We start from the raw sequence: 72,089 nt of genomic DNA on the forward strand, positions 1-72,089 counted from the left end.
GGATTAGAAAAATAAGCTAAATAACTTCTTCCAGAATTTCTAAAAAATGTAAAAAAATGCTGCCAAAGAGGTAAAAATTTAGAGGAAATATCCAGGAGATCTAAAATAAGTTTTATAAGAAGTCTAGAAGGACACAGGAACAGATAACCGAATACCACATGCTTTCATGTATGAGTGGAAGCTGATTGAGGGGAACACATGGGCACATGAGAAGGAACAACACACACTGGGTACCTATAGGTGTGGGGCAGAGAGCATCATGAAGAATAGCTAACGGATGCTGTGCTTAACTTCTAGGTGATGGGATGATCTGTGCAGTAAACCACCATGGCACACATTTACCTATGTAACAAACCTGCACATCCTGCACATGTACCCTTGGACTTAAAATAAAAGTTGAAAAAGATAGATGTCTAGAGACAAAGAACTTGGCAGATAGAGCAGCAAAAATTAAAAAAAAAAAAAAGAGGAAGAAGCAATAGAAAACTTAGCAGAGCTGAAGAAAGTCATTTGACTACAAGTGTAGAGGACACGTTTAATGTCAGGTAAAATTAATTAAAGCAGACTTAAGCCTGATATATTTTGATGAAATATTTCATTTCAGCACTAAAAACAAAACCCTACAAGCACCAACACAGGGATGCCAGCAGGGAAGGGCGAGGACAAGTGACTTACAAAAGAAATCTTCAAGTTGGCGTCAAGTTTTTCACAATGCTAAATGCCAAAGGATCATGGAGAGTTGCCTTCAGAGTCTAAGAAAATCGGTTTAAGAACCAGGAATTCCATACCTAATTGAGCTGACATATATACAAAAGAAAAGAAAAGACACATGCCTGTAATCCCAGAACTTTGGGAGGCTGAGGCAGGCGGATCATCTAAGGTCGGGAGTTCGAGACCTGCCTGACCAACATGGTGAAACCCCATCTCTACTAGAAATACAAAAATTAGCTGGGCGCAATGGCACATGCCTGTAATCCCAGCTACTCCGGAGGCTGAGGCAAGAGAATCGCTAGAACCTGGGAGGCAGAGGTTGCGTTGAGCCAAGATCATGCCATTGCACTCCAGCCTAGGCAACAAGAGTGAAACTCCATCTCAAAAAAAAAAAAAAAAAAAAAAAGACAAAGAATAATAACTACGTCCCCTTCCAAAACATTACAAAAGAAGGGAACAGCTGACAGAGACAAAAGCAGTATCAGAAACCTAAGAAGGGGGAAGACAGTAGTGTAATAACAGGTAGTGTTTACCCAGTGGTTACTATGGGCAAAGCACTGTTCCAAATACTTTAGTAACCCACTCAAACCTCACAATAACCCTATGAAATAAACTCTGTTGCTATACCCATTGCAGAGCACAATACAGTTTTAGAGAAATCAAGGAACTTGTTCACAGTTATAGGGCTAGCAAAATGGTGCAGCCAGGAGTTAAGCCCAGAGAGTCTGAGTACCACATCTGAGTGCTGAACCACTAGGCTACCCAGCACCTCGGAAGGAAAATGAAAGGAGAGCAAAAATAGAAAATGCGAAGGAGGAAGCTCCAAAATAATTATTAAAAATGAATCAATGACAAAAGTATTGAAATACATACCTCTTATGAAAACATATGACTCTCCAAGCCTTAAAAAAGAAGAAAATCCTGCCATTTGCAACAACCTGGATGAGCCTGGAGGACATTACGCTAAGTGAAATAAGCCAGGCACAGAAAAACAAATGCTGCATGATCTCACACATGTGAAGTCCAAAAAAGTCAAACCTAGAGAAACAGAGCGTGGAAGGGTGGTTACCAGGGGCTGGGAGATGGGGAGAAAGGAAAGATATTTGTTAAAGAGTATAATCTTTCAATTATAACATTAATAACTTCTGAAGATCTAATGTAGATTACGGTGACTATGGTTCATAATAATGTATTATTAGCTTGAAATTTGCCAAGAGAGTAGATTTTAAGTGTTCCCACCCACAAGAAAGGTGGGTTGATATGTTAATTAACTTAATTTCCAGAATCATTTCGCAATGCATATGTATATCAAATCATCACCTTAAGTATATGCAGTTTTTATTTGTAAATCATACCTCAATAAAGCTGGAAAAAAATTCTTAAAAAAAAAGAAATATATGACTCTTCAGCAGTGTAAAGAACTTAAATCACAGAAAGGTTAGAAATAAAGAGACAAGTAAATATATGCCAGGGAAATGCACATTTAAAAACATATGTGTCAATCTCAGAAAAGGTAAAATTCAAATTAAACATAAACAGGACAGAGAGAACTATTTTCTGTTCATAAAAAGGAAAATCCAGAATGAATTTGTAAAAGATAAAAACTTTGTATGTGCTATGTACCATGGCACTTAAAAAAACACAGCAAAATCCAATGAAACAATAAAAACTTACATGGTAATCGTGGCAAAAAGCATTTAATGTTTTCTCAGTCTTTGGCCAATCAAGACAAAAGTTCAGTATATAAAATAATTGACTATTACAAATCATCCCTCGGTATCCAAATGGGATGAGTTTCAGGACCATCTTGGATACCAAAATTCATGTATGCTCAAGTTCCTTATATAAAATGGTGCAGTATTTGAATGTAACCTATGCATATCCTTCCACATTCTTTAAATTATCTCTATATTACTTACAATACCTAATAACGATGTAAATGCTATGTAAATTGTTATTATACTATATTTTCTACGTGAATTTTTTTTTAAATTTTCATCTGCAGTTGATTGAATCCAGTGATGCAAAATCCATGAATACAGAGGTCTAATTGTATATTTAGTGTGTTAATTTGATGGATATGAAAGCGATAATATAACAATATAGAGATACATGTAAAACAGGGTCACGATTAAGGACATTGGCTGCAGAGCTGTATAACCTGAATTTCAAACTTATTTCCCCCACTTAACTAGCTCAGTCCTTAGGCAATACACTTACCATCTTGCTACCTCAGTTTCCTTCTATCCTCCCTTATAAAATGGATGGTATCATTGTTATGATGATTAAATAGGTTTATACATATAGTAATAAAATTAGTGCCCAGCCCAAAATAAATAATTAATATGAGCTGCTATAATAATAACTGATGATGTACATATATATATATGGAATTTTGAGTTTTACCAATAGAGAATATTCTTTCTTTCCAAATATCTTAGGGATATTTTACAAAAAACAGTAATATAATATGCCACAGGAAATCACAATAAATTATTTAATGTGGAAATTATATGGACCACATATTTAAGTACACTAAAACTCTAATAGTAATAGTAAACAAAAAATCATACTACAAAGAAATTTTAAAACACCCTCCTAAGAAAATTTTGAGTAACAAAAGAAATCAAAACTGCACTTTAAATTATCTAGATAATTCTAGATTGTATTCTAGATTCTAGAATATAACCAATTAAGTATCTATATATCAAACCTAGGTGATTATAGTAATACAATAAGAGTTTTGCCATACCACAAGAGAGATAACATCTTCATAACTTTAGAACAAGAATTTTTAAACAAGAAATAAAACACACCTCTTCAAAGAAAAAAAAGTGATCCACTGGACAACATTTAAATTATAAAACTATGTTAATCAAGGACACCATTGAGAGAATGAAAAAACAGCTACCATAGAGGAAGAAGATACTCATAATGTACACGTGTAACAACGACTTCAGATCCAGAAAAAAGAACACTTAAAAATCAATAGGAGAATACAAAAGAAAAATAGACAAAAAACTTGAACAGTTACTTCACAAAGGAGGTATCTAAATGGCCGATAAACAATGAAAAATACTAACTGCATGTCGTCAGAAAAATGCAAATTAAAACTGCAATGTAAGACCATTGCATACCCACCAGAATGGCTAAAATTAAAAAGAGCAATCAATACTTAATTTTGTCAAGGATATGGAGTAACCAATTATCCCATACGTTGCTGGTAGAAATGAAATTAGTACAACCAACTTGGAAAACTGTTCAGAGTGTCTATTAATGTTGAAAATACATATTCTAAGTATATCCCCACTGGACATGCATCCACATGTTCACCAAAAGACATCTACTAGAAAGTTCATAGCAGCAATATTTATAATACTGTATAACTAGAAATGACCCATCAACAGAATGGATGAACAAATGGTGATGTATTCACAGAATAAAATAATATATAGCAATAAGAATGAATACATTATAATTATACATAACAGTATGGCGGAAGCTCACAAATAATAGTGAGCCAAAGAAGCCAGATGCAAAGGCTGAAAACTATGATTTCATTTATACAAAGAACAAAAAAGGCAAAATTAATCTATGCTACTTAAAGTTAAGATACTAGTTACCTTTGGGAGGATTGTGACTAGAAAGAAGGGCTCTGGGAAGCTAGTATATTCTATTTCTCGATCTAGGTACAGATTACACAGGTTTATTCAGTTGGTGATGGTTGTATGAGTGTGTTCAGTTTGTAAAATTTCATTGAGCTTTATGACTATGGTGTATGCACTTTTCTCTTTTTATATTAACTATCTTTCAATAAAATGTTTTAAAAATCTATGGGAACAGATTTAAAAGTATACTAATAGGAAAATACAGAGCACTTTGTGCTTAAAAGAATATCACTCAAGAAGTCATAAAAAGTAATACAAAATGAAACTAAGTTTCTAAATGTAGAAGCAGAAAAGAGAAATTAGTAGAGGTTAAGAACCACATTTAAATTAATGATAAAATATTAAAATGCAAAACTGATAAATAAATCTGAGCACCAGCTCTTTGAAAAGATCATAGGCAAACCTTAGGAAATGTTAAATGAAGAAAAAAAAAAAAAGAGGTAAAACCTAAGTTTGAAAAATGATGAAGGGGATGGGATATTATCACAGACCAGAAATTCTCAACTTTAGCAACACTGACATTTGGGGCCAGATAATTCTTTGTTATAAGGGGCTATCCTGTGCATTGTAACAGTAGCCCTGGATTCTACCAACTAGATGGCAGTAACACATTCCCACTTCCATCTGTAAAATCTGAAAATATCTCCATACATTAACAAATGTCAGGAAAGGCAAAATCACCTCCAGTTGAGAAGTAGTGCAATGGTAAAGGAAGTAAAACTCTATACTATTAACTTTTTACATCTGAATAAAAAAGCAATGTTTGAGGAAATATACATTATAAAAATGGTGGAAATGTGGTAGAGAAGCTCAATAAAACAATAACCAAACAATTAAAATTTCTATTAAAGATTCATTACCCAAAAAAGGCAAATTCTGAATTTTCTATGTTGTTGCATTGATTTGTGTGTATGTTCATGCCCTGCTGCCACACCCATTTAATCATTGTGACGGAGAATACCCTTCAGACTTCTAAGAACTAGATCATTCATCTCCTACTTAGAATGTTATTGAGAGAAGTTATACAATAGAAATATAAATGAATACCCCATATAAGTAACAGAAATTGAAGAAATGTGATTTAATAATAATTATGATATATTAATTGTAATGATAAGATTTTATAAAAGTTGATGTATCATAAATATTATTCCAATGTACATTCAATAGAAAAGTACAATATTTGAATTCTTTTTTCATACTAAGTATTTGAAATTTGGTATATATGATATACTTACAGAACATCTCCATTCAGACTAGCTATATTCCAGTGCTCAGTTGCTATCTGTGTATTGGACAGCACACTTATAGAGTATATTTAAAGACGGAAATTTCCTAGATTCATTTTCTCATTTCCTGAAGACAGTAGAAATGTGATCTCTAAAAAGAATAAAAAAAACAAAGACAATTGGCATTTCAGAACTTAGAAACAAAATCTTCAAACAAAATGTTAGCAAAACAATTATCATTACCTTAAAATGATAATATGTCATTCATGATCAAGTATGGTCACTCTAAGAATGCAAGGTATAATTTATATTGGACCTATTAATATTATTTATCCTCTACTATGTAAGAGAGAAAATGGTATGAGCAGTTTAATGCCAGAAATTTATTTAGTTAATTAAATTTCATTTATATTCCTGATTTTAATTTTTTTATTTTTATTTTTTTTCTGAGACAGAGTCTTGCTCTGTCACCCAGGCTGGAGTCCAGTGGTGTGATCTCAGCTCAAAACAACCTCCATCTCCTGGGTTCAAGTGATTCTCATGCCTCAGCCTCCCGAGTAACTGGGACTGCATGTGCATGCCTTCATACCTGGCTAAATTTATATTTTTAGTAGAGATCACGTAGGCCAGGCTGGTCTCCAACTCCTGACCTCAAGTGATCCACCCGACTCAGCCTCCCAAAGTGAGATTACAGGTGTGAGCCACCGTGCCAGGTTATCCCCCCACACCATGCTTCTTATATGTTGTAGACCATATATTAGAATTCAAAAGCTGAATATAAAGGTAAAAGTAAAATGTCTTATTTTTAATAAAATCGAGAATGATATAAGAATAAGAATACCCTAATTCTTAAAGATTCACTGCTTAAAAGTCGGGTCTCTCCAAATTAATGTATAAATATTTTAAAAGTCCGATTAGTGTCAAGATTATTAAAAATATTACCTGTAAGAAATAAATAAAAAAATGGCCAACAGATTTTTGGAAATAAGGTGTGCTTTGACTTGCTAGATATTAAAATAAATAAGAAAAAAGTAATTAAAGTAGAGAGGAACAAGTGTAGGAAGTATAGGCAGTTCAATGATGCAATGTAAGGTCCAGAAAGAACTCAGCTATTTATAGAAATGTAATATACAGAAATAGTTACTTTTCAATTCCAGTAAAGATAGATTCTTCAATACATGTTTGAAAGTTTAGCTACGGTGAATGTTTATTGGAGTACTATTCATTGGTGAAAAATAGGAATCAACTAAAATGTTTGTGATGGTTAATACTGAGTGTCAACTTGATTGGACTGAAGGATGCAAAACATTGATACTGAGTGCGTCTGTAAGGGCGTTGCCAAAGGAGATTAACATTTGAGTCAGTGGGCTGGGAAAGGCAGATCCACCCTTAATCTGGGTGGGAACCATCTAATCAGCTGCAAGCACAGCCATAATATAAAGCAGGCAGAAAACCATGAAGAGGCTAGACTGGTCTAACCTCCCAGCCTACATCTTTCTCCCATGCTGGGTATTTCCTGCCCTCAAACATCGGACTCCAAGTTCTTCAGCTTTGGGACTCTGACTGGCTCTCCTTGCTCCCTAACTTGTAGACGGCTTATGGTGGGACCTTGTGATTGTGTGAGTTAATACTCCTTAATAAACTTCTTTTTGTATATATACCTATCCTATTAGTTCTGTTCCTCTAGAGAACCCTAACAAATACAGATTTTGGAACCAGGAGTGGTTCTAGAGGAACAGAATACTAAGGATGGAGTTCTTTCATTGGTTTGGGGGTTTCTGGAATTGTCTGCTTAATATGATTAGAGCCCAAAATGCTAAAGTCTCTGCTTCTAATAGTATGGAGAAAACTGATAGCTCTTGGCATGAACTGTTTGGAGAGTTAAGTAAGATAAATGCATTTGACACTCCTGATTCACTGCTCATGAGATGAAAGGAGTTTAGTGACTCTATACATAATACATTTGACCATATGTAGAGAACCAAGGAACATAATGAAGTTGGTTGGTTGCTCCTAAGTTCACTGGACAAAGTGATGAAAGAAAATGATGAACTCAAGGATTCTAACTCCCAGCTACAGGAGCAGATACTTAGCTTCAAATCTACTAAGATTGCCCTGAGTGAGAAAGAGCTGTAGAGAAAGAGCTGAAATTGCAGAAAAACAGACACAAACTCTTATCATGCGAGAGACTGACATACAATGAAAGATGCATTCACAGCCTCACCAGGTGTCTACTGTTAAAGTGAGCGCATTGATTGGAAAAGAATGGGACCTTGCAACTTGAAATGGGGATGTGTGGGAGGACCCTGATGAAGCTGGGGACACTGAGTTTGTAAACACTGATGAAACTTTTTTGCCAGAAGGAACAGCTTCCCCATCCCCAGCAGTGGCAACATCCCCTCTCTAACCCATGCTGCCATCAGCCTTTCCACCTGTGTCTGAGGGGATAAAGCTTGTACTGTCTGAGGCAACAGTGATGGACTGCTTCAGCCAGTTGCCAGGCAGGATAATGTTGATTTCCCCAGGAACCACCCCCAAAACCCCTGTTTGCTTCTAGAACTATAACTAGACTAAAGTCTGGGCAGGCCCCTAGAGGTGAGGTTCAGAGTGTGACCCATGAGGAGGTGTGGGACACTTGAAAAGAACTGCTTGAGTTTTCCAATGTATACAAGCAGAAATCTGGAGAACAGGCATGAGACTGGATATTAAAGGTGTAGGATAATGGTGGAAGGAACACAGAGTTGGATCAGGCTAAATTTATTGATTTGGGCCCACTAGGTAGAGATTCTGCATTTAATGTTGAAGCTCAGGGAGTTAAAAAGGGTTCTAATAATTTATTTGCTTGGTTAGCCAAAATATGGATTCCAAGATGGCTCACTCTGAGTGAGCTGGAATTGCCTCATCTACCTTGGTTTAGTGTAGACAAAAGGATCCAAAGGCTTAGGGAGATTGGGATGGTGGAGTAGATAAGTCACTTTAGATCTACTCATCCCAGCTGGGAGGGTCCAGAAGTTATACCCTTGACCAATGCTTTGCAAAACAAATTTGTGAGGGCAGCACCTGCCTCTTAGAAGAGCCCTGTAATTGCTCTTCTCTATATGTCAGATCTAACAGTGGAAACCACAGTCATTCAACTTCAATATTTAAATACAATGGGAATAATTGGATCCTGAGGTGCTAAGGGCCAAGTGGCAGCACTCAAACAACAAAGGCAAGGTGGGCTACTGTAATGGATGGCAGAGGCAAGGCAGCAATTAGAATAGTCTAACTTGTGTAGACCTCTGGCATTGGCTAATTAATCAAGGTGTTCCTAGAAGTGAAATCGATAGGAAGCCTACTGTATTCCTACTTAATTTATATAAGCAGAAAACTTCTAGATCAAATGGACAAAGACTAATGTGAATTATAAAAACAGAGAATCACGGCCCCTCAATCAATTTCCACACCTGAGCCAGTTTACAGACCCAGAAACACTTGAATGAAGGGGAAGCCAGGTCTCCTTGAGGAAGGACCCCACTACACTACTGACAATTTATGCTGTTAATCTTTCTCCATTCTTCCCCAAAGGGACCTCTAGTCTTTTACCATTGGGGAAAGGGAAATGATCAGACATTCTGGGGACTACTGGACACTGGCTCTGAGCTGATGTTGATTCCAGGGGACTGAAAAGGTCATTGTGGTCCTCCAGTTAAAGTAGTGGCTTATGGAGGTCAGGTAATTAATGGGGTTTTAGCTCAGGTCTGATTTACACTGGGTCCCTGGACTCATCCTGTGGTCATTTCCCCAGTGCCAGAATGCAGAATTGGTATAGACATACTTAGCAGCTGGCAGAACCCCCACATTGGCTCCCTGACTGGTAAGATGAGGGGTATTAAGTGGGACAGGCCAAATGGGAGCCATAGAGCTGCCTCAACTTAGAAAAATAGTAAATCAAAAACAATATCACATCCCTGGAGGGACTGCAGTGATTAATGCCACCATCAAGAAGTTGAAAAATGCAGGGATGGTGATTCCCACCACATCCCCACTCAACTCTCCCATTTGGCCTCTGCAGAAGACAGATGGATCTTGGAGAATGACCATGGATTATCATAAGCTTAACCAAGTGGTGACTCCAATTGCAGTTGCTGTACCATATGTGGTTGCATTGCTTGAGCAAATTAACACATTTTCTTGTACCTGGTATGCAGCCATCGACTTGGCAAATACCTTTTTCTCCTTTTCTGTTCGTAAGGCCCAAAGAAGCAATTTGCCTTCAGCAGGCAAGGACAGCAATATACCTTTACTGTCCCACCTTAGTGGTATATCAACTATCTGGGTTTGTGTCATTATCTGATTTGGAGAGATTTTGATTGCTTTTTGCTTCCACAAGATATCACACTGGTCCATTACATTGATGACATTAGGCTGATTGGATCCATTGAGCAAAATGTAGCAAACACACTGGACTTACTGGCAAGACATTTGTGTTCCAGAAAATGGGAAATAAATCTGACTAAAATTTAGGGACCCTCCACCTCAGTAAAATTTCTAGGGGTCCAGTGGTGTGGGATCTGTTGAGATATTCCTTCTAAAGTGAAGGATAAGTTGCTGCATTTGGCCCCACCTACAACCAAGAAAAAGACACAATGCCTAGGGGCCTATTTGGATTTTGGAGGCAACACATTCCTCATTTGGGTGCATTACTCCAGCCCATTTATAGAGTGACCCCAAAGCTGCCAGTTTTGAGTGGGCTCCAGAACAAGAGAAGGCTCTGCAACAGGTCCAGGCTGCTGTGGGAGCTCTCTGCTACTTGGGCTATATGACCCAGCAGATCAAATGGTGCCTGAGGTGTCAGTAACAGATAGGGATGCAGTTTGTAGCCTTTGGCAGGCACCCATAGGTGAATAACAGCAGAGGCCCTGCCATCTTCTGCAGATAACTACTGTCCTTTTGAGAGCTAGCTCTTGGCCTGTTACTGGGCTTTGGTGGAAATGAACATTTGACTATGGGTCATCAAGTCGCCATACAACTTGAACTGCCTATCATGAACTGGGTGCTTTCTGACCCATCTAGCCATAAACTGGGTCATGCAAAGCAGCATTCCATCATCAAATGGAAGTGGTATATACGTGATCGGGCTCGAGCAGGTCCTGAAGGCACAAGTAAGTTACATGAGGAAGTGGCTCAAATGCCCATGGTCTCCACTCCTGCCACCCTGCCTTCTCTCTCCCAGCCTGCACTGATGGCCTCATGGAGAGTTCCCTATGATCAGTTAACAGAGGGAGAGAAGATTAGGACCTGGTTCACAGATGGTTCTGCATGATATGCAGGCGCCACACAAAAGTGGACAGCTGCAGCACAACAGCCCCTTTCTAGGACATCCCTGAAGGACAGCAGTGAAGGAAAAGCTTCCCAGTGAGCAGGACCTCAAGCAGTGTACCTGGTTGTGCAGGTTGCATGGAAAGAGAAAGGGCCAGATGTGCGGTTATATACTGATTCATAGGCTGTAGCCAGTGGTTTGGCTGGTCAGGGACTTGGAAGAAGCATGATTGGAAAATTGGTGACAAAGAAATTTGGGGAAGAGATATGTGGATGGAACTCTCTGAGTGGTCATAACTGAAGATATTTGTATTCCATGTGAGTGCTCACCAATGGGTGACCTTGGGGAAGAGATATATGGATGGACCTCTCGGAGTGGTCATAACTGTGAAGATATTTGTATTCCATGTGAGTGCTCACCAACAGGTGACCTTAGCAAAGGAGGAGTTTAATAATCAAGTGGATAAGATGACCCGTTCTGTGGACACCACTCAGCCTCTTTCCCCAGCTACCCCTGTCATAGCCCAATGGTCCCATTAACAAAGTGGCCATGGTGGCAGGGATGGAGGTTACACAAGGGCTCAGCAACATGGACTTCCACTCACCAAGGCTAACCTGGCTATGGCAACTGCTGAGTGCCCAATTGGCCAAAAGCGGAGACCAGCACTGAGCCCTCAATATGGCATCATTTCTCAGGGTGATCAGCCAGCTACCTGGTGGCAGGTTGATTATATTGGACCTCTTCCAACATGGAAAGGGAAGAGGTTTGTCCCCACTAGAATAGACACTTACTCTGGTTATGGGTTTGCCTATTCTGCACCCAGTGCTTCTGCCAAGACTACCATCTGTGGACTCACGGAATGCCTTATCCACCATCATGGTATTCTGCACAGCATTGCCTCTGACCAACCCACTCACTTTACGGTTAAGCAGTGTGGCAGTGGGCTCATGCTCATGGAATTCACTAGCCTTACCAAGTTCCCTATCATCCTGAAGAGGCTGGATTGATGAACGGGGGAATGGCTTTTAGAAGTCACAAGTACAACACCAACTAAGTGACAATACTTTGCATACCTGGGTGAAGTTCTCCAGAAGGTCGTGTATGCTCTGCATCAGCATCCAATATATGGCACTGTTTGTCCCACAGCCAGGATTCACAGGTCCAGGAATCAAGGGGTGGAAGTGGAAGTGGCACCACTCACCATCACCCCAAGTGATCCACTAGCAAGATTTTTGCTTCCTGTTCCCAGAACATTACATTCTGCCGGCCTAGAGGTCTTAGTTCCAGAGGGAGGAACACTGCCACCGGGAGACACAACAACAATTCCATTTAACTGCAAGTTAAGATTGCCACCTGGACACTTTAGACTCCTCCTACCTTTAAATCAACAGGCTAAGAAGGGTGTTACAGTGTTTGCTGGGGTGATTGAGGCTATTAAGATGAAGTAAGTCTACTACTCCACTACAGAGGTAAGGAAGAGCACGCATGGAATACAGGAGATCCATTGGGGTGTCTCTTAGTATTACCATGCCCTGTGATTAAAGTCAATGGAAAACTGCAACAGCCCAATCCAGGCAGGACTACCAAAGGCCCATCAGGAATGAAGGATTGGGTCACTCCACCAGGAAAAAAACTACGACCTACTGAGGTGCTTGCTGATGGGAATACAGAATGTGTGGTAGAAGAGGGTAATAATTAATACCAACTGTGATCACATGGTCAGTTGCAGAAAGGAGGACTGTAATTGTCAGGAGTATATCCACCTTCTTTTGTTAACAACATGTTTGTGCATGGATATACTTGTACTAAGAAAATATCTTCATTTTATTTCCTTTTTCCTTTATCCTGTGACATAAGATTTATTGACTTCATATCAGCATTTAAGTATTGTTGACTTTATGTAATAGCATTTGCGTTGAGGATTGGTGCATTTTCAGTTGTATGAAAGATAGTTGTATCCTGTTAGGTGTCATTATAACCTTATTACTATCTTTATTTGAAGATTATGTATGATCTCAGGAGATGTGTATGGGTTCGAGTTGACAAGGGAGTAGACTTGTGATGGTTAATACTGAGTGTCAACTTGATTGGATTGAAGGATGCAAAGTATTGATCCTGGATGTGACAGCTTGGTGTTGTCAAAGGAGATTAACATTTGAGTCAGTGGACTGGGAAAGGCAGACTCACCCTTAATCTGGGTGGGCACCACCTAATCAGCTGCCAGGGGAGCCAGAATATAAAGCAGGCAGAAAAAAAACAGAAAAGTCTAGACTGGCTTAGCCTCCCAGCCTACATCTTTCTCCTGTGCTGGATGCTTCCTGCCCTCAAACATCAGACTCCAAGTTCTTCAGCTTTGGGACTGGCTTCATTGCTCTTCACTTTGCAGACAGCCTATTGTGAGGCCTTATTATTGTGTGAGTTAACACTCCTTAATAAGCTCATATATATATATATCACATATACTAATCAGAGAGATATATATATCCTATTAGTTATGTCCCTCTAGAGAACTCTAATACAATGCTCAAGCAATGAAATTTGTATATAAATAGGATATATTTTTATAATGCAATATTATCCACCCATTTAAAATTATGTTGTGGAAGAATAATCTATATAAAGAGGTTTATTACACAGCGTTAGTTGACAATGAAACAGTTTACCAAGTAATAAGTAATGTGAAGTTCAATTTTTGTGTTCTCTTTGGTGTTCACACCAAAAGGATCTCTTTGCAGTCCTTTTAATAACTTTTTGCTGAATTATCAAATCCCTAAGATACAAAAAATCAAATTCTTGAGTTTTACCTAACCTAAACTAGGTTTAACCTTAATTATTTTTACCCAAATTTCAGTCATATTTTGATGTTTTTGTTTCCCTATCTCCTTTCCCTTCTTCTATTTTGTACCCTTGTTCTCTTTCAGCAAGGTTTTTTATAGCCTTTTTTTGTTTTTTTGTTTTTTTTCCATTTCCATTGATTGAATTGGGAGCAATTATGAAAAGCATTTTAGAAGCTATTGCTTATTAAAAGAAATTACTACTACATCACCTTGCTTCCACCTCTATCTTTATCAGTGCAGATACCAACAGCCTGAATGCTTCTTTGACTTGCCCCTCTGCCTCAAAAGCCACGTCCAAACCTGATGTCATAATTCTGAAATGTGTTCAGAACCCACTGCTCTTCTTTAATACTGCTGTAACTGTGTGTTGCGAGCAGCGAAAGATGAGACGTAACCAAGTCTGTGCATGTTTGTAGCTTTCCACAAGGTCAGATTTTCATTGGTGTTCTTTCAATCGTAAAAGTCACAGCTACACGGAGTTCCCAAGGAAGCAATTCTCCTTAGCACTACCTGTTCACTCAGTAGTTAGCGCCATGGGCACACGGGCTCAAGCCACAAGTCAGTCTATATTGCAAATCACACATTGTAGTATAATTAATATATAAATGTTATAGATTACACATTCCATATCAGACAATTAACATCAAGACAAAAAGGGTTAGGAAAATGGGGTCAAATGAACCAGTGCAAGGAGAGAGACATGGACAAGGAGAGTGTCCTGGCCTGATCCTGGTGGATGTCAATGACTTGCACTGAAGAGTCTTTTATTTGGGCAGAGCCTTCAGCCTCAGATGCCAGGTGCTGATCACAAGTGACAGCATAACCGTGTCTATCAAGATGGCCGTCTTGAGCTGGTGAAGTCTTGCTACTTTTATGGCCCCAGAGTCTTCTGGTGAGGACTGAATTGATAGTAAAGAGTGTGCCTGGTTATGTTCTTATCTGATTGATTGCAGTCTCTATTGATTAGGCGAGTATCTGATCCCTGTTGGTATGATCCCTGTTGGTCTGATGCATTCTGGAACATAAGATGAGTCTTTTTCTAAGAAGGAGTTACAGATGTCAAGGGTGCTCTATAAACAGCACCACTCAGTCCTTCAATACTTTTCACAGGTCCATCTGTAACCTACCAATAGACCTCATTGCTAACAATCTCCTCCCCTGTCCAATCCATACCTTAGCCTGAAAGTTCTTTCTAGAATACTGATTAATCGTGCCATTTGTCTGCTTTTTGGAGAAAGTTAGAACTTCTGAGAATGGATTTCAAAGCTTTTGAGCCCAACCTGATTTTCAAACCTCACCTCAGTTTATCACTCCCTGGCTACCATACCAAATTCTGCCCATCTCAGAAAGTATAGGAACTTTCGAAGAAGTGTTTCTGATGGAATAGTCTAAACAGTATGCACATTTTGCCAAGCTGTGTGTGTGGTACCACTGTAAATTTTATAATGACACTATATTTTCCAACCATTTGTTTTTCATCAAAGTATTTCTGATCGTTTTAGTAATAGCAATTTTTTTCACAGTAATTTGTTTTATAAGCATCAGGTAGTATCAAATCTCCCTCATGCAAACACATTATCATCTGTTTAATATGTGCAGCCGTGACTGCATCCTCCACCCCTTTTCCTTTCAGGAGAAACTGTACTTTGTGGTTTCACTGTTATTTTACTTGTTTAAAATGTCCCATCCTGTTAAGCAAAGGATTATTCCTCCAAATGACCTGTATCTTTTCTTACTTTTCTCTTTTTTTTTTTTTTGCACATGATGTTATCTCTACTTGAAAATTCCTTGATATTTGTCTTCACTGAGCTAAATCCTACAGACATTCAAGGCTCACCCCAGACATTTCTCCCTCTTCAAAGGTTTCCCTCTTGATATTCCTAACACATCACCTCACATGTGAGTAGAAAGTTGAATTTATTAGGTTGGTGCCAACGTTTGCACCAACCTAATACTTAATCTCCTCATTACTACCACTAACAGAGTCTCAAAAAGGAAGACTTATCTATATCAAAAGTCTAGAAGTAAAAGTTTTGGAGTTAAATGATCTGCTTTTGCCTGGGCGAGGTGGCTCACACCTGTAATCCCAGCACTTTGGGAGGCCGAGGTGGGCGGATCATGAGGTCAGGAGATCGAGACCATCCTGGCTACCATGGTGAAACCCGGTCTCTTCTAAAAATATAAAAAATTAGCCAGGCATGGTGGCGGGCGCCTGTAGTCCCAGCTACTCGGGAGGCTGAGGCAGGAGAATGGCATGAACCCCAGAGGTGGAGCTTACAGTGAGCCGAGATGGCGCCACTGCACTCCAGCCTGGGTGACAGAACGAGACTCCATCTCACAAAAAAAAAAAAAAAAAAAAAAACATCTGCTTTTGTTCCCAATTTACAAATCACTCAAATTTCAATCTACTCTCTTTCTCTTTTGCATTCCCATTGCCTTTTGTAAATACTCTCTTGAAACATTTAACACATTCCTTGTCTCTCACCATACATAAAATCAGGTGGTATGTGTTCATTCATTTCTGACTTTTTCAGGCCCTAATAATCATTAAAAACAATTAAAGAAGATGAGAAGGAAGGAAGGAAGGAAGGAAGGAAGGAAGGAAGGAAGGAAGGAAGGAAGGAAGGAAGGAAGGAAGGAAGGAAGGAAGGAAAGAAGGAAATCATTCTATTCAGATTTCTAATAGCCTGTCTATCTAAACTTTGAGTTGAGGTCATGTATGATCCAAGAGGAAAAAGAAGCAACATGGATAGCTTAAGCTAAAATTAAATTCCTATAAAAGGTGAAAGTTTACACCTTTTTTTTTTTAGGTGGAAGCTTGATTAGACCACTAGGAAAACAAAAGAATTAAATTACTTCTTTCTCTTCCAATAATCGTGTTTATTACATTGCAGCAAACATTTGTATATGGAATTGCTTTTTAAAAGCAGGAAACCTGCTTCTCTGTGAACACTGGTTTGTAGCTCCTTGTTCATTTTCTTGACTAAAAACTCAATTCTATAAATTGTTTCAGTAGTTCAATAAACGAGTGCTAAATTGTGAGCTCCCTAAGGATAATCACTGTGTCTTATTCAGTAATGTTTCCCAGGAGCCTCCCTAATACCAGGAAGGCAAGTTTGCCTACATTTACTCGAGAATATATTGTTGTTAATTCTCTAAAGACCAATGGAGTATGTGTTCTCTCAGTGTCCATCCACATGGCAAAACTGTGTGAAGAATAACAATCAGACAGACCTCAAATTTGCTCATTTGATGATTTATCTTGTTTGATGGAAGGCACGATAGCCTAAGAAAATTCTCTCTTCTCAGATACTATTTGCCTCATATCAATAATATGCAGAAAACACCATCACATGACAAATGAAAATTGTCTTGACTGCAACTAGAGCACAAAGGGGAAAAAGATGTAACAATCTAAATTTCAAGAAAGCAGTCTCAGTTAAAAGCATTGCTCTCAGAAGTCTTTTTTGGTGCCTCTGCAGATGATCCTATTAGATTCTAGCAATTGCTAGGATTGAAATACTCCGAAGTGAGATAGAATGCTTCGGAAACACAAACTAGATGGCCTATGATTCGTTAACTTTATTAAACAGCACTGTATTTCCTGAACAAACAAAAGAGTACACTGGTATGTTCCTGAACTTTTTAAAGTTTTGCAGTTGATGGGGTTCAGGACACACTAACCCAGGATGTGGCATCTTGACATTTGAGAAAATAGTAGAAACATGAAGGTCACTCTCACCTTCCCCTTGCCCCATCTCCTCTGAGCAGGCCATAAAATGTAGAAATAATTCTCTGACCTCTCCTGTAGCAGAGAATAAACTCAGCTGACTTTCCCGTGAAGCAGGTCATAAAATCCTGTTTCCTGAGGTGCCTTCCTTGTACCTGGAGGGAAAGAATGTTCTTATCTCTGAAATCAGAGGGACACAGAGAAGAATCTGAACAAAGAGGCCTTGCTAAGATGGGGTTTGTTACCATTAGATCATACCTCGTTTGTCCAGTCACACTTCTGCACAACTCTCCACTCTTCCTCCTACCTGAGCATAAAAATATACGGGTTTCCCTGTTTCTTTGGGTCTTCATTTCTTTTTTTATTTCTTTCTTTCTTTCTTTTTTTTTTTTTTTTGAGTCGGAGTCTTGCTCTGTCACCCAGGCTGGAGTGCAATGACACGATCTCGGCTCACTGCAAGCTCTGCCTCCTGGGTCCAAGAGATTCACCTGTCTCAACCTCCTGAGTAGCTAGGATTACAGGCATGCACCACCACTCCCAGCTAATTTTTGTATTTTTATTAGAGACGGGGGTTTCACCATGTTGGCCAGGATGGTCTCGAACTTCTGACCTCAAGTGATCAACTGCCTCTGCCTCCCAAAGTGCTGGGATTACAGGCGCGAGCCACTGCGCCCGGTGCGTCTTCATTTCTGAAGGCTCCCGTGTCGGGCAAAACTTATATTAAATAGATTTGTTTTTCTCTTGTTAATCTATCTTTTGTTACAGGTGCCTTAGCTGGGAACATTGAAACAGGTAAGGAAAAGATTAACACTTTTTCTCCTTTGCACATTTCACTTCATTAGAGTACCCAGGCTCCAAGTCTCTCTTACTTCTTGCTTTCTTACCCCATGCCTAGCTTTAATTCAAATTTAGTTTAAATGGTTAATTGCCTTAGAAGCCTGGTAAATTAGTTTTTATGTTAACTAAACACCAAATGTGAGTAAATCACTCTGCTAGATGCTTTACATAGTCTACCCAATTTTCCCTTAAACAACTTCCCAAGGCTTATGTTTTTTTTCCTATTTATTCTTAGGAAAACTAAGAGTCAAGTGATCAAGTAACCATCAAGGAAACATTCATAATCTTTCCATTGGACCAGGTCTGTCTCCATGTTTATTCAACACACAGTGGCTTCAAATGGTATCCTCTTTATAAAACTTGCTCAAATTAGGGATTCTTACTCTCCTTCCCCATCTCCACCCAGAACTCCAAGGTATGAGAGCAATCTGGCTCATCCCTTCAATCTCCCAGGTGAACCAGCATCAAAAGAATTCCTAGCAAGAACAACTTGGCGTAGTGAAAAACGTGCCAGTTGAGGAATTAGATGTTCTGGGCTCCACTCACCTGACCGGCTGTGTTACCTCTGCCTGATGATTTAACTGCTCTTAGCCTTATGTTCTTTATCTTTAACTGAGGTTAACCATCTAGTTACATAGAGCATTTTAGTTTGAGTTATAATGGAATCTCTAAGAGAATAGGTATATGTTGTAAGTATTCTTTAAATTAACATTTAATCCATAAACTGCAAATTAGGGACATTGCCCACACTTTTTAATTTAATTTAATTTTATTATTTTTTGAGATAGGGTCTCACACTGTCACTCAGGCTGAGTTGCCTTGACACAGCCATGGCTCACTGCCGCTGTGACCTCCTGGGCTCAAGCAATCCTCTTACCTCTCAGCCTCCTCAATAGCTGGGGCTGCAGGCACATGCCACCATGCCTGGCTAATTTCTGTATTTTCAGTAGAGATTTGGTTTCACAATGTGGCCTAGGCTGGTCTCGAACTCCTGGGCTTAAGCGATCTACCTGCCTCAGCCTCCCAAGGTGCTGGGATAACAGGCATGAGTCACCGTTCCCAGCTGCTCACAACTTTAAAAAAGAAAGTTTAATGTCTCAACTACATTCTATTGTCAAATGGATTATGTTCCAAAAAATTCTTTTTTTTCAAAGAAAACAATTATTTAAAAAATCATTAACATGTTTGTTTATTATTTGACATTTAAAATGTACTGTTTTTATATTGAAATAACTCTATCCAAAGTGTACCAAAAGAGAATGGATTCCCTAAGATGGTCAAGTGCAGTAGCATTTTAGCTATCAGACAATAATAAATTGGGAATGACAGATAGTGCTGACCATGGTGCATTCCATAGTGAGAATGGTAAGGACTTAGCAGCTTCCCATTAAATTAATGAGAACCCTCAGCCTTTTTGGCTAGCAGGATTAAGCAACATAACGGAGACATCTGAATACCTTTCTACCACCCTGGGTATAAAAGGCAAGATTGAAAGGACAATCAATTCAGTTAAGTGTTTGGCTTTTCACCCAGGTAACCCCTAGATCAGGCTGTTATTCCACTATTCTCTCATTTTGGCTTTCAAGATCAGCAGCTGCTAAAATGGCGTTTTTGAAGTATTTTGGGTTGTTTATACCCTTGTTTCCTGAATCAATAAGAAATAAAAAGACCAGGAATCCCTCCAGGTCCCTAAAACTGTCCAATAAAGGTGTGCTCTTAATTTGGATTCATAAGTAGGGTTTTCATTTTATGGTCTGCTTGCTTTTTATAATCAGCAACTCTTCAGTCTGCTGTCTAAAAGGAGGCTTAGCAAATAGTTAAAAATTAAAATGATAAAGACTAGAATCTAACTGTGGATTTTTCCTCTTCTGTGAGGCAGGATGTGAAAAATCAAAGTATTGGATTAGGAATTAGGCGAGTAGTGCCACTAAAAACCTGTGCAGCCTGGAAAAATCCAGTCTCTCCAAGCCTCAGTCTCTCCCTTGGTAATCAGTTTGACAGGATGGTGGCTACGTTTTTCAGCATTTCTAACTATACTGCTCTCTTTAAAAACAAAGACTGATGTGGAGAATGAGTAGGTAACAGAGCACAAATATTCCCAAGAAGATATATGCCCAAGAAAATGAATCCTCTCTTGGGCATATATCTTCTTCTGTAAATGGGAATCTATTCACAGATTCTATTTATTTATTTTTCTTGAGACAGAGTCTCACCCTGTCTCTCAGGCTGGAGTGCAGTGATGCGATCTTGGGATCTTGGCTCACTGCAACCTCCGCCTCCTGGATTTAAGCAATTCTTGTGCCTCAGCTTCTTGAGTACCTGAGAATTCAGGTGTGTGCCACCACACCCGGCTACTTTTTGTGTAGAGATGGAGTTTCACCATGTTGGCCAGGCTGGTCTCACACTCCTGACCTCATGTGGTCCACCCACCTCGGCCTCCTAGAGTGCCAGGATTACAGGCGTGAGCCACCACGCCTGGCCTATTTACAGATTTATACCATCTATTTTTCTACTATTGAACACACAAATTCTAATCCATGGAAATTCCATTTATATATTGAAGAGTAAGCACACAGAACATTGTTCACATTGCTACTGTTAGTATTCTTTACCGGGACTTATAACATCACCTGTTAGGTCAACATTGATCCACCAGTCAACACAATTTCTTTGTATTTTTGCTTTCTTTAATCCATAATTTAATTATCTTAACCCCCCTGGGAAAAATCCGTAGACATCACTTTGAAGGAGTTTATTTCTCATAATCTTTTAAAACATAGGTCATGAAGTGACTGTGTTTCCATTTAGAGGATTAATCCTCTGTGTGTTTTCTAATTCCTTAGGCTGACTAGTGTTGTCATCTCAACTCCCATTAACATCTTACCCAGAGAATGGAAGCTTAAAGAAAGCTGTTGAAGATTTAAGATAATCTATAAGTTTGGATAGAAGTTTTTTTTTATTTATTGTATTTATTTATTTATTTGAGACAAGAGTCTCGCTCTGTCACCCAGGCTGGAGTGCAGTGATGAGATCTTGGCTCACTGCAACCTCTGTCTCCCGAGTTCAAGTGATTCCCATGCCTCAGCCTCTGGAGTAGCTGGGATTACAAGCATGTCCCACCGCACCTGGCTAATTTTTGTATTTTTATTAAAGACGAGGTTTCACTGTGTTGGCCTGACCTCAAGTGATCCACCCACCTCGGCCTCCCAAAGTGCTGGGATTACAGGCCTGAGCCACTGTGCCTGGCCAAAGGTTTTAAAACGGTAAAGACCTGTAACATCAACCTTTACATAGAGAAACACTATTGGGTTTCTAGTGGGGTTACTAGATCTGTATGTTTCACAGACTTCTGAGAGAGCTCAAGCCCCAGGAAAATAATGAAATCAAACTTTAGTGTCCAAAATTTCTTAGTAGTTTTTATGAAAGTCTGCAAGGAAAAGAAATAGCGACATTGAGCACTTAACTATTTGACAAGCACTTTCTGTATATTAGCTTGCTTTATCTTATCTTAGCCCTAAAAGTGCCATGAGTCCTGGTTCGCATATAAAGAAACCAAGGCTTAGCAGTGTAAGGATTCTTCCTTTGACTCTTTCTTTCTATGACAGGTAGTCAACAGCAAAATCAGTATTCCAACACTAGTCTATAAAGCTCTAAAATTGATGTTTTCACTCTGTCACTGCTTCTCTTGCAAAACCTATTAGATATTCCCGTTATTTCTGCCCTTCATGCTTCTTTCACTCGACTGACTGATTGATTGATTAAGACAGGGTTTCGCTCCCATCACCCAGGCTAGAGTGCAGTGGCGCGATCTCAGCTCAGTAGAACCTCCACCTCCCCAATTCAAACACTCCTGTCTCAGCCTCCAGAGTAACTGGGAATACAGGCACAGACCACTATGCCCTGCTGATTTTTATATTTTTAGTTGAGATGGGGTTTCACCATGTTGGCCAGGCTGGTCTTGAACCCCTGACCTCAAGTGATCTGCCCACCTTGGCCCCACAAAGTACTAGGATTACAGGTGTGAGCCACAGCGCCTGATCCCTCTCTCCATCTTTAAACTCAAGATGAAGACTTTTTAGTTAAATTTTCTTCCACCTACCAAGTTTCTGGTAATAAAATAGTTTTTGTTTTATTAGAGTTAGCATTTAGTGAAGAAAAACAAGGACCAAACAAAATGCCACTGCTATTATGGTATACCACTGCCATCTAATGGCCACTAAGGCTAACAAATTGCAAATGTTTCATGACTGAAAATGACCAATGTACAATTATTAAAATACGGAGATGCAAGGCTGAATTTGAAGGGAAATGCTAGAGTAGTGTAATTTGATTTTATTACTTACTGTGGATCTGAGCCATCCCAACAGTAAATACACAGTTTTAGCTCTTCCTGTGTGTGTCATGAAGTGAACATTAGTGTTAGAGGCCTTTAAACAATGAATTGTAAAAAGCAAACACACCATGTGCAGTTGGGAATTTTGCTTTAAATTTTGTAAACTTTTTGGGTAAGCACAATTTTAGGTCGCGTCTATATATTTCAAAAACATTTTGGAATTAGCTGTGTGAATGCCGTGCTGGGCTTGGTGACTAATACATACACTGAGCAAAACCAACCAGTGTTTTGGTCCATAGAGGCATAGATGGTACTACCATATACAGCATTTTGGATTTGTATTGCATGTAGATTAATGTAACACTTCATTTTTCATTTGTTTTGTTTGTAAATTTGTTCAAACACTTCTTTATTTGTTAGCTTATTTAAACCACTTGTGCCAGAGATGCCTGTCCATTTTGGCATGGAGAAACTAGAGATTTTGGATTCAGGTATGTTTAGAAACATGAGTTGGAAGGACATTCGGTTACTCACTTAGCAAATATTTATTGAGTTTTGGTGAGGTGTCGCACACAGAGTAAACATGACGTACTCTTCTTCCCTTCAAAGTAACTGTAGAAGTATGAAGTAACTATAGAAAGCAGAAACACAGATAGGCAAACACAAGACAAAATATGGCTAATGGGATTGAGGACATGTTAGCCCAACATGTGAGACCTTGGCTTTTGAGAAAACAGCAGAAGCAGAAAGGTCACTCTCACTTTCCCATCACACTTTTCTCCTAAAGCAGGCTACAAAACCCAGTGAGTTTACTCTTTGACCTTCTCTAGACCCTCATTTCAGAGGCATCCTCCCTATACCAGGAGGAGAGAAACAGGGACACAGAAAAGAATCTGCACAAGCAGAACTTGCTAAATCCCCCCTCCCCCAGTTTATTATCACTAGATTATGCCCTCTGTCCAATCACAATTCTTGACAACTGTTCACTCTTAATCAAACTGAAGCATTAAAATACACAAGCTTACCTGTTTGCAGGATCTTCAAATTTCTGAAGCCTCCTATCTTATATAAAATTTATATTAAATAAATTTAAATCCTACTCAAACTATTCCTAAAAATAGTTGAAGAGGGAATATTTCCAAACTCACTCTATGAGGCTGGTATTACCCTGATATCAAAACCAGACAAAGACACAACAAAAAAAAGAAAACTACAGGTCAATATCTCTGATGTATATTGATGCAAAAATCCTCAACAAAATTCCAGCAAACTAAATTCAACAATACATTAGAATGATTATTTATCATGACCAAGTGGGATTTATCCCTGGGATCCAAGGACGGTTCAACACACACAAAAACAATCAGCATGCCACATCATATCAACAGAATGAAGGATAAAACCATATGATCATTTCAATTGATGTAGAAAAAGCATTTGATAAAATTCAATATCCCTTCATGATAAAAACCCTCAAAAAACTGGGTATAGAATGAACATACCTCAACATAATAAAAGCCACATATGACAGACCCACAGCTAGTATCATACTGAATGGGGAAAAACTGAAAGCCTTTTCTCTAAGATCTGGAACCCGGCATGGATGCCCACTGTCACTACTGTTATTCTTCATAATACTGGAAGTCCTAGCCAGAGCATTCAGACAAGAGAAAGATGTAAAAGGCTCCAAATTAGAAAGGAAGAAATCAGATTATCCTTGTTTGCAAATGATATGATCTTATATTTGGAAATACCTAAAGATTTCACAAGAAAGCTATAAGAACTGTTAAATTTACTGATAAATTCAGTAAAGTTGCAGGATATAAAATCAACGTATGAAAATCAGTAGCATTTCTATATTCCAACAGTGAACAATGTGAGAAAGAAATAAAAAGGTAATCCCACTTACAATAGCAATACATGAAATTAGATACCCAGGAATTAACCAAATAAGTGAAAGATCTGTATAATGAAAACTATAAAACACTGATGAAGGAAATTGAAGAGGACACCAAAAAATGGAAAAATATTCCATGTTCATGGATTGGAAGAATCATTATTGTTAAAATGTCCCTACTACACAAAGCAATCTACAGATTCAATGCAATCTACAGATTCAATGCAATCTCCAGATTCAATGCAATCTCTGTCAAAATACCAATGACATTCATCACAGAAAAAAAAAATCCTAACAATTATATGGAACCAGAAAAGATCCAGAATAGCCAAAGAAATCCTGAGTAAAAACAACAAAACTGGAGGAATCACATTGCCTGACTTCAAACTATACTACAGAGCTATAGTAACCAAAATGGCATGATACTGACATAAAGACAGACACATAGACCAATGAGAATAGAGAACCCAGAAACAAGACATGCCTACAGTGAATATATTTTTGGCAAAGGTGCCAAGAATGTACATTGGGGAAAAGACAGTCTCTTCAATAAATGGTGCTGGGAAAACTTGATGTACAGATGCAGAAGAATGAAACTAGGTCCCTATCTCCAACCATATACAAAAATCAAATCAAAATGGATTAAAGACTTAAGTCTAACACCTCAAACTATAAAACTACTACAAGAAAACATTGGGGAAATTCTCCAGGACATTGATCTAAGCAAAGATTTCTTGAGCAATAGCCCACAAACAGGGACAACCAAAGCAAAAATGGATGAGTAGGATGACATCAGGTTAAAAAGCTCCTACACAGCAGAAGATACAATCAACAAAGTGAAGAGAAACCCACAGAATGGGAGAAAATATTTGCAAACTACAACTAACTACTCACCTGAGAAGGGATTAATAATCAGAATACATAAGGAGCTCAAACAACTCTATAGGAAAAAAAATCTAATATTCCAATCAAAAGATGGGCAAAAAGTCTGAATAGACATTACCCAAAATAAGACATACAAATAGAAAACAGATATATGAAAAGGTGCTCAACATCAATGATCATCAGCTATATGCCAAAAAAAAACACCTTACAATGAGATACCATCTCACCATCGTCAAAATGGCTTATAACCAAAAGACAGGCAATAATAAATGCTTGCGAGGATGTGGAGAAAAGGGAACCCCCTTGTACGCTCTTGGTGGGAGTGTAAATTTGTACAATCACTATAGAGAAGAGTTTGGAGGTTCCTCAAAAAACTAAAAATTGAGCTACCATATGATCCAGCAATCCCACTGCTGGGTATATACCCAAAAGAGAGGAAATCTCTCTATTAAAGAGATACCTGCACACCTATGTTTGTCGTGGCACTGTTTACAATAGCTAAGACTAGGAAGCAACTTAAATGCCCATCAACGGATAAATGGATAAAGAAAACGTGAAACATATACACAATGGAGTACTATTCAGCCGTAATAAAGAATGAGATCCAGTCATTTGCAACAGCATGATGAAAGCGAAGATCATTATGTTAAGTGAGATAAGCCAGGCACAGAAAGAAAAACATCACATGTTCTCACTTATTTGTGGGATCTAAAAATCAAAACAGCTGAACTCATGGACATAGCGATTTAAAGGGTGGTTACCAGAGGCTAAGAGCAGTAGCACAGTAGCAGGGGATTTGGAGGGAGGTGGTGATGGTTAATAAGTATAAAAAAAATAGAAAGAATAAATAAGACCTACTATTTGATAACATAATAGAGTAACTATAGTCAATAATAATTCTATATTTTTAAATAACTTTAAATAACTTTTAAATAACTTTAGAGAATGTAATTGGATTGTTTGTAACTCAGACAATTGAGAGGATTCTCCCTGATGTGCTTATTTCACATTGCATGCCTGTATCGAAACATCTCATGTACCCCAAAAATATGTACACCTACTATATACCCACAAAATTTTTTAAGTAAAATTTAAAAAAAATTAAATTGTATACTTTTTTTTTTGTTAATCTGTCTTTCGTTATCAGGGTCTTGGCCATGAACCTAAGATGAGAAGGAAAGATATTTCTTTTCCCCTACATGGCATTGCAAGGAATGAGTGAAGAACAATGTCTCCTTGTATATAAGTGTGTCTCTAGAAGTCAGCAAGCACCTCACACATGGTAAACACCCAAATGTTACTGGATGAATGAATAAAGTAGCATTAATTGAGTTGAACGTGAGTGTTATAAGACACCTAACCACAATTCGAGAGGTTGTCTGGAGTACAAGACTGGGCTAAGGCATGTTTAGGCATAAGCAGCCATGAGAGTCAGTGGAGCAGTGTGTTTCAGACAGATCTCGATCTTTTTTCTCTCTTTTTTTCTTTTCACCCAAGCTGGAGTGGCTCGATCTCGCTCACTGCAAGCTCCGCCTCCTGGGGTCACGCCCTTCTCCTGCCTCAGCCTCCTGAGTAGCTGGGACTACAACGCCCGCCACCACGCCCAACTAATTTTTTTTTTTTTTTTTTTAGTAGAGATGGGGTTTCACCGTGTTAGCCAGGATTGTCGAGATCTCCTGAACTTGTGATCCACCCTCCTCGGGCTCCCAAAGTGTTGGGATTACAGGCAGGAGCCACCATGCCCGGCCTTTTTTTTTCATTTAGAAATCTGTTTTTTGTTCTTTGTTTTCATAGGTTATTGGGGAACAGGTAGTGTTTGGTTATATGATTATGTTCTTTAGTGGTGATTTGTGAGATTTTGGTGCACCCATCACCCGAGCAGTATACACAGCACATAATTTGTAATCTTTTATCCCTTACCCCCTTCCCATCCTTTCCCCTGAGTCCCCTGTGGCATTCTTATGCCTTTGCATCCTCATAGCTTAGCTCCCACTTATGAGTGAGAACATGTGATGTTTGGTTTTCCATTCCTGAGTTACCTCACTTAGAATAATAGTCTCCAATCTCATTCAGGCCACTGCAAATGCCATTAATTCATTGCTTTTTATCGCTGAGTAGTATTCTATTGTTTGTGTGTGTGTGTGTGTGTGTGTGTGTGTGTATGTACACATATGCCACAGTTTATTTATCCATTCCTTGATTGATGGGCATTTGGGTCAGTTCCACGTTTTGCAATTGCGAATTGTGCTGCTATAAACATGCATGTGCAAGTATCTTTATCTTTTTCGAAAAATGATTTCTTTTCCTCTGGGTAGATACCCAGTAGTGGGATTGCTGGATCAAATGGTAGTTCTACTTTTATTTCTTTAAGAAATCTCTACACTGTTTTCCATAGTGGTTGTACTAGTTTATGTTCCCACCAGCGGTGTAGAAGTGTTCCCAGTTCACCACATCCAGGCCAACATCTATTATTTTTTGATTTTTTGCTTATGACCATTCTTGCAGGAGTAAGGTGGTATTGCATTGTGGTTTTGATTTGCATTTTCCTGATCATAAGTGATATTGAGCATTTTTTCATATGTTTGTTAGTTATTTGTACATCTTCTTTTGAGAATTGTCTATTCATGTCCTTAGCCCACTTTTTGATGGGATTGTTTGTTTCTTTCCTTGCTAATTTATTTGAGTTCATTGTAGATTCTGGATATTAGTCCTTTGTTAGATGTATAGATTGTGAAGATGTTCTCCCACTCTGTGAGTTGTCTATTTACTCTGCTGAGTTTTCCAAATACAGTCAACTGATCTTTGACAAAGCAAACAAAAACATAAAGTGGGAAAGGACACCCTATTCAATAAATGGTGCTGGGATAATCGGCAAGCCACGTGTAGGAGAATGATGCTGGATCCTCATCTCTCACCTTATACAAAAATGAACTCAAGATGGATCTAGGACTTAAATCTAAGACATGAAACTATGAAAATTCTAGAAGATAACATTGGAAAAACCCTTCTGGACATTGGCTTAGGAAAGGATTTCATGACCAAGAACCCAAAAGCAAATCTAATAAAAACAAAGGTAAATAGCTGGGACTTAATTAAACTAAAGAGCTTTTACATGGCAAAAGGAGATCTGGTTTTTAAACCTTTGTCAGTGCATCTATGATTCTAATCCTGAGTGTCATTACTTATATCTTAAGTAAATCTCTTCATTTAAGAATGAGGAATGTGATAGTTAATTTTATGTGTTAATTTGACTGGGTCACAGGGTACCCAGATATCTGGTCAAACATTATTCTGGGTGTTTATATGAAGATGTTTTTGGATGAGATTAACATTTAAATCAGTAGAAATGAAATAAAGCAGATTATCCTCCACAATGTGGGAGGGCCTCATCCAATCAGTTGAAGGACTAAATAGAACAAAAGTCTGATCCTTACTCAGGTGAGAGCAAATTCTCCTGACAGGCAGCCTTCTCACTGTCATGTTGGCTCTTCTTTCCAATTAGCCTCTGCTTTTCTAATTGCTTAGCAAGGTTGTGCAAGGGATTGCTCAAAAATGTGCATCTCTTCAGAGGCCTAGGCTTGGAACCATCAGCTTGTCACTCCCGCCACATTTAATTTGCCAAAACGTTCTGAGGCTAGCCTAGTTTCAGAGGAGAGGAGATGGACACCACCTCTTGAGAAGAAATTTAAAGTCACATTGTGAAGAACTGGGAATGATTTTTGCAATGAGCCTACCATATTTATCTGCCATCTTCATGAATTTTGCAAAAATTCCTTTACCAACTCTTTAACATTCTATTTATTCATGAGGTCTACATTACCATAATCATATATGAAATTGTGGGTTTAAAGTTAAAACTTTTTATGTTCATTAGAAGTGATAACTATTAAAAATTGAGAAAAAAAAACTTATCCACATACTTAAACAAGGTAGAGTTCAGAAGTTTCTACGAGATTCAGAGATTGATGGAAATTCTCTAACATGCTGTGAGAGAGTAAAAATGATCTCTCTAACAAGTGCTAGAGTCCCTATTGTGTCCATAGCACTAGAATAAATGCAGGGGAAAGGACTAAGAACTTAAAACCTGTTTTAGGAGAGTTTGCAACACAGAGTGGCCAACAGAATCATCTTGCCCACCACTACACTAGCCAACCCATAAGGAATGTAAACCCTATGTCGATCATACAAAGAATAAGTAAAATAGTATTTGGAAAAGGAGGTGATCAAGTGGGAAGGACGGATAGAAGAAGGAATCATGGACTGAATTTGCTTCAAGCTAGACCTTCAAATACGGGTAGGAGAAGAATAGATAACCTTAAGGTAGGGAGGCTTTTAAACTGGAAAGAAGCCCTAGCTAGAGGCTCGAAGACAGTAAATAAAAAACCACAGTTAGAAGTCAGTAAAATTAGATGTAAAATGTTAAAACCAACATTATTCACATTATGGCATGTAAATGACATTATATAATACTTAGTTTTGGTCATCAACATAGTGGTCATTATGCACATCTGAATTTAAGAGACATAGGAAATATATAAAGAGTTGAGAAATGGGGGATGAATTCTACTTCTGGCAAGGTAGGGCTGCATACTTTGAACCAATATTCCTACTAAAGACAAGGTGAAAACAGACATTTTATCAAAGCCATTAGCCTAATGACACCAAAAAGCTCAGAAAAATGGTGAGAAATTATCAGGTGAAGATCCAAAAGAAGATTAAAGTGCAGAAAAGTGAATCCAGCTGAGAGGGTAATATTTCCCTTGGGACCATTAGCTGCTCAGGACCTGGCCAGCACTTTTGACAGCTTCTCAGGGATAAAGACACCAAAGGCGGCATCTAGGCCCACATTTTAAGCTTGGGGCCCTAAAGACTACATTCTGAATCAACCTCAAGTAGCACTGCCATCACACAGACTGCAGCCCAGCTTCAAAGCAGCTAAATCTCTGAAATTGAGTTAAGGTGTTCTAAGGCTACTAGCAATTTAGAAATTTTTTTTTCACCCTATTTCCGGTTCCTTTCAGCTAAGTTTTCCTTCTACTGGACACAGGTGGAATCTCAATGAGAAAAGATATTCATGAGACTATTAAGGAAATACAAAATGACGTACCATGTGTATTGCAAAAGGGAATTTTATTTATTATGCTAAGGAATTTAGAGGAAAACATTGCAGCTTTGTTTATTTTAAAAAATAATAAAATTAAAAGTTAAACTTTTTTATTGGTGGCCAACCAAGAACCATTCATATACTTGGCTGTCTTTTGAGATCTCCTTTACTTGAAAATCCATTTAGAAGGCTTTTCTAATGTGCTATGTGTGGAAATTGGTTGCAAGATTTAGAACAAAAATAATTCTGAGTGACATGTGAATTATCAAGTCAAAGCTGAGAGAACTAAATCCAGTTTCTGAAGAAATAATACAGTTAGCCTTGTACCATTGGCTCTGATGGAGTTTGATTTTTGTGAGGTACAGATGTTTTCAGTTTTTGATACATAGCCTCAAGATATAACTAAAAGTAGGCTTTGGTGCTATTTTTGGAGGTGTATAATCTGCTACTCTACTTAAAATGTTTTGGTATATCTTCCAGTTTAATTCATTTCTCTGAGTCCCAATATGTCAGAGCAAGATGTCCTCCTTCTTTCATTTTGGGGGACCCAATTTTTATTTCTGTAATTTTAATTATCACTTGTCTACTCTCTTCTTTACGGTATTTTTACATGTGGGCCACTGTGTTAGGTGACTAAGCAAAGCCTGAGCCACCAGATACTGACTTGCAGGAAAAGAATGAACTTAATGTACTCCAGTAAATCCAGTGGTAAAATTGGCCACGGCCAAGTCTTATAGTACAACATATTAAACAGGAATCTGTGTCTAAGATATTCAAAATCATTTTAAATTTTTAGTAAAATCAGCAGAGAATAACCATGAAGTAAAAAAATGGAAGCAATTATAACCACATCATAAACAAAATGTTCTCTTCTTCCAAACTTTCCATGGTAATTAATATTATGTGTCATCTTAGCTAGATTATGGTGCCCAGTTGGTTGGTAAAACCCTAGTCTACACGTTGCTGTACAGTATTTTTTAGATGTGATTAACATCTACAATTGGCTGACTTTAAGTAAAGCAGATGACACTCCATAATGTGAGTGGGCCTCATCCAATCAGTTGAACACCTTGAGAGTAGAGACTGAGTTTTCCCAAAGTAGAAGAATTCTGTCTCCAGATTGTCACATGGAAATTCTGCCTGAGTTTCCACCCTTCAGACTCAAGAATGCAATATCAACTCTTATCTGAAATCTGAGTCCAGTTTTTCCGCCTGCCCCATGAATTTCAGGCTTGCCAGTCCCAACAATTGAGTCAATTCTTTAAAATAGATCTCTCTCTCTCTCTCAATCTCTCTCTCTCTCTCTGTCTCGTGTGTGTGTGTGTGTGTGTGTGTGTGTGTGTGTGTATGTTTTCCTGGAGAACCCTGACTAATTCTTACACCTTCCAAGGAAGGAATCAGTTTCCAATGGTTATTTGTAACATTCCATGTAAATATCTGAATGCATCTTACATACATGTAGAGTGGTATTTTTAATATTGCCTTTGCATTTTGTTTAAAACCAAATAGATAGTAGCCACTTATAACCCCTTTATTATGTATAGCAGTTTTAACAGTTTCCAGGAGGTTATGTTCTTTTGACCCTCCGAGGTTTCTTCCCATAGTTTCACCCTATTTTTCCTTTCATTCTAATCCTTAAAGAGCATGAAAGCTTATTCTTTTCCTCCCTGAGTAAATAAAAGCAATATAGTTATGTCATCTTGTGGCCCTTTGTGGATTATAGGCCAATTTTTTTTTCCTTTCATGAAAACAACTATTGGCACAAAACTATTTAAACAACTATTATTTAAATCTATGGGAAAAAATACTGCTGATTTTTATAAAACAGTTGCCAGAGAATTATGATTAAGGGCAATTTACGAAAGGCATGAGTGTTAGGGCCATTGCTAAGGACAACAACTAGTTGGGAGGAAACAAAAATAATTTGTTACAAAAGAAAAGTGAGTTAGTAATGGAGAAGTCTAGAAGATAAGTGTTTGATGAGTATGTGAACACTAATTTTGACATTTTCATTCTCAGCTCTCTCTGCTCGTAAGTAGGAGAAAAGACTTCAGTTTCAGACAATCAAATGGAAAAATTCTAAGAGGTACATTTAAGAATTTCTTAATCTTTTCTCGTAATCTAATCAGACTGACTATATCACAAATAGTTGTCATGGAAAAGAAAAAAAGGGTAAGCAGCTAAGGGAAGGAGATAGAGGAAACAAAAAAAGAACAGTTGATAAAATATCCAAAATTGCATAATACATTAAACTTAAAATTTTTCAAATGTCTTTATATAGTCACTTGGAGATGATGATTAACTGTATTAGTTTCTTCAAAACACACTTGGGAAGGTTTTAACGAAGTTATATAAGTACCAGTGTTCACAGTATGGGAGGAGAATTTTATCTTAGCAACTGGTATTAGTGATCTAAAAATGTTTCACCCGTGTATGAGCACCCTAAAATCTGTTCTTACACACACCCTCCAGATTTTTTCCAATATAAATTGGCAAGTCTTTTATTCTTTTTATGTATATGACATCAACCAAACTTGCAAGTTTTTAATTTGTAGTTTATTCCCTTTGCTATACCGACACCTAACTCTAGTGACAGGTGTGGTCAAAGTAGGGATAAGGAGAGACGTGTAGGTAATGGGCTGTTTCTTTAAGGGAGTCACTATGGTGAGGTGGTAACAAAATAATCCTCAAGCAATGGAGAAAGAACTCTCAGACAAGAAAAAGAAATCTGCTTTTGAGGGTAGCAGATGCTTCGTGGAAGGTGGGCGAAAACCACCTATAGAACTGATTTCTGGTTCTTGAATTTAGATATTTGGGTTTAAAATTCCCTCCCTTTACACCATCTAATTAATTCTACTAGAAAGAGTCATGCCACCGTACAGGTCTTCCATTTTTGCTACCGAACTTCGGTGGCGACAATGCTGTCTCCCGAACTTTGTTCCCAAGGGCACACAAGATGACATAATTAGCAGTATACAGGATGACTTAATGAGCAGTTTTCCCAACTGTTTGTCATGGATTGCTCAATTCCAAAACCAAAATATTAGGGTACTTCAACTAGATGCATTCAGACCAGATAACCAATCCCATTTTCTCCATATTTTCCCAGGGATATTTAGTTTGTGTCTATCTGCTTTGCTTTCTGCATCAATTAAGACGTTGTTTTGCAATAAGTAACAGAAACATACTGTGGATAGCTTAAATACATACACTTTAAGGATATCAGGAGCTCACTATATTAATAGAAGGCTTGTCTGAAGCGCAATCTCTTAGCATCTCATCTGGCCCAGATGTGGGCACTGCTGTTAAGAATGAATTGCTATCATTCTTGTATGCACCACGAAGCAAAGATTCCAAACCATGTATGGAAAATCCAGTTGAGAGAACTAAATCATCGTAACTGCTTGGCCGCCAGGCTGTTCCTTATCCTCTTTGCCCTTTGCAGTGGGAAATAAGATACTGCCTTCCAAAAGGAATTATCACGGTGGGAAATTACCTGCAAATAGGACACCACGCCAGCTCAAAATACAAGTGGGTACTGAAGTTCCTTATCCTTAGACGTTGTTATCCTTATGCTCAGTATAATCTTCACCATTGACTAAAATGCTCTCTAATGTAGATAACTTGTATTTGCCTCCTAGAGAACTCTGAACTGCTGCCACCCTGAACATGTCTTGGCTTCTTTTTTCGCCCTAGCAAGGATCAAAAGCAAGTTTTTTTTTCATTGTAATTGTTCAGTCATCGTCGATCTATTAACTTGTGTTGATTTGCAAGGCGGGCAGCCAAATGACTGTCACAAGAACAAAAGCCAAGTCTCCTTTGATTGTAGAATCATCAATAATATTTATTCACTTGTCTCTAGCATGAGACAATTACTTTTCCACTACAGAAAGGCCGTTTAAATTGAACTTGTATTTCCTGCTTCCCAGGCATTTTGAGTAGGAGGAGGGCAGACCTCCTCACCATCTAATGCAATTGTTTTGCATCATCTTAATTTGAGCGGAGCCTGACATTCCTGAATTCCTGATTGCATGCCAAGCTGTGGGGTGTGGCAAACAGCTCAGTTGTTTTAATTCCAGAAACTGAGTGATGACATTTTGCTAAGCTTCTGTCACATACGCCCTCACGAAGGGTGGGAAAATTTTGAACTCCGGGCTTCAGTTTATGTGTTATGTTTAGTAAGTGTGTAAGTAACTAAAGCACCTTTGTTTACTTGGTTTTGACATTTGGAGAATGAAGTTTTCTCACCACAAGATAGAATACCAAGTGAATCTTGTTCTTCACGTGTTCCTGATAAAGATGAAGAAACAAATGATTGAGAAGTTAAATGATAATAAAAAAATGTGGTAAATACCAAATGAATAGTATAGGCAGAAAAAGGAATAAGAAAGAACTTTGGTGATGGTCATGGCAGTGGGAATGGTGGGGTATCCCTTTCCCACAAGTTCTGCATCACAGAGAACACGTTTAATTTTTTCTATGTTCAGAAAAGATCAACCAAAAAATTCTTTTAACTCGTACTACTACTAGGTAAATATTTCTGCCTCCATTCCCCTAGAAGAAGATACTAATGCATAAACTTATTCCACTACTACCCCAAATAACTGTTCAAACCCAAAGTAAGGACTTGGACCCCAAGCCTCAATCTGGTACATGTGATCCCTAGGTTGCCAGCCTTAAATATGTATAACTTTGCATTGAACCCAAGGTTAGATCTGGGGGAGGGGGCGGAAATCTTTGAGTTGCTATGTCCGAGGGAAAATGTCTATGAATGTGACCTGGGGCATCATGTCCTTTTGCCCAGACCCTGAGAGGACCTGCATCTGTTTTCAGACCAACTTCCTTCTGGAACTTAATATCCGTATAAAATGGATGATTTTAGGGGACTGCCTGTGGCTTAGGCAGAATTGTAGAGTCAAACAGAGAAGGAAATCATCTTTTTAATAAACTGGTGCTGCAGGATTTTCCATTTTAAACTCCAGCTACCCTTCCTATATCCCTCCTGAATTGGTTTTACAAGTTTAAAAGAACAGACAATGAAGTCCTGTCAGACTGGTTCACACAAACTCCACAGCACCTGACAGGTTTGAAAAACACTAACATTTGAGTATTCCCAAGCGTCACACACTATCTGCACATATTCTGGGTATATGAGTATGGAAAGGAAGGGACTTCTCCAAAATATTTTACAAACCCTAAATTCCTCTAATGGGGTTAGAAACTCCTTTCTTAAATCACAACTTCATAAAAAAAACTTCTGGAATCCTACAATATAGTATCACCTCTAAATTTTTTCTGTCAAATCCACAGTACAATAAAGACTTCATAAATAAAATTTATAAATAAAACTTATAAATAACATTTATAAATAAAACTTATAAATAAAATTTATAAATAAAACTTATAAATAACATTTATAAATAAAACTTATAAATAAAATTTATAAGTAAAATTTATAAATAAATTTATAAATAATTTTATTTATAAATAAAATAAAATTCATAAGTAAAACTTATTTATTCATAAATAAAATAAATAAAAGAGTAGATGGGACTACAGGCCCAGATAATTTTTTCTTTTTTTTTTTTTTTGGTAGAGACAAGGTTTCACCATGTTGGTCAGGCTGGTTTTGAACTTTTGACCTCAAGTGATCTGCCTGCCTCAGCCTCCCAAAGTGCTGGGATTACAGGTGTGAGCCATGGCTCCTGGCAAGACTTGCCTTTAAACATAAAATGCCAAGGAGTAACAAAGTGAAGGAAACAGACTTCCCAGAATTTTTGGTGCTGTTCTTTGATAGCAATGGCACTAGTAAGAGGAGAAACCTACACTGTATTTTCTTTGTCCCTGATTGCCATGGAGTAGGTCATCCAAGGAAGGGGGTAGTGTGGTCTTTTGGAAGAATATGAAAAGGGGAGTTAGAAAGAAGAACGAAGGAGGTATGGTTTGTAATATGATCTTGCCCTTCTCAAGTAATTAGAAATTTGAAGGTGCTTGGGAGTATCAAATGATACTAAATTGTACACATATTTCTAATTCCTTACTCCTAAGACATCACTTAATAAAATTCACTTAAAAAAAAAAAAAAACCTCTCATCAGAGGTGTCTAGTTTTTGATTCAACAGCAGGTAAGGATCTCAGAGGTTGCCACTCCATTCTAACAAGTAAAAAGTTAAACAGACTGAAAAAATCAACAACTCTTGTCAGGTCTGTAAGCAAAGTGAGGTCCAAGAGCAAATCGCTAATCCTAAAATTGGAGAGATGGACAAGTGACTATAGAGAAGCACAGCTTACCAGAGCAAAAACCTCCCTGCAAACCAGTAGGAAAACCTGAACTGTAATGTATGGATTGCTGAAGGCTCAGTATGGACAAGTCTGACAAATAAAATCTCTAGGGGGACCCAATCATTGTGGGGTCCCCATAATTTTGTGAGTTTTGCCTCCTGCAGTCCTAACAGTTTCTCTCAGTGAATAGTGAAGAAAAATCTCATTCTTCCAGCACAGGGAGAGGAAAAGATATCACTTTGAAATACACCAGAGCATTGCGTTCTACTTAACAAGGTCACCCTCGGAAGAAGCCATTTAACCAGAGCCTGACTTAATGTGGTTTACTCAGAGCCTACGTGTCCTGGTAGAAGAGAAATACCCAATCCCAGTCCCCTCTAGCTTCCAAATGGGGAAAGAGAAACCCAACTCCAGCCCAGTCCTGTCATCGTGCCTCATGAGAAAGGGAAGGGGACTGAAAAGCGCTCGTGAAGTTCACAGTCCAGGTAAAAGCTCAATAAACACTGATACCTATTCATGAGACTATAGGACACTTCTCCTCCCTTCACATCTTTCCACCATATTACTAAAGTCCTGTTCACAGTAGTTTCTTTAACTCTATCCATCGTGTCCAGTTATTAAGAAAAAATTACAAGCTGTGCTAAAAGACAAAAAGCATAATTTGAAGGGACAGAGGAAGTATTAGAATCAGACTCAGATATGGCCAGGATGTTAGAATTATCAGACCAGTAATTTTAAACAACAATAAATAATGCGTTAAGGGATCTAATGGATAAAGTAAATAGTATGCAGGGACAGACAGATGATGTAATCAGAGAGATGGAAATTCTAAAAAAGGACCAAAAAGAAATACTAGCGATCAATCATACTGTAACAGAATTGATGTATTTGATGGCTTATTAGTAGACTAAAAATGGCCATAGAAAAATCTGTGAGCTTGTGGATATCTCAAATAGAAACCTCCAAAACTGAAAATCAAAGAAAAGAAAAACTGACAGGAACAGAACAGAATATCCAAGGGCTAGGAAAACTACAAAAGGTGTAACATGTGTGTAATGCAAATACCAGAAGAAGAAGAAAGAGAGAAAGGGACAGAATAAGTATTTGAAATAATAATGACTGAAAATTTCCCCAAATTAGTATCAGACACTAAACCACCAATCCAAGAAGCTCTGAGAACACTGAGGAAGATAAATACACTTCCCCTCACACAAAAAAAATACAGTTAGGTATATCATTTTAAAACTATAGAAAAATCAAAGATAAAGACAAAAAATCCCAGAAGAAGTCAAAAGAAAAGAAAACCTTATGCACAGAGAAGGAAAGATAAGAATTACATCCACCTTCTCCTCAGAAACCATGCAAGAAAAAAGAGAGTGGAGTGAAATATTTAACATGTTCAGGGGAAAAAAAAGCAACCGAACTAGAACTCTGAAATTATCTTCAAAAGTGAAGACAAACAAAAATTGAAGGAATGTGTTTCCAATAGACCTACGTTGCAAGAAATGTTAAGAAGTTTTTTAGCAAGAAGAAAAAATATATAGGTCAGAAACTCAGATCTACATAAAGGAAAAGCATAGGAAAAGGAATAAATGAAAGTAAAATTAAAACTTTTAATTTTTTCATTCTTAATTGATCTAAAGGATAACAGTTTTTAAGACAATAATAACAACAATATGTATGTGTGTATATATGTGCTTACTTATGCTCATGTATAAATTAAATGAAATACAGCAATCAGACAAAGGATAGGAGGAAAGAATTAAGATTATTTTGTTATTATAAGGTACCATACACACTACCCATAATAAATGGTATAGTCTTATTAAAGTAGATTTGAATTAGTTATAAATGCATATGGCAAACTTCAGGGAAACTACCTTTAAAAAAGTATAACCGATGATCTAGGAAAGGAGAAAAAATAAAATCGTATAAAATTCACAATTAAAATGATAAAAGACAGAAAAATAGTGTGCTATAGATTGAATGTTTGTCCCCCTCCAAAACTTATTTAGAGATTGAATTGCCAATGCAATGGTATTAGGAATTGAGACCTTTTAGAGGTGATTACGCCATGAGGGTGCCACTCTAAGGGGTGGGTTTAATGTCTTAATAAAAGGGTTTTCAGAAGTGGGCTCTCTCTCAACTCTTCTGCTTTTCTGCTGTGTAAAGAACAATATTCTTCCTCTCTGGGGAATTCAGCATTCAAGGTGTCATTTTGGGAGCAGAAACCAGGTCCTCGGCAGATGCTAAAGTTGCTGCTGCCTTGATGTTAGACAATATCAGCCTCTGTAATCGCAAGCCAATAGATTCCTATTCATTATTAATTACCCAGTCCGTGGTATCCTGTTATAGCAGCACCAACAGATCAAGCAACATTGGAAGACAGAAATAGGAACAAGCAATTAAAGCAATGAATTAAAAACAGTAACAAATACAATAGATACTAATCCAATTACATTAATAATCACTTTAAACATCAATGGTATAAATGCACCAATTAGAGAACAAAGATGGTGAGAGTAAATCAGAAAGCAGGACCCAGCTAGACGTTGTCTGTAAGAAACACATTTTAGTTATAAAGACATACAGAATAAAAGTAAATGGATGGAGACAGATAAACCATGCTAACACTGATGAAAAGAAAGTGGTGTCACTATTAATTTCAGACAGAGCAGACTTCAGAGCAAAGAAAGTTATCAGAGATTAAGAAGGGCAGCCGGGCACGGTGGCTGACGCTTGTAATCCCAGCACTTTGGGAGGCCGAGGTGGGCGGATCATGAGGTCAGGAGATCGAGACCACGGTGAAACCCCGTCTCTACTAAAAATACAAAAAAATTAGCCGGGCGTGGTGGCGGGCGCCTGTAGTCCCAGCTACTCGGAGAGGCTGAGGCAGGAGAATGGCGTGAACCCGGGAGGCGGAGCTTGCAGTGAGCCGAGATTGCGCCACTGCACTCCAGCCTGGGCGACAGAGCGAGACTCCGTCTCAAAAAAAAAAAAAAAAGAAGGGCATTACACAATGATAAAGGGGTCATTTCTCCAGGAAGATATAATAATCCTGGAGATGTGTTTGCCTATAACACAGTGTCAAAATATGACACAATGAGGAATTTTGGCATGTATTTCAAAACTCCTTGATCAGAAAAGGGACAGACCCTGCAGTCGAAAATCATGAAGAACATAGTAAAATTCAACAATACCATCAATTAACTGGATATAATTGACATTTATAGAGTACTTTATTCAACTACAGTAGATTATATATTCTTCTTAAGCTCATATGAAACCACATGAGATCACAATTTGGGCCATAAAGCACACCTCGACAAGTTAAAAAAAATAGAAATTATACAATTTCCATTCTCATACCACAGTGAAATTAAACTACGAATCAATAGCAAAAAGGTAGCTGAAAAATCCAAAAATATATGGAGATTAAACAACATACTTTTAAATGACTCATGAGTCAAAAAAGAAATATCCAAAAAAAGTTTAAATATCTTGAACTAAACAAAAATGAAAACAACTTAAAATTTGTGTGATACAGTGAAAGCAGTGCTTACAGGTAAACTTACAGCATTGAATGCACATGTTACAAAAGAAGAAAGATTTAAAATCAGTTATCTAAACTTTAACCTAAGAAACTGGGAAAAGAAGAGCAAATTAATTTCAAGGTTAACATGAGAAAAGAAACAATAAAAGTTAAAGCAGAAATCAATGAAACTGGAAATAGAAATTCAATTTTTTTAAATCAACAAAACCAAAAGCTGGTTCTTTGTAAAGATCAATAAAATTGATAAGCCTCTAGCTAGGCCAAGTTATTAAAAATGAGAGAGGACGCCGGACGCCTGTCATCCCAGCACTTTGGAAGGCCAAGTCGGGCAGATCATGAGGTCAGGAGATCAAGACCTTCCTGGCTAACATGGTGAAACCCCGTCTCTACTAAAAATACAAAAAATTAACCGGGCATGGTGGCGGGTGCCTGTAGTCCCAGCTACTCGGGAGGCTGAGGCAGGAGAATGGCGTGAACCTGGGAGGCGGAGCTTGCAGTGAGCCGAGATCACGCCACTGCACTCCAGCCTGGGCAACAGAGCAAGACTCCGTCTCAAAAAAAAAAAAAAAAAAAAGAGAGAGAGTGGACACAAGTTATAAATACCAGAAATGAAAGAGAGGGCATTACTGTGAATCCCATGGACATTAAAATGATAATAAAGAAATACTATGAATGACTTTATGCCCATAAATTTGATATTCTGGAGGAAATAAACAAATTCCTTGAAAGACACAATCTGTCAGAACACACAAAGAAAAATTAAAAACTCTAAATTAGCCTATATCTATTTAAAAAAATTAAATCCCCAAACAGAAAGCACCAGACCCTATGGTTTCACTGGTAAATTCTATCAAACATTTAAAGGAAGAAATTATACCAATTTTCCACAATCTCTTTCTGAAGATAAAAACAGAGGGAATAATTCCTAACTTATCTGTGAAGCCAGCATTTCCCTAATAGTAAAAGCAGACAAAGACATTACAAGAAAAGAAAACTACAGACCTATATCTCTTATGAATGTAAATGCAGAAATCCTCAATAAAATATTAGCAAATTGAAGCCAGCAATATATACAACAATTATACATCATGACCAATGGGATTTATCCTAGGTATGCGAGGCTGTAGGCTCAGCATTCAAAAATTAATTGATGTTATCATCATACTAACAGGCTAAAGATAACAAATCACATAAGCATATAAATAGATGCAGATAAAGCATTTAACACAATCCAACACTTTTCATGTTAAAAACTTTCAGTAAACTAGAAATAGAGGGAAACTTCCTTACCTGATAAATAGTATCTATGAAAATTATTATTCTGAATGGTAAGATACGAAAAACCTTCCTACTAAGATGAGGAACAAGGCAAGAATGTCCCTCCTCACCACTCCTTTTCAACATTGTACTAGAAGTCTTAGTGCAATAAGACAAGAAAAGGAAAGAAAAGGAATATTGATTGTAAAAGAATAAATAAAGGTATCTTTATTTATGGATGACATGATTGTCTATGTAGAGAGTCTAAGAGAATTGACCAAAAACTCTTGAAACTAATAAGCCATTAATATTATAGCAAGGTTGCAAGATAAAAGGTTAATATACAAAAAGTCAATTGCTTTCCTGTATTTCCTGCTTTCCTTTCCTGTATTTCCTGTAAGCAAATCAATTTGATATTAAAAACGCAATACCATTTACATTAGCACCTAAAAAACAAAATACTTAAGAATAAACCTAACAAAATATATGCAAGATCTATATTAGGAAAACTACAAAACTCTGATGAAAGAGATCAAAGAACTAAATAAATACAAATTGCATGTTAATGAATAAGAAGACAATATGGTGAAGATGTCAGTGGTTCTCAACTTGGTGTATAGATTCAATGCAATCTCTATCAATATTCCATCAGTTATTTTGTAGATAACACTAAACTGATTCTAAAATTTATATGGAGAGGCAAAAGATCAAAATAGTTAACTCAATATTGAAGGAGAAGAATAAAGTCAGAGGACAAACATTACTTGATTTAAGATGCATTACAAAGCTATAGTAATCAAGACAGTATGGCAATAATAAACAAAAAGATCAATGGAACAGAATAGAATACCCTGAAATAGACTCACATAAATATATTAGTTAATTAATCTTTGACAAAAGAGCAAAAGCAATTCAATGAAGAATTGATGGTGTTTCAACAAATGGTGCTGAAATAATTGCACAGCCATATGTAAAAAAATTAATCTACATACAAACCTTACACCATTCACAAAAAATGACCAAAATGTATCACAGATCTAAATGTAAAACACAAAACTATAAAACTTTTGGAAGATAACAACAGAAAATTTAGAATAAGCTTATCCAACCCAGGGCCCACAGACCGTATGTGGCCCAGGATGACTTTGAATGTGAGCCAATACAAATTGTAAACTTTCTTAAAACATGAAATTTTTTTTGTGATTCTTTCTTTTTAGCTCATCAGCTGTTGTTAGTGTTAGTGTATTTTTTGTGGTCCAAGACAATTATTCTTCTTCCAATGTGGCCAGGGAAGCCAATAGATTAGACACACCAATCTAGAAAACCTTGGGTTTTTCTAGCCTTTTTCAATATGTGACTTTTTCAATATGACATCAAAAGCTGGACTTCATTAAAATTGAAAATTTCAAACCTGTAAAAAACAGTGCCAAAAGAATGAAAAGACAAGTCACAGACTTGGAGAAGATATTTGCAAAAGACATACCTGATAAAGTACTGTTATCCAAAATACACAAAAAACTCACCAATAAGAAAACAAACAACATGATTTTAAAATTGTCCAGAAACCTTAACAGACACCTCACCAAAGAAGATATACAAATGGCAAATAACTATACAAAAAGATGCTTCACATCATATATCATCCAAGAAATGCAAATTAAAACAACAATGAGATACCACTACACACAAATTAGAATGGCCAAAATCCAGAACACTGGCAATACCAAATGCTGCCAAGGACGAGGAGCAACAGGAACTCTCATTCCTTGCTGGTGGCAATGCAAATTTGGATAGCCACTTTGGAAGACAGTTTGGCAATTCTTACAAAACTAAATATATTCTTGCCATATGATCTAGCAGCTGCGTCCCTTGGTGTTTATCCAAAAGAGTTCATGATGGTTAATTTTAGGTGTCAACTTGACTGGATTAAAGGATGTGCAAATAGCTGGTATGGCATTATTTCTGGGTTTGTTGGTGAGGGTGTCTCTGGAAGAAATTGACATTCAAATCAGTGGACTGAGAAAGGAAGATTCGCCTTAATCTAATGTGGGCAGATACCATCCAATCAGCTAAGGGCCTAGATAGAACAAAAAGCAAAGGAAAGGTGACTTCTCTTTCTTTCCTGAAACTGAGACACATTTCTTCTCCTGCCCTTGGACATCAAAACTCCAGGTTCTCCAGCCTTTGCCATCTGAGACTTGCAACAGTGGCCCACCAGTTTCTAATGCCTTCAGCTTCAGACTGAGAGTTATATTGTTGGCTCTAGTCCTTTAAATTTGGACTGGCTTTCCTGGTTCCCCAGCTTCTAGATGGCCTATTGTGGAGCTCAGGCTCCATAATCCCATGAGCCAATTGCCCTAATAAATTCCCTCTCATCTATCTATCTATCTATCTATCTATCTATCTATCTATCTATCTATCATCTATCCATCTATCTATCATCTCTCTATCATCTGTCTATCATCTCCTATTGGTTCTATCTCTTAGGAGAACTCTGACTAATGAAGAATTGAAAACTTATGTCCACACAAAAACCTCTACACGATGTCTATAGCAGTTTTATTCATAATTGCCAAAACTTGGAAGCAACCAAGGTGTCCTTTAGCAGGTGAATGGACAAACTATAGTATATGAATACAATGGAATATTGTTCAGTGCTAAAAAGAAATAAGTTGTGACACCATAAAAAGACACTGAAGAAACTTAAATGCATATCACTAAGTGAAAAAGCCAATCTGAAAAGACTACATACAGTATGGTTTCAATTCTGGAAAAGGCAAAATTATGGATACAGTAAAAAGACCAATGATATGCTCCCTTCAGAAGCATGTACAGTAAAATGGGAGTGACACAGAGAAAACTAGCAGGGCCTTTGCACGAAGATGCCATGCAAATTCATAAAGCATTCCACATTTTATAAAAAAGAGCAAACCCTCATGTAAACTATAAACTTTGGCAGGTGAGCTGCTGCTGATGCATCAAGTTAAGCTCATCAGTTTTAACAAATGTGCCACTCTCATGGGGGATGTTGATAATGGGGAAGGCTGTGCATATGTTTGGGCAGGAAGTATTTGGATCTCGGTCCCTTCAGCTCAATTTTGCTGTGAATCCAAAACTGTTCTAGCAAAAAGGCCAGCAGAAATAATAATTTTTTTAAAAACTACCCTCTACTGTGAAACACGGTCCCAGACCTGGGGGGTACGCATAAAGATTTCTTGAAGCAAATTCTGCGTACATTACATTAACATTACAGTAAAACTCAATTACTTGAACTCCTTTGCCTGTGTGCTTATTTCTACCTTTCTTCTTAGATTGGTGTTTCTAAACTTACATTCAACAGCTGGAATGTGAAGAGGACAAAAAGAAAGAGGGGAAAAGATATGAGTTAAATTGTTGGTAGCATAAGATGCTTGGCAAAGTAGGGAAGAGTCCTCCTCGCTTCTTAATGAGTTTTTACATAAAAGGCCCAGGAACTGAGCCAAACCTACCGTGTTCCTGAATAACATAAGCAACTTGGAAAAGATTTCACTAAGTAAAGCAGGAGCGCTCTGAAGCCCTGGGCTATAGGCAGAAGCCTATGGGGGTTTATACTGCTGAACTGTCTCAACAGTTTCTTTCTTAAACTTGACTTCCACTGGAGACAGTGTCTTAGGCATGGTAGTGAAATACAGTGGTGACTGGAGCGAGCCAGGTGGTACTATTTATGTTCAAGACAAACTTGTTTGCTCCTTAGAGGTCTTCTGGGGAACTGCAGGTAGGGCGATGAGAGGGGAAAGCTACAAAAATGACGCTTGCTATTATTTTACCACCTGACAATAGTTTACCCAAAGGTGAAATAGATGCAGTCTCTACCTCAATTCTGTGTCATCATTTTTGCCTGAAGGTTTCGAAATAGCTTCCAGTCTTTCCCATGTCTGGTCTGTCTTTTATATTGCTGTCAGATCTTTCCAAGTTATGAATGAGATTAGTGCCTGGTAATAATAGACACTCGAATATTTGCTGAGTAAATGAAGTTTCTTCCTATGATTAAAACCTTCCTATGGCTTCCACTTTCTTATACTGTAGAGTTTCAATTTCTTAACATGGTGTCTGAGACTTCAAGTCTTCATGCGTCTTCTTCTTTTCTAGGTTCTTATCACACGCTCCTCTTTGTGATTCCCTAACTTTGAGCTGTTCCCTTATGTTTCAAAGCATTTACATGTGCTATTTCCTCTTGTTCTCATGCCTTCGTTCCTACTCTCTCTTGAAAGTTTCTGTTCCTTCTCAGTCCTGCTCCTCAATGAAATCTTCCTCAGTGGTATCCAGACAGATTGAGTTGGTCCCATTATAGGAGTTTCAGTGAAACTAGTAAAATGTATTCTGCTTTCAAGTACATTATAAATGGTTGTTTACATGTTTCTCTCGCTTGTTAAATGATGTCTTCTGAGGGAAGAGCTCTCAGCTTGACTGTCTATGTCAAAATATGGATCATGTGGAACAAATAAAAGCAATGGGGGTAGGCAAACCCAGATGAGACTTTGGGCTTTCCCTGCCCAGTGTGCGACCTTAGTAAAAGTAATTAATTTCTCAGAAATTCAGTTTTCTCCTTTAAAAAATGTTACTTTGGATGGGTCAGCAATTGACAAATAAAATTTTTATTTCTGAATAAAATAAAGTGTTAAAGAAGTAAATGACAAAAAAAGTTTGTGGGGTGTGTGTGTAATTGCCAGATTTCCAAATAATTATTTTAATACTTAATGATTTTTGGACTTTGTTATCAAAGCTCTTTTTGTCCCATTACAAATGCAGCATTGACAAAGTATATTCGAGTCATAGGCTTTTGAATTACCTGTGATTCTTTGTGTAAATAAAAGACTGAGATTCATGTGACTTCTTATTCAAAAAAGTCACAATTATATAGTAGCATCAAATAAGTGAATACACTAAGATAGTAACATAGGTATAAAATTAACCAATCAAAGCCAAAATATAGAGCTATATTTAGTTCAGAAGTTAGAATTTCAGATCTACAGGTTTGTGCCTGGTCTACAAGGAAAAAAAAAATTTAAAAATCATCTAGTTCCCAGGTATTCTTATTTACTCCAAGCCATCCTGCTATATTTGTGTTTGCTTCTTTAATTCTTAAGTGTAAAAGTGAGGATAATTGCAGGGAAACTAAGATGAGTGATGTATTATTACCAAAGATTTAAAATTTAGAATTGCACAAAAACCCGTGGACTTCCAAAACCATTCCCAAAGAAGAACGTGTTGCCAGGCTCATGAAAAAGGATTTTTCAATTTGAGTTCAGTATCTAATATCTCTTTGTTGTAAAGAAATTGTAAATTAATTGTACTCTGAATGCTAAGTTTTAAAGGCATAACTAAATCTAATGTAAAATTTAGGCTCGTTAAATTCTTTACTTTTAAAGAGTAGAATTTTCTTTTACTCTTATGAACACAGAGAAAAAAGAATAAAACAAAAGTTGCCATTTTAAAAAACACCTCCACAATTTGGAATTTGGTTGTTCTCAAAGGATAAAACTTCTGCCAAATGGATGACAAGCTGTTATCAAGGCATAATAGGCGGCTTCTGTGGGAGTAGGCGATGGATTAATGCACAGAAGTTGCATCACATTTTGAGCTCAGATACTCTTTGAAACAGAAAGAGTCTAAATTTCAAAGCTTGTACTAATCTTTCTTAATAACTCTAGCACTTATTCATAGATGTCCAATATAAATGTGTATTAACCCTAGAAATAAAAACATCAACTTTCTAAAGAAATATTATTTTCAATATCTTCTTACTTCATCACGTTCTTGGAAATCTAAATGACTCAATATGTCAAAGAATGCCAGTGAAAAATAAAACCATCCTTTTTTTTTTTTTCTTTTTTTGAGACAGGGTCTCACTATGTCACCCTGGCTGGAGTGCAAATGGTGCCATCATACCTCACCGTAACCTCAAACTCCTGGGCTCAAGCAATCCTGTTGCCTCAGCCCTCTGAGTAGCTAGGACTACAGGCATGCACCACCACATTCGGCTAATTTTTTAAATCTTTTTGTAGAAGCAGGGTCCTGCTAGGTTGTCCAGGCCAGTCTTGAACTCCTGGCCTCAAGCGATCTTCCTGCCTCGGTTTCCCAAAGTGCTGGGATAACACAGGCATGAGCCACCGTGTTCAGCCAAATCCGTACTTATAGGTTAATAAAATATGAATTCACAAGTGAGATAGAAGGAAAACTAGTAGTCAAGATTTATCGAGTATACTGTGCCCAAAGATTATGGGTTCTTTAGCATACTTTTATTATTGACTACTTACAGCATCTACTAAGCATGTTTTATTATTTTCATTTTTAAATTAGATACTGAAATGTCAAGAGATTATTATTTATTGAGGATCATATAGCTGGTTCGTTATACAGACAGAACTCAAACCCAGGGTTTTGTGGATTTTTTTAAGGCCCTGCTTATCCAAAAGTTGTGCCATTTTTAATTTTTTCCTAGTGTTACAAAATTTTTCCCACATATAAACAACATAGGAGCAGTTAAATTGAACAGATAGTTCTCACAATATAGGAGACATAAATCGCTTCCTGGGATGAGATATTATAAACTTATCTAAGCATCAACATTTTTCGGAAAGACGCCAACATCATTGTACAAGGGAGTTCCCTGAAATGAGCCAAACAAAACCCTTGAAAACAGAATCCTATGAACCATTCATTTCATATCCTCTGGGGAAGTAAATAAAGAATCCTCATCCCACATGGTCATGCACCCTGCCGGCCATCCCATCTTCGGGAAGGGTCAGACTGCATTCCTGGGATGTTTGAGGTCATTATGAGAAGTTGGTTTTTGTTCCCATCCACACCCATTATGAAGGAAAATAGTGTTCAAATTCAGTTCAAATAGTGTTCAAAAACTAACCCTTTACGACACAGAGCTCCATCTACTCTTGAGCTTGAAAATAGTCTTCCAGGTAATTTTATAGCAATAGCTTGATTCCTAAAGAGTGCAGGAAACTCATCTTACTTTACTTTTAATATTGAGGAATTATCATCTGCTGCCCTCTGTCTCTACTTTTTCCCTTTTTAGTTTTTACTTCTTGTAGTAATTTCCAGGAGGGGTAAAAAATTGTTGATGTTTGTGAAATATAGCCCACAATAGAAAGTTCAAACTTGAATACAATGTAGAATAAATGATGACTACACGAGAGTCAAAATCATCTTAACTGCTAAGACTCTACTTGACAGTCATTCACAGTGTAAAATAGATAAAATCTTTGTCTTAGTCCATTCGGGCTGCTGGCTATAACAAAATACCGTAGACAAAGTAGCTTATAAACAATAGAAATTCATTTTTCATGGTTCTGGGGTCCAGGAAGTCCAAGGTTGAGGCTCTGGCAGGTTTGGTGTCTGGTGAGGGTCCCCTTTCTTGTTTATAGATGGCGTCTTCTCACTGTGCCTCACATGGTGGCAAGGGTTAAAAGAATTCCCTGGGTCCTACAGTATAAGGTCATTAATCCCATTCACAAGGGCTCCATACCCATGACCTAATCACTTCCCAAAAGGCCCCACCCCCTAATACCATCACCTGGGGGTCAGGACTTCAACATATGAATTTTGGAGAGACAGATACTCAGACCATAGCAATCTTCTTATCTCATTGCATGCCTGTCTGAGACCAAAATGAAGTGTTTTCAAAGAGTATCTTCTCTGTTGTTTATATTCTACTTCTTCCAGGTGACCTTTCCCTCATTCTAACACCTTGTTTCTATGTTCCTGATCTGATGTTCTCAAAATTACTACCTTCCTTTTGGCTACCTATACCAATTTAGACCATAAAGCATTTGTTGCTACTAAGGTTTTTATTGTGTATCTTATATGCCAGTCTCCCAACATGAACGTCTACCTGCCTGCATTCCTTGCCACAGTTGTCTGTGGCCTTCCAAGATGACATTGAATTGATTCAATGAGTTCATGAGAATATAGACTAGGATTTTTGAGGCCTCCATTTCCATTTTCTACTCACCAATAGTGTGCCACTGGACAGGTTACTTAAAAACCTTTGAACTCACTTAGTTCAGTCACGGAATAGAGAAAAGCGTCTTCATAGATGGTTAGGAGGGGCACGTGCAAAAAGGCTTTGTCTGCTCACAAATGAGAAGTTTTGATTTAAGACAACAGTAGAACTCTATTACTCTAAGAGTAATAGTGAAAATGACACCCTTCCTATTTACTCTAGGGAAAAGTTATGGGCAGGATGGGGTGGTACCAATTGTTCACTAAAATCTGAGAGAAAGCATTCTTCAGGAAAAGGGGACTTGATTGTCTTTTCAAATTAAAGAGGATTCATCCATCAATGTTTCGTATCTTCCCATGTATCCCAGCTAGCAAATTTCTTTCTTGATATAAATGTATTAGGAAAGATAATTGCCAATTTACAAAAGGAAATGATAGTTCTTAAAGAGATATTGCATATGCTTGGGCATAACTTAATGAACCATTCTTCAGAATCAGTCACATTCACACAGTACTAATCAAACCCCAGCCAAATTACTTTGATTTTACTTTCTCCAAAATCCATTTTGGGTAGAAAGTTCATTTATATCTATCTCATGAACCTCAAATTTAGTCTTCTTGTATATTTTAATTAAATAAATACTTTATTCACATCCCCTCTCTTCTTCCCCCAACCTCCCTTTTTATTCCTCCCATTTTCATTAATATGTCTTTCCTTCCGAAAGGATTTGACATTTCCATATGTTCATTAGTATCTTGTCCAGAAGAAAGAACAGGACATGGAGGAAGAGTCTTTATTTGTGAGCTTGCTGTTCTCTCTTGAATACGCAAAGCTCTTTTTACTGATATATTTGGGAAGAAAAATATTCTAAGTATAAAGGAGAATCTGAGCACAGTTATGTTGTTTGGTTGGTAGATCTCATTTGCAAGAGGTTTTTACTGGACTCAGATTAGAGACTTCAGATGGAATAATTCAAGGGTAGTATTTCAAAGCAGATACTACCCCCAATTTTATGCAACTAAAGGTGTCATTTTGGAGATTCCTATTTTCTGTGGACCAGAAACCCAAAGTTTATTGACTCAATCAATGATAGGTGCATTGGAAGTTTTCAGATGTCCTTCAGGGGGCCTGTGCCCCAAAATAGAGAAGTTTATGGATTTAAAACAATATCAGAGAAACTAAGTTCCAGATGATATTTAAAAAAATGCCAGGAGTCCTGTGATAACCTGTTCTTCTCAGTATGTTTCTCATGTCAATTGCTTTTTTATTTCAGACAAAAGCCAAGTTTTTCTATTTGTTTTTTATATGCCAATATGTAAGATAATACGATGATAATAATAGCTCCCACTTTTTGAATGCCTACTGTGTGTCAGATGCTAAGTGCTTGCCTCTTTTTACTTTTATATCAACTTGACAATTTTATACATGGGAAATCTAAAGATCAAAGAGGTTAAATAACTTGTCTAAGATCTCAGAAGTCATAAAAAATTGAAATGAAATTTGAACCCATGCCTGAATCCAAATTCCTTGTTTCTTCCTCTGTACCAGACTATTTCCATATTATGTTTCTTACTATGTGATGAAAGCCAATGTATTAAATACCAACGTCAACAGTTTTCCAAATACATCACTTATTTTAGCAAACAATTATTTGTCAGAGCCAGCTAGTGTATTAGTCTGTTCTCATGCTGCTAATAAAAACATACATGAGACTGGGTAATTTATAAAGAAAAAATGTTTAATTGACCCACAGTTTCACATGGCTAGGGAGGCCCCAGGAAACTTACAATCAGGCAGAAGGAGAAGCAAATACATCCTTCTTCACATGGTGGCAGGAGAGAGAATGAGAGCCAAGTGAAGGGGGAAGCCCCTTATAAAACCATCAGGTCTCGTGAGAACTCACTCAGTATCACGAGAACAGTATGAGGGAAACCGCCCCGATGTTTCAATTGTCTCCACCTGGTCTCTCCCTTGACACATGGGGATTACTACAATTCAAGATGAAATTCTAGGTGAGGACACAGCCAAGCCATATCAGCTAGCTTCACTGACCCTTAGTATATATATGTGGTCAAATGGAAGGTGTTTCACCCACTCACCTGTTATCCCATTCCCCACTCCTACCTTCCACTGATGGGTGAAGCAAATCCTGATGTTGGTTAAAAAGGCCAAAAAGTTAGGCAAAGCTTTCTACAGTTAACTCTCATTTATTCATTCTGTGACATTTCCTTGAGCCACAAGACAATTGTCCCCTTTCTGAAGGAGTAAACCTTCTCAGTTTACTATTAATTTAATATTTTTAAAAATATTTGCATGCCACATGCTTGATATCTATCCAAGCATAAATCATTAGATATTTTGTAAAAGATGTTGGCGTCTTCTTCTTTCTATTCCGTTAGTGGCATTGATAAATAATGTTTGCTATTGATAGAGTCAAAGGAAATATTGCTTTGACTCTATCAAACACTTTACAAGTGTTGCTGAGGAAGGAGCAACACTTTTAAACACAATCGTCTATCTGGAATGGTCATGATAACCACAGGAATTGTAATATTGCATGTTTTCAAACTAAAATATCCAGAGAGAGCTTTTCTACCTTTCTCGCTTCATTTCCCACCTCATTATAAATTTTCAACTAATATTGGGGAAATTAGTCACAAATCCCAAATTAGCATTTGTAATTATCATCAAAATAGCAAGATAATAGGGAAATCGCATCAGTTTCCAGACAGCCAGAAGATTTTTTAATCACTAATTTACTGAATATTTAACATGCCAAGCTTAGTGACAGAACTGGAGCTGCAAATATATATGATTAAAGAAGAACTAAATAAATTAACATATTTTGAAAGATTTGGGAAATGATAAATAATCGGTGATATATAATTGAACAGTACGCAGACATTAAAACTGATGGTTTCAAAGACATGAAATAATGAAAGGAAGCAGAAGGCACTCATATGTATAGTAGGATTACTGAATTATCAAATAAAAAGAGAAAAACAGCTAGATCCTAGAAAAACTTGCAATGAGTAAAGCCAAAATTATACTAAGTAATAGAATTATAGGTGATTCTGTTTCTCTTCCTTACATGTAGCAGCTTTCTAAAAACATTGCAAATAGAGGATGGTTGATCTTCTGGAGGAATGGACAGAATGCTAGACAAGAGGATGAGATAAATACCCTAACCTTGCCTAAGGAAATTAGCAAGACATCACAACACAGTTGAGCTAAAATGTAAGGATAGGTTTGTCAGGCAAGTTGTGGCAAGGAGGACATTCCAGACACAGAAAAATGAAAGCACCTGGTAATTTCCATGGCAATGGCAGTGTGTCCTGTAGTTGGCCTAAGCATATCATGACTGAAATATCTGAAGCATTATTAGCTCATAATCGCAGCAAGTTTCTTCACAAGGGGACCTTAAATAAGCAAATAGGAATTTATGTGAGAGCAAAAAGAACTGCTTGAGATAGTACAACAATATGTGAAATTGATTTCAAGAAATTTTGACAATACCATTGTGCTTCAATGCTATAATTGCCTATTGCCCACCTAATGGGACATTCTTCGGTTATTTGTCCTTCATCCTATGCAATTTGCAGTGATTGTAATGAAAGATGGCTACAAGGTGAGGATGAAGAGAGATGTCAGGCTCGTGATACTCTGCCCTTCAGTCAATAATGCTGGCAGAGGCTCTTTAATGAGAAGGGGAGTGACAGACTCAGGTTTATTTCTATAAGGAAATAATTTAGCTGGGCGTGGTGGCTCACCCCTGTAATTTCAACACTTTGGGAGGCTGAGGTGGGTGGATCACTTCAGTCCAGGAGTTCAACACCGGCCTGAGCAATATGGCAAGACCCTGTCTCTACAAAAACTACAAAAGATTAGCTGGACATGGTGGTGTGCGTCCGTAGCCCTAGCTACTCAGGGAGTTGTGGTGGGAAGATCACCTGAGCCCAGGAGGTCGAGGCTTCAGTGAGCCAGGATTGCACCACTGCATTCGAGCCTGGGCAATAGAGTGAGAGTCTGACACATACATGCACACGCATGCACACACACACACACGCACACACACACACATACGCACAGAAGAAGAAAGGAAGGAAAGAAGGAAGAAAAGGAAGGAAGGAAGGAAGGAAGGAAGGAAGGAAGGAAGGAAGGAAGGGAGGGAGGGAGGGAGGGAGGGAGGAAAAGAAGGAAGGAAGAAAGAAAGAAGGAAGGAAGGGATTCTTGTAGTTTCATGAAGGATCATCTGGAAGGGGAGACAAGCTGGGGGCAGGAAGGACAGAGGGAGAGCTGTTAGAATGGTTTGGGGGCAATAAGAGAAAAAGAAGACGCAATAATTGTTAGAAGTTGCCAAGATAAAGTCTCCTTGATTAAATTACTCACTAACTCTATGACCTTGGGTAAGCTTCTTTGCCTCAATTTCTTAACCTGTAAATTGAGTCATAGATCTTCTTCAAAATGCCATTGTGAGAATTAACATAGGAGAAAGCATTTTATAAGATTTTCAACCCTACAAAATCCCAAGGATTTGTCAGCTCTACTTCATTAGTGTTATTAGCAGTAATAATATTAGTATTCGTATTGCAACATCCTCACAAGGCACACATTTTGAAAACATAACCAAAGGCAGACAAGAAAATCAAGTAAGAATTTCTGCTTATAGTAAGAACATTTCTAAGAATATGACATAGCAGTTATATGGATGTATTTCATAATGCAAGATTTCAGTACTTCTCTAAAATAAGATATGAAGATTACAGCTTTCATTTGAAAATAAGCAGTAAAAATGAATCATTGGCTTCTATCACCTACTCTTATGGTATTGGGAAATCACCAAATAAAATGTTTATTTTCAAAAATGTATATTTTATCTGGCTAACAGTGGTGTTACTACAGCTTGAATGGGTGGAATATTTCTCAAGGATGTTTTTTTAGTTGGGGTTTTTCTTCATGATCCTTTGAATAAAGGAGAGGAATCTTTTGTTGTTGTTTTCATGAGGTTTTTTTTGCAAAATTCTCATTTATCTTTTAGATCCAATTTAAAGAAAAAATGCTTAGACTAAAAGCCCTTAGGTATAATATTAAATACAAATAAAACTAAGAATAAATATTTTAAATTTGTAACATAACAACAACCATGAAACCAAGTAAAATTCCAAGAATAATCAAGCAAAAACAATTTAAATATTCAAATTAATAATTCAATGTGATCAATGATACTGAGTTTGATGACAGAACGATATAGCCTTAGATCTGGTTTTATGTTTGATCTGTTTATGTACATTTTCATGAATCCTACTAATGTAAGAATTGCCTCTTACATTTATATACTATATAAAGCAGAATTGTTAAGACAGTTAGCTCAGAATAATCACAATTTACCCAACAAGCAGTCCTCAAGTGCCAATCTAAGACGTGAAAAAAGAAAAAGACTATTTGTTTGCTTAACGTTTCAGTTAGCATTGTGGCTTTGTTGAAATCAACATTAAATAATTTTTATTTTATTGATTGCTAAAATTGAAAGCAGCAAATTTCTTTATCGCATATTTAGTGCTCACTTACCTTGGCTGAATTATTGTAGGTCAGTATCAGAAACATCTCCATAAAGCAGCATTTGCCACATGAATGTGGTACAGATGTACTGATTGACTCAAGACTTATCTATTTCAACTACTCAGAAAACTTTATTGTGCAGTCACTTGGCAACCACTTTGCACAAACATTGTCATCACCATAGACTCGGGTGTTGATGTGACTGAGAGATCCATTATAAGACTGGCATCTAAACGATGCAGAATTCAAAGAAAGCTATTTTGGACACTCAAGATGCTATCTACAGACCTCAATCTGAGATCTTGTCATCATCTGAAGCAAATTCTAATTTGTGTTTATGAGAAAAGCATTCCAGATTACAGTTCCCTTTAAAGGAATTATAAGATCTATAAGACATTATAAGATTTTTGGAAGATCTTTATAAGATCTTATAGAAATTTTTAACTATAAGATCAAAATTACAGCTAAGACAACAGAAAAACAAGATGATTGAGATTTATTGCCTTAGAAAAAGGAACACAGTTAATTAACCTAGACTTAACCTGAGTAAGAGCTCTGGTGAACAGACAATATGCAATTCAGAGAATTTAGACAAACTGACATGTTGGTCAGTCTCTAACAACGTTTGCGATCTAAGTAGGAAAGAAGCTGAAGTGAGGTTAAAGCACAGGTTTAAAAAGTATGCACACATATATTTTGTTAACTGTCCTCATTTGTTCAGAGTCAAGCAGGCTGTTAGGGAGAAAACTACAAAAGAAGGGAAACACAAAAGCACTTATCTTCGCCAGAAAATAAGTCAATCCCTGAGAATTATTTCGTGATTCACACAGAACAATGCAGGCATATAGATACATGTTCCCTTTAACGTAGGGCCTTGGCAAAAGCTATGTGTTTATACTGCCACAAAAGTGATGGTAGCCATGCCACATTAATCACTTTTTGTTTACCAGCTAAATCCTAATGGCCTTTGAGAAATGGCTCTGTAAGAGCAGGCTCTCCTTAGGGCCAACTCTAATCAAGTGATTATACTGATTGGGAAAATGGCATGACCCATCAAATAAACCCTTGGTATCACATGTTTGTTTTTTAATCGCTCATTGCCAACACAAGATGATTATTTTTCAATTGTACATTTTTCCCTATGATTATGTCTCTCTGTCAAGGACTAAGATACATGACATTTATTCTTCTATAAATTTGTTACCACGAATATGACATTTAGTCTTCTGTGAATTTGTTATTTCTAAGATACCATGTCTTAGGCTTGCTTAAATCAATATAAAAAGCATCAACTCTTATGTCTGAGGTGGTTGTTTTCCCAGTATGTCTTTTACTTTTACTTGTAGTTTTTTGAGGGATTTTTGGTAGTAATAACTTTTTGTTTTGTGTTAGAGAGTTATCTGAATCCAGATACCTAAACACACACATACACACAGAGAGAGAGAGAGAGACCGTTTTTATAACTATTCTAAAGCTTTTTTTTAACTTTGTATATTAGAGCGTTTTTTTTAACTTTAACTTTTCAATTCATCTGAATTTTCAGTTGAGAGAGGTGCAGATCCACACTGTTTTAACATCTCTCTCTTCTACCTTGGAACACCTTGACCTCCAAGTCTACCATCAAATGCATTATTTCCAAAAGAGCTCACAATTGGCTCCTGGCTTATTTCAGCTGATAATGATGTCAACTTTTTGAGCTTTCATTTTCTTAACAGAATATTAGAAGACCAAAATCCTTTCAGACCTAAAAGACTGGGCATCTAACAAGGAATGTATTTAGATTACAAAAGATAATTAAATATCTCCATATTTTTGAAAATCCTAAAATCTTACTGGCTAGATCTCAGCCAGCTTGTAAACAAGTTATTTTTTTTTCTCACATGGACTTTCTGAAAATACATATTTTAAAATCTCCTACATGTAAAATGTTAGTATATTTGGAGCCTACTCACAATCTTAACTGATTTAGATGATGTCAAACATTAGATATTTGTAAATGTCAAAGGCCCTATAGGTGGCCCACCCAAGTAGAAAGTGGGACAACCTGTTTTGCTTGTTTTAATGCATTCTTGAAATCCACCACTTTGGTTAAGATCTATAGATAGCCTGTTGGTTGGAAGTACTGGGTTATTTCTAGTTTCCTCACTGTGTGTGTGTGTGTGTGTGTGTGTGTGTGTGTGTGTGTGTGATGAGGAAGCTATCCAACTTTATTCATTGGATCAGGTATTTGATTCTGGTCTCTTTACTTATAACCAAAGCACTATGCAGTAAACTCAGACTATCACAGGGTCTTTGAATTTGACTCTTCCTAAAAATCTAGAGTTTTTACAGGAGGGTAGAGTTTCAGAATATTTCCATTCCTCTCTCATATGTAAATAACACACGACTAGAAACTGAAGTGACTATAGAACAAATTAATTTGAATACTATCCAGCCTTGGAAGAAAATGTCTAGATATTTGGATGTGGTAGGTCTAAGAAGTATGAATAATGGCAATGAGAAAAACCTTTCAGGCCCAGCACGGTGGCTCACACCTGTAATCCCAGCAGTTTGGGAGGCTGAGGCAAGCAGATGACTTGAGCTCAGGAATTCAAGACCAGTCTGACCAACATGGTGAAACCCCATCTTTACTAAAAATACAAAAACTAGCCAGGCGTGGTGGCACATGACTATAATCCCAGCTACTCAGGAGTCTGAGGCAAGAGAATCCCTTGAACCCAGGAGGTGGAGGTTGCAGTGAGCCAAGATGGCACCACTGCACTCCAGCCTGGGTGACAGAGTGAGATTCTGTCTCAGGAAAAAAAAAAAAAAAACCTTTCTGGATATTAGTTCCTTTACCTAAGTTAATACTTAAGACTTCAGATTAAACAGTAATTTTATTGGAAAATGCAGGTAGAAATCAAATGGCAAAAAAATTACCAAAATAAGAAAACCTGTCCATACTTAGATGAAACTGTGCACCAATTCTGCAGTATGCCTGCATGACAGAGTACACAATCATGATGCATTTAAATTCATCTAGTCTGTATGGAAAATTGTCCTGAGTATAACTGACTATAACTATAACCTTGACCAATTCAACTGAATCCCATTTTGTTAAATAAAAATTAAGGCAACAAGATAAAAAAAATAGATACATTGGATTGCATCAAAATTTAAAAAAACTTTTGTGCGTGAAAGGATATTGTCAACAAAATGAAAGGCAACCCATGAACAGAAGAAAATATCTGCAAATCATACATCTGATAAGGGGTAAATATCCAGAATATATAAAGAAAATTCAACAATAGCAAAAAAACAAACAACCTGATTTAAAAATGGTCAAAGATCTTGAATTAACATTTCTCGAAGGAGGATTTACAACTGGACAATAGCACATGGAAAGATGCTCAACATGTCTAATTATTAGGGAAATGTAAATCAATACCACAGTGGGATACCATTTTACACCTATTAGGATAGTTAATATTTAAAAACAGAAAGTAAAAAGTGTTTTTAAGGAAATTGGAACCTTTGTACATAGCTGGTGGGAATGTGAAAAGATGCAGATGCTGTGGAAAATAGTACGATCCTCAAAAATTAAACATGGGATTACCATGTGATCCATTCCACTTCTGAGTATGTACCCAAAAGAACTGATAGCATGAATGGATATTTGTACGTTCATGTTCATAGCAGCACTATTCACAACAGCCAAAACGTGAAAGCAATCTAAGTGCCCATTGATAGATTACTGGATAGACAAAACGTGGTATATACATACAATGAAATAGTATCCAGCCTTAAAAAAGAAGGAAGTTCTCGCATATGCTACAACATGGATGAACCTTGGTGACATTACGCTGAGTGAAAAAATCATCATAAAAACATAAATACTGTGATTCCACTTATATGAGGGACCTAGAGTTGTCAAATTCATAGAGAAAAAGTAGAAAGGTGGTTTCCAGAAACCATGGGGAGGGTTGAACGGAGAGTTACTATTTAATGGATACAGAGTTTCAGTTTTGTAAGATGAAAATAAAAATCTGAAGATGGGTGGTAGTAATAGTTGCACAAAATTTTAAAGGTATCCCTGCTACTCAGGAGGCTGAGGTGGGAGGATGCCTTGAGCCCTGGAATTGGAGGCTGCAGTGAGCTATGATGGCACCACTGAACTTCAGCCTGGGCAACAGAGTGAGATCCTGTTTCTAAAACAGAAATATATATATATATATATATATAATGTACTAATGCCACTATTCACTTAAAAGTGGTGAAAATAGTAAATTTTATATTGTGCATCTTTTACTGCAATTTAAAAAATAAATAATAAAATAATATAAAGTAAAAGAAATATTAGGAACAAGGTTTGGGCTTTTATAAATGTCTGTGTTTCCATGGAGACCTGGTTGTTGATCTTGATGACTCATGTAGAAAACTGTTTGGCATACAGTATTCCTGTTTTATAGAGTAAAATGGTAACGTTTGTGCTATTTCTGCTCCTTCCAAAATATAAATGGATTTTACAATTACTCAGGAATTACAAATTACTGAAATCATCTGAGAAGGCATCTGTGAGCAGGTTTGAGTTTCACAGTCTGAAAATGCCTATCATAATCAAATATCTCATGACAGTAATCATAGTTTTAGTCTTCAAAATGTTTACTTCTACTTCAAAAACTTTTCCATGCAATGTGGGAATTTCACATGGTCATGAAATGTCTTTATTACATGTTTCCAAGAGCCTTGTTCCATGCCCAATATGATGATTCTCTTGAAATCATTATAAACAGATTTTTCTCATTAAAATTACATATTCTTTGTTACAAAGACTGAGATCAAGCAAATATCAAAGATGATCCCCAGATATTTGGGTATCGTTGAAAGCAAAATTAGAACATGGTTATCTTTGTCCATTTTCTACTAATACTAATGATAGCCACTATTTGTTGTCTACTTTCTTATGTGGGTACATGCACATTTATAGTGTTTAATATTTTTATTCCTACATACAATAATTTATCAAGTCAGATTATGAGTATTTCAACTTACAGGATCCATTCTGTGATGATGTTCACATGTTCACAGCCTCTGGAGTAAATTTCCTCTGTATTTAAAACCCATCTCTATTTCCAGGCAATCAAATAGATCAAATTAACATCTGACTCTGGAGAGAAAATTCTCCATGAATATGGTGTTCCTGGTAACAGAGTTTTCTGTTACTTTGCTCTTAAAAAAAAATGGAAAAGGCTCTCGACTTCTTGGTTTGAGAGTTGCTAGTGCAGTGTACATGTATAACAAAATAAGGTACATGTTCTACTCTAAGGAAGGCCAAAAAGAGCTGGGAAGCTGTATTATATGTTCAAATTAAGAAGTCAAGGAAGAGGGTGAATAATCCAATCATTATGCTGAGTGAATAAATCATCATAAAATATAAATACTGTAGTATAAAGTATAAATCCAGACCAAATCACCAGTTTGGTCTGGATACTTCTCCTTTCTTGTTGCTCTAGGGCGGTGAGTCTTTGGGTAATTGTTGCCGTTGTCTAACATTCCTCATTGCCCTTTGAATTCAGAATGCTATAGAGTTGCTTTCTGTGTAACAAGTCTAGTTTAACATTGGAAATATGTGTTCTTCATTTTGGTTTTGTACAATCTCTGCAATCTTATCACTGATGCATATTTTTACAAGAATGTAAATGGCTCTGAGCAACGTTCAGGATACTCAGAGCGTCTTGACACACATAGAGGTTTTTAAGTACAGATCATTGGTGATACGCACTTGGCATATCAAAAACTCAGGAAATCACCAAATGGGATTCTCAAAGACAATTACCAATACTGGCTCCTTCACCTCCCCTGAAAACACCGAACTACTTATGGGGTGTGTGTTACTTAAATGATGGGAAAAGAAACAATCTAGAAGGGAGTCATTAAAGAAGTTGAATGGTGAGGAGGACCTTGGCCTAGTTGAGATTTACAGAAACTTACTTCTCTGAGATGAGCTTAAAGTACAGAATCCCATGTTGCCACAATGCTGGCATATCTCATGGGATCATAGTCCCCTTAGCCAAGATTGGCCTTTGTTTTCACAGAACAGTTATGGCTACCCTACGGGGGAGGACAATAATACTGGTAATAAAATTGATTAAATTATATGAACAAAAGAAACCTGCTTTGGAAATATACTTATTTTAATATGTTTTAAATGGTACACTTCTTGTAAAATATTCTAGCATTAAGCTTTTTATTTTTTCTTCAGTGCACATCCATAGATATCACAACAAAAGTTATTACAGTAGGGCTGATTTTCCATGTTTTGGAGTTTGTATTATTCCATTCTCACACTGCTATAAATAACCACCTGAGACTGGGTAATCTATGAAGAAAAGAGAATTAATTGACTCACAGTTCCATAGGCTGCACAGGAAGCATGGCTGGGAGGCCTCAGGAAACTTACAATTTTGGCAGAAGGGTGAAGGGGAAGAAAGCATGTCTTAGCATGGGGGCAGGAGAGAGAGCTAAGGGGGAAGTGCCACACACTTTTAAACCATCAAATCTCATAAGAACTCAGTCACTATCACATGAACAGCAAGGGGGAGATCCGAGCCCATGATCCAATCCCCAAGTCTCCCTGCCAACATTGGGAATTACAATTCAACACGAGATTTGGGTGGAGACACAGAGCTAAACCACGTCACAGTTCTTATTCAATTCAGAATCATATGGACCTTTAAAATCCTTAAGCCCAATTTCACACTCAGTGTGGAAATGCCTTCTAAAGCATACTCTACAAATGTGATGGAAACTTGGCTTGAATATTCACAAAGATAGAGCATGAAAACACATGGTCAATAAGCAAAATGTATAGTCATTGTCAGCTGACATGTTTTTTCTTGTTATACTAATCTATCTGAGGTAGAGGTCCCTGAATTTTAGTCAGATCTATTTCCCATCCTCTGGCATGCAAATGTCTCACCAATAAGTCCAGCGTGTTTGCTACTTCTTGTTCACTGGATCCAATCAGCATAATGTCATCAATGTAATGGACCAGTGTGATATCTTGTGAAAGCAAAAAGCGATCAAGTTCTCTCTAAATAAAATTATGACACATAGCTGGAGAGTTGATGTACCCCTGGGGTAGGACGGTAATGTTATATTGCTAACCTTGCCTGCTGAAGACAAATTGCTTCTGGTGGGCCTTATGGACAGGAAAGGAGAAAAAGTTATTTTCCAAGTCAATGGCTGCATACCAGGTTTCAGGAGATGGGTTAATTTGCTCAAGCAATGAAATCACATCTGGTACAGCAGCTGCAATTGGAGTCACCACTTGGCTAAACTTATGATAATCCACTATCATTCTCCAAGACTCATTTGTCTTCTGCACAGGCTAAATGGGAGAGTTGAATGGGGATGTGGTGGGAATCACCAACCCTGCCTCTTTCAAGTCCTTGATGGTGGCACTAAACTCCACGATCCCTCCAGGGATCTCACATTGTTTTTAATTTACAATTTTTCTAGGTAGAGACAGCTCTAATGGCCTCCATTTGGCCTTTCCCACCACAATAAACCTCACACCACCAGTCAGGGAGCCAATGTGGGGGTTCTGCCAGCTGCTAAGTATGTCTATGCCAATTACACATTCTGGCACTGGGGAAATGACCACAGGATGAGTCCAGAGACCCACTGTAAGTCGGAACTGAGCTAAAACTCCATTAATCACCTGACCTCCATAAGTCCCTACTTTAACTGGAGGACCACAGTGATGCCTGAGGTCCTCTGGAATCGACTTCAGCTCAGAGCCAGTGTCCAGCAGTCCCCGAAATGTCTGATCATGACCCTTTCCCCAGTGCACAGTTACCCTGGTAAAAGGCCAAATGTCTCCTTGGCGAGGAATGGGAGAAAGCTTCACTGCATAAATCGTCAGTAGTGTAGTGGGGTCCTTCCTCAAGGGGACCCAGCCTCCCCTTCATTCAACAGGTTCTGGGTCTGTAAACTGGCTCAAGTCTGGAAATTGATTGAGGGGCCGTGATTCTCTGTTTTTATAATTCAAATTAGTCTTTTGTCCATTCTACCTAGAAGTTTTCTGTGTGGATCATTTAAGTAGGAATGCAGTAGGCTTCTTATGAATTTCACCTCTAGGAACACCATGATTAATTAGCCAACACCAGAGCTCTAAATGAGTCGGACTATTCTGATTGCCGCTTTGCCTCTGCTGGCCATTACAGTAGCTACGCTTACCTTGGCTTTGATGGCTGAGTGCTGCCACTTGGCCCCTGCCACCTCGGGATCCAATTATTCCCTGTGTATTTAAATTTTGTAGTTAAGTGACTGCAGTTCCCACTGTTAGATGTGACACACAGAGAAGAGCAATTACAGGGCTCTTCGAAGATGCACGTGCTGCCTTCACAAATCTATTTCACAAGGCATTGGTCAAGGGTCTATCTTCTGGACCCTCCCAGCTGGGATGAGTAGGTCTAAAGTAACTAATCCACTCCACCATCCCAATCTCCCTAAGCTTTTGGATCCCTTCCTTGACATTAAACCAAGGGAGATGAGGCATTTCCAGCTCACTCACAGTGGGTCATCTTTTAACCCATATTTCAGCTAACCAAGCAAACTATTAGACCCTTTTTAACTCCCCGAGCTGCAACATTAAATTCACAGTCTTTACTTAGTGGGCCCAAATCATTAATCTCAGCCTGATCCAACTCTATGTTCCTTCCACCATTATCCCATACCCTTAATATCCATTCCCATGACTGTTTTCCAGATTGCTGTTTATATAAATTAGAGAACGCAAACAGTTCTTTTGGAGTGTAGCGCACCTCCTCATGGGTCACACTCTGAACCTCCCCTCTAGGGGCCCCTAGGGACTTTAGTGGAGTTACAGGTCTAAAAGCAAACAGAGGTGTTGAGGGTGGCTCTGAGGAGAGTCAACATTATCTTGCCTGGCAGCTGCCTCCGGGGAGGCCATCACTGTTGCCTCAGGCAGTGTAGGGTTTATCTCCTCAGACAAAGGTGGAAAGGCTGATGGCAGCCTGGTTTGGGAGGGGATGTTGCCACTACTGGGGATGGGGACACTCTTCCTTCTGGCAAAAAAGGTTCATCAGAGTTTACAGACTCAGTGTCCCCGGCTTTATCAGGGTCCTCCCACACGATCCCATTTGAAGTTGCAGAGTTCCATTCTTTTCCAATCAATGCCTTCACTTTAACAGTAGGCACCTGGCGAGGCTGTGCGTGCATCTTTCATTGCAGGTCAGCCACTTGCACGATAAGAGCTTGTGTCTGTTTTTCCACAATTTCAACTCTTTCTCTACAGGACATAAGACTCTCACTCAGGGCAGTCTTAGCATACTTGTGGCTCAGTATCTGCTTCTGAAGCTGGGAGACAGAATCCCTGAGTTCAACATTTGCTTTCATCACTTTGTCCACTGAACAGAAGCAACCAACCAGCTTCATTATGTTCTTTGGTTTTCCACATATGGCCAAAGGAATTATGTATAAAGTCACTAAACCCCCTGCCTCTCATGAGCAGTGAATCAGGAATCTCAAATGCATTTATTTTGCATAACTCTTTAAACAGTTTTGAACAAGGACTATCAGTTTTCTCCATACTATTACAAGTAGAGTCCCTGGCATTTTTAGGTCTAATCATATTAAGCAGCCAATTTCAGAATCCCCAAAACCAATGAAAGAACACCATCCTTAATATTCTGTTCCTCTAGAACCACTCCTGGTACCGAAATCTGTATTAGTCAGGGTTCTCTAAGAGGGATAGAACTAATAGGATATATATACATATATATATATATATCCTATTAAATAAACACATATATATATGTTTATTAAGTATTACATATATATTACACGATCACAAGGTCCCACAATAGGCTGTCTACAAGCTGTTGAGCGAGGAGAGCCAGTCTGAATCCCAAAACTGATGAACTTGGAGTCCACTGTTCAAGGGCAAGAGGCATCCAGCACAGGAGAAAGATGCAGGCTGGGAAGCTAGGCCGTCTCTTGTTTTCACATTTTTCTGCCTGCTTTATATTCGCTGCCAGCTGATTAGTTTGTGCCCACCAGATTAAGGGTGGATCTGCCTTCCACAGCCCACTGACTCAAATGTTAATCTCTTTTGGCAACACCCTCACAGACACACCCAGAATTAATGCTTTCTATCCTTCAATCCAATCAAGTTGACACTCAGTATTAGCCATCACAAGCACTTAATATAAACCTAATAAGTTATTTCTAACAGCTTTATTGAGATATAATTTACATACCATAAAATTTACCCTTTTAAAGTATACAGTTCAGTGGTTTTAATAATTCACAAAGTGGTACAACCATCACCACAATTTAGTTTTAGAAAATTTTCATCACTCCAACATAAATAATTTTTTAGTTCTTTTTGCTTTCACTTTAGGAATTCTGTATTTCTGGATAATTATAAAAGGCATTTTATTAATTTGGCAATGACTGTGTCAAACCTAAAATGAAGAAAAAAATACTGCAAAGTTAGACAGCTACCATAAAGGAAATAATAAGTAATTGTTTTATTTGTTGTCTTTAAACATGTAAAGGCTTCTGGGAAGAATCCTTAAATATTAATTTTTAGTAATGGAAATTCTGGAAATTAAAATAGATCAAACATCAAATGTTATTAAAAATTTTAAATCAACAAAGGCTGCATTTGTAAGTCAAATTTCTACCTAAGATTACAAAGGCTTTGGTTATAGATCCCCTTAAAAGGATTTGGATGATTCTAAGAAGAAAACAAAATTACTTAGATGTAATCATAGCTTTTGGCTCTGTCAATGCAGAAGACATTTCATCATGTGATTACACAGCAATAGGGTGTTTTTATAGTACCTATTCTTACAGAAAATGTTCTTTGAGGTTCTGTGCAAGCTGGTAAAGACAGGATAGTTGCCATATTTCAGCATCTAACCAGAACAAAAGATGTGCATTCATTTTACATTCACAAGTCTTATTAATTTTTACCAATTTGCATGACTTACTTTAAATTTGTACTGCGTGAGTTGGAGAAATCCTCAATGATCAAGTTATTTAAGAGCCTTAGTCATTCTTTAACATGATTATTGCTGCACTGGCTTAAGTTGTATTTGATAATTTTCTTCTAAATGTGACTTAATGGGCTTACCAAACCAACATTAAAAATGCTTTTCAACTATGGAGTCACTTACATTTTCTGCTATTACAAAATGTTTCCGATTTTTGAGTGTTTGCCTCCCAAAAAACACTTTAGAAGTTTTTTCAGAAATAGAACTTACTGGGTTAGTCCTACTACCAAAACAGCCTCTCTTGGGATTCACAGACTGAGAATCCAAACTTTCACCAAACATGATTTCTTATAAAGATGTCTTATACCTTACTGAGAGAAACCATTTGGAGAACACTGCAAAAATACAGTGTAGTAGAATCTGGGAAGCAACTTGTTCAGAATTTTGGGCTATGGTATTTCAGGAATTTTAAAAAAAGAAACAAAGCATTAGAATAAAAGTCTAAATGGACTCGCTCTTTGGCCAGGGCACTCTAAAATGTAACTGAAAGACTGGTTCAGGCCATGATGAGAAGTGGGGTTCAGACATGCCTCATGATACCCTTCCAGCAGTAACATCAATGCCGACCTTAAGTCTGATAAGAAACATTTACAATTCTCTCTAAAGCCTGCTACTTGGAGGTTTCATCTTTATGATAAAACCTTGGTGTTTTCAACCCCTAATCATAACAAAGACATCCCTTTCTACTGATAATAACTTTCAACCAATTGCCAATCAGAATATATTTAAATCTACCTATGACCTGGAAGCCCCCTGCTTCAAGTTGTCCTGTCCTTTCAGATTAAACCAATGTAAATCTTACCTGTATTGATGGATGTGTTATGTCTCCCTACAATGTATAAAAGCAAGCAGTATCCCGACCACCTTGGGCACATGTCCACATGTTGTCAGGACCTCCTGAGACGGTCATGGGCATCTCCTTAACCTTGGCAAAATAAACTTTCTGAAGTGTCTGAGATCTGTCTCAGATACTTTGGGTTCACAACAATGACTAAAGAGTATGTCAGGATCCCATCCAGTACCTTAAAATACCTAATTTAAACATCAGTTTTTTCCACAATGTTTAATAGAAGGTTAGGAGCCTAGCCTTAATCCTGATGCTTGCCATGTTTGTTGTTTTGGAGGGAATGTTGTGTAACGCCTTACTCACCCAGGAATTGTACCTGTTGACTCCCTTAAATGTTTGAGGCACAGCCAGCACTCTGTCTAGAGGAGCTAAACAGCACAGCTGGTTCCTCTGGCAGCATGACTGGAATTCTTTCTCAGCTTTTATGTTCACACAGAAATGTTATCTTAATCTCAACTGACAAGTGTGTTCTTAAAACAAAACTCAAAGGTAGAAGGCTAGAGGAATGCTTCAAGGGAGCTCCAAAATGAACAAAATGAATAGATCTGCACAGCAATTACATTTAGAAACCAAAACTTTTAATCCACAATTTAGACAGTAGCTGCAAAAGACAATTTGTTCCTTTCTGTTTTGGAGTGAAGATTATAATACATCATAATAGTGGTTTTTCACATTGAGTAATGTTTTTGCATTTCTGTAAAAAGTGCCTTAATGCCAAAACAAAAGGAAAATTAGTCATTAGTGGAAAAAAATAAATCCTTAGTAGTGGTAATAATTCATTTATTCCTCCATCCAGCAGTTACTGAACACCTATTGTATGCCAGATTTTTATCTAGGCAAAGAAAGAGTGAAAGATAATTCTCATAAGGGCCCTAAAAACAGGGAATCTTGGGGTATTCTGAAAACCTTGAACTAGGGCGCACTTCCGAACAAAGAAAGGGTGCGAGGGAGGACTTCTCAGAGGAGCTGAATACTTGTAAATAGATAATATGGGGATTTTAGAAATTGAAATTTGAAACATTCTAAAGCAGTGTCAGAAAATGTTCTATGTAAATTTAGCTGTTATTATTATATTATTAAAATCTTTGTGTGTCCTAAGCATACATAACATAAGCATACATACGAAACAGATAAATCCATTTCAGATAATCCATTGTCCATTAAGCATAATTATTGATCTTCACATGGTTCAGACACTATGCTGAAAATTGGAATTAGGAGAGAAGGATAATTTTTCCAGGAGTCCCTGAGGCAAGCAGTCTTGTATCTTAAAGCTTAGCTTGTTTTTATTTATTTTATTTATTTATTTATTTATTTTGAGACAGGACCTCACTTTGTCACCCGGGCTGGAGTGCAGTGGTGTGAACATGGCTCACTGCAGCCTCAACTTCCCAGGCTCAAGCAATCCTCCCACCTCAGCCCCCCAAGTAGCTGGGACTACAGGCACATGCCACCGTGCCCAGCTAATTTTTGTATCTTTTGTAGGGACTGGGTTTCACCATGTTGCCCAGGCTGGTCTTAAACTCCTGGGCTCAAGAGACGCACCCACCTTGGCCTCCCAAAGTGCTGGGATTACAGGCATGAGCCACAGTGCCTGGCCTGTTTTTAATTTTTAATCATCAAAATTATAGGAAGAATAATTTGTTTTATTCTCTAAAGTCTCAAGAACCTTTTTGTTCTCTTCCTCCCTCCCTCTCTCTCTCCTTTCCTCCCTCCTTCCCTCCTTCCTTCCTTCCTTCCTTCCTCTCTCTTTCACTCTTTCCTTTTCAATCTCAGACCTCCAAGAAAAACAAACTTGACACAATTATTAGGAGTCACTCTTTTATGGTGATTATAAGTTTCATGACATTTCAGAGGAAGTACAGTCAGGCATTTCCGTGGTGATTGAGGAGGTTTGAAGATTATGGACTAATATGCAGGAAGTTATCTATAGATTGTACGGAAGGAACCTGAAGAATGAGAGCTCAGATTGGGAAGGAGATAGGTTATGTTTTCAGCACTTTTATGCTGCCTTTTAGTCTTTCTTATAGGAAGGCTGCAGATAATAACTAACAAATGACTAATAGTACTACCTGTGACTGTTTTATTCCCATTCTCTATAATTCTGTCCTTATGAGACTGCCAGAGTGAGGACAAATTTTATGCCACAGACTGAGAGGAAAAAATAATCAAGAAGAATTCCAGGTGTGGCAAGAAGGGAACATGCCATGGTCTTCAAAGCAATGATCAGGACACATTGTCTTTCCAGTTTGGGGGTGGGAAGAGAAAAAGGAGTAAGACTGTAACAGAACTGCTTAAACAGAGCTCAATATTCCACAGATTCAACAAGCACCCCTCTCATTCACTACATACAGATATTAAGAACGCTGATTAAAAGTGGGAGAGCTACTGCTTAAGTACAATATGTGGAATGTTGAGCTCTGTTTAAGTGTTTCTGACAGCATGCCTCTTTTTGACAAATACCAGTTAAAATATGAAATACGAGTTTCTTGGAACAGAATGCAGAATCTCTTGGGGAACTGAGAGAAGCCAAGTTGACCATTTATTAATCATCAGGTTCTTTTGGCAAATATTGAGAGCTCCCAGCAATTAGAGGTAGGCAAGTAGGCGTTGGATGACAATCCTCTCCCATGTAACCGTGCTACTCCATGGTATGTCAATAATGAAAACAAGTTATATAACAGATTAAGACTTGTCTAAAATGTATTAACAAGAAGCAAAAATAGTCACATCAGCTGCTCTTGTAAGCTTAGAATACTAAGGCTGTTAAGACATTCTGAAAGCAGTATAAGCCAACCTTCTAGTTTGGGTCAAGCAACATTGTCATCTGTGAAATAGAAGTGTGTGGCCAAATGGAGATGTGAACCTACCATGCTGCTCCAGAGATATTAGTTGCTGCTGGATTTGCATATCCTTACATCAAGTTCATACATGGGTGTTGGTGCCTGTACACTCATTCTATCCAGTCATGTAACTCAAGCACAGCTCATTTTACTAATGTTTGTATGCTAATTAAAAACTCTCAGGTATAGATTCCTATAATAATATTTAAAGTTTTTATGTAGCTACCTCTGAAGTGTGAATACATGATTAGGGTACTTCAGATGTTCAATACTCCCTTAGAACAGTGAATATAGTAAGCATTCAAATGTTACCTTACTACTTTTCTTGTACTTATCTTGGTTGTCATCTTCATTAGTATGCGACGTGCTCTGCTATTTTTCTACATGTCTAACTTACTCACTAAGCATGTGCTTTTCAAGCCCATTAATGGGTTATAAAATCAATTCAACAGTTTCTACGTAGCATTTTTAAACGAACTAGGCCAGAAAAGAATAGAAAATTTTAAAGTGTATCAAGTTTTTGGTTCAGGCTTATAAAGGTATATATACTGAGTTACACTGTAAAATATATTTCCTACTGTGGCTCATGGTCAAAAAGAACAAACAGAAAAATGCTATACTAGGTTGTATACTTCAAAGAGATCTTGTCTTATTTATGTTGCTAACCCCAGTGTTTAGTATATGTTTAGATGGTCAGTAAATGTTTGAATGTGAATAACTTGTTTTTTCTGCTAACACAAATTTCACTGTAAGATGAAACTGGCATTTAAACCTTTTGCAGCATCTGAAACAGAACATGTGTAATTGATATTTGTAGAACCAATGCATAGAAATATTCTCTGTTGCTCTGTTTTGAAGAAAACTGTAATTATAGACAATCTCTCCTGGAAATCTTTATAGTTCTGTGTCTCAGTGTTCTGCATTTTAAAAACCAGAAATTACTTATTCTGGCGAAATGTATTCCAGTGCCCTTTGTATCAGTTGCCTGTTATTGCTGTACAAATTGCCACAAGTGTTGTTGCTTAAAACAACATGTTTACTATCTCATAGTTTTATGAACTAGACATCTGACATGAGTCTCACTGGGCTATAGTCAAGAGAGCCACAGCCTGCTTTCTTCTGAGGTTCTAGAGGAGATTTTCCAGCTTCTGGATGCCTCTGGAATTCCTTGGCTCATGACTCTTTTCTCCATCTTCAAAGCCAGCGGCGCAGCCCTCCGATCTCTGCCTCCATGGTCACATCTCCCCCTCTGACTCTGACTCTCCTGTCTTCCTCTTTGATTTATAAGAACCCTCCTGATTACACTGGGCTCACAAAGATAATCCCAGATAACCTCTCCATTTCAAGTTCTTATTTAGCCATATCTGCACATTCTCTTTTGCCACTTAATATTCACAGGTTCCAGGAATAAAACTTGGACATCTTTGGAAGCCATTATTCTGCCTACCATGCCCATCAATTCTATTGCCTAAGAAGTGACCCAAGCAGAGAACATTTGCAAAGCATTTTGGATAATGTTCATGCTACTTGACTTATAGATGTGGCTATGCAGATCATTTCCTAAAAACCTGTTTTCTGATTTCATATGATTTTGGGAACACGGGCCAAGAAAGTAACACCTAACCGTTAGTGATTTTAACATCCTTGCTTTTGAGAATTTGTTGAAATTTAGGAAACAACCCACATTTTCATACTGAAATTTAAAATTGTTCTAACTTTTAACATTACTTAGTTAATAAACCTTAGAGTAATGAATTAGAGAAATAGAAGTAGAAGGTACAGAATTCTAAACTAGTGAAGAACAGTTTGATAATTTATAAGGATACATAACTTGCAGAATGTGAAATTTTGGGAAATAATATGGCTGTCCAGGGCAAAGTCACTGCAGTGTTTCCTGAGTAATTAAGAAATGTAATTTGTAAGAACTGCTAACCTGTTGGCAAAAATTTTGAACACTATCTACTCTGGTTTGTTTTATAAGTCAATGCCTTCTAACACTCTTGTTTTCAGTGACTGTCATTTTAATTTTTTTCTCCAGTTCCCTAGTTTCTATGAGAATTTGGTCTTGCTAATAAGATTTTCTCCAATTATGGAATTTGTCAACAACGTAGATTCTTAAAAAGTAATTATAAACCTTTACTTAAAATTTT

At 37.5% G+C, this 72,089-nt stretch overlaps 1 long non-coding RNA gene and 1 other non-coding gene across 2 annotated transcripts; one reads left to right on the plus strand and one right to left on the minus strand.

Annotated features, from left to right (window-relative positions):
* Nucleotides 1-1,648: 1,648 nt before the first annotated feature.
* LOC115833168 lies at nucleotides 1,649-55,265 on the minus strand. The gene is made up of 5 exons (XR_004028617.1): nucleotides 55,193-55,265; nucleotides 17,490-17,632; nucleotides 13,957-14,762; nucleotides 5,618-5,757; nucleotides 1,649-1,749 (listed from the first exon to the last, which is right to left on the minus strand). It is a non-coding gene; the product is annotated as an uncharacterized LOC115833168 (long non-coding RNA).
* On the plus strand, nucleotides 44,436-44,542 carry LOC115833184. Its single transcript, XR_004028630.1, has one exon. It is a non-coding gene; the product is annotated as a U6 spliceosomal RNA (small nuclear RNA).
* Nucleotides 55,266-72,089: the final 16,824 nt, after the last annotated feature.

This window comes from Nomascus leucogenys, chromosome 25 (assembly GCF_006542625.1).
Source record: "Nomascus leucogenys isolate Asia chromosome 25, Asia_NLE_v1, whole genome shotgun sequence".
Taxonomy (NCBI): Eukaryota; Metazoa; Chordata; class Mammalia; order Primates; family Hylobatidae; genus Nomascus; species Nomascus leucogenys.